At 44.7% G+C, this 72,089-nt stretch overlaps 1 protein-coding gene across 3 annotated transcripts; it reads right to left on the reverse strand.

Annotated features, from left to right (window-relative positions):
* Positions 1-8,661: 8,661 nt before the first annotated feature.
* On the reverse strand, positions 8,662-57,129 carry znf438 (zinc finger protein 438). 3 transcript variants are annotated; one of them, XM_072378117.1, is made up of 4 exons: positions 56,961-57,129; positions 27,932-28,014; positions 11,626-13,401; positions 8,662-11,452 (listed from the first exon to the last, which is right to left on the reverse strand). In XM_072378117.1, the coding sequence occupies exons 3-4, from the start codon at positions 13,371-13,373 to the stop codon at positions 10,861-10,863; spliced, it is 2,340 nt and encodes a 779-aa protein (XP_072234218.1). In that variant the 5' UTR covers positions 13,374-13,401; positions 27,932-28,014; positions 56,961-57,129; the 3' UTR covers positions 8,662-10,860. The 3 variants fall into 3 exon arrangements, with proteins under 3 accessions (XP_072234218.1, XP_072234216.1, XP_072234217.1); XM_072378115.1 differs by having other exon boundaries at positions 8,662-11,455; XM_072378116.1 differs by lacking the exons at positions 27,932-28,014; positions 56,961-57,129 and adding an exon at positions 18,992-19,645 and having other exon boundaries at positions 8,662-11,455.
* Between the last annotated feature and the right edge of the window lie 14,960 nt (positions 57,130-72,089).

Genomic DNA, 72,089 nt, shown 5'->3' on the forward strand with positions numbered 1-72,089 from the left:
GCCTTATTGGGTCACTTCCTGTGTTGCTCAGCAGAAGCAGGTTGAGCTCTAACTGGCTAAGCATAGAAAATAATTCCTCTTTTGTCTCCTTGTGCTCGGCAGCTCCATGTGCCTCAGCATCACTGAGGACAGGTGTGCCGGCTGCCCCCACCCTGCTCCACCCCACCACACACTCGCTGTACAGACTCAAGTTGCTCTGAAATGAGAGACTGGTAAAAGATCTATCAACAGGAAAATCACAAGGAAATGTGGAAATTACTTAACTCGCTAGTGTGTGTTCACAAAATGTACCCAGGACAGCCCTCCCCTCTCCCCCATCCACTCGCTAACTTTTGCCTTGCCTCATTTGCGAAGCGAAGGGGCTGATTAAATATTTAAAGTATGGAGTCCATCCCTTGGCATCAGGTGTAAGTCACCCCTGTTATCTCAGATTGCCTGCTGCATGGTGCAGTAATTATGGTGGAGTTAACAGAGTGAGGTGCAGAGGGTCTGTGACAGACGAGGCTGCGTTGTTTATGTGTGCTTACAGGCTGTTCCTGCTTTCAGTGGCTGCTGTGAGCAGGCATGTGGCTTTTTTTTCAAGCCATTCTTGTAAGAACGATGCTGTGGTTCAATGTTGCAATGCTTGTGGGAACATTTTTTCTTCACTCTGAACACTAATTAGTGAAAGACTGGGCCTGTAGTAGTGTACCCTGTTGCCCTGAAGCCGGGTGTCTGTTTTTGTCTTTCCTCAGAAGAAGATCACGAGTGAGTTAATAAGGTAAATCACAAATAGTTCAAAAATATTTTTGGAGATCTCTATCATTTACAAGACACTGGCGACTGTTTTAGGGAAATACATTTTTGAGAAAGTTAAAAATGAATTAAATAACAACAAAGAAAATCCGCCCATGAATCTTATTGGACAGGCTCTTTTGATCTGTGGAAACAATGGATTTCCAAGTGTGCAGCACAACCCAAGAGCCTTAAGAAGAAGAACAATAGATGGCAGTGTTCAGCGCCTCCAAATGTCTGAGCCTAAGCTGAGCTGAACAGGCCATTCAGCAGATGGGAGAAAGTCACAGTGGGCGGCTGGTTGAACATCAAAGCACATAGTCACAAAGATACAGACAAGAGGATATATGCTTAAATGTCTGTTTTGTACAAGGAGTGAGTTGTGACTTTAATCCATTTAGGTGCATATCTCCTCCAAAAAGGATCCTTTGAATGTAAGATGAGTAATAAAGCAAAAGAAGCCACATCCATGCTTTACCTTAATCCCACACACTTTTTTTAGTCACTAATCTGACAGATTTACACCCTTTTATTACCTGAATGTGCTGCCTTCTACATAATTCACCTCATAGAGAATCCTGTATGAGAAGGTTTAGGTTGTAGGAGCATTTCTTCATGGTTGCTGAGACCACGTTATCTCTCATATAACAGCTGAATAGACTCAGTAAAAAAAGTGAAACATGGCCTCAAGTTACGGCAGAATCTATTCAACTTTTAGGTCAAGTGTCAACCTAAACGTTTGGATACAGTTATTATTCCATCAGGAGCTGAAATCCCAGTTTCCCGCACAGGGGTAAGTTTGGGAAAGATGACAGTAATAATAACTGCTAATGCATAAGACTAGATTTAAAGGAACAAAATAACAAGTTTTGGTTTCTTGTGTTGTGTCCATAAACCGATTAGTGCAGGCCTTTCACTTTATATATCACCCTGTTTCCATTACAAACCATGGATTCATTGTTCTTCTTCTGCAGACTGATTTGTTAATCAGTTCTGTTGCAAAGGATATTTATGACGATAAATTCAGCTCTACAGTCTGCTGCGACGATCAACGAGGGTTTGGAGGTCCTCGTTGTGCTGAGCTGTGTTGCGACATCCCTCAAAATTTGGAAACACTGGTTCCCTACATGGGCCTGACAAACTGGGATTTCTGTTGGCCAGTCTGCAGTAGTTGTTATCCCATAGATTGATTAAATGATTTTAAGGCAATGAATCTGCTGAGCGAGACGATTTGCTGATGTTGGAGTATGACACAGCTCCTTCCAGTGGGAACAAGGAAGAAGCTTTTCTTCATTATTTCAGCTTCACCTCTCTATCTGCATGGCCTCAGATGTACTCAAAGGAGCTTTTTCACATGTGCTTTCGAAAAGAAAATCTCCCTGGTTGCTGGTTGTACTGAGTGGGTGGAGGTGAGTTTTCATGTAACGGCTGTGTTAGACGTACTTGTTTTCCCTCAAGTCTCCGGGGGATTCCCCTCTCATCTCTCTGCTATAAACCAGCATCACCGCACCACTGATGGACGTCTCTGTTTGGCAGGTGCTCATATATTTGGCGCCTACAGTTGCCCACAGCGATGAGGCTTTCAGGGCAGGATGCCTTCCAAGAGTGCAGGAAAACATTATATTTCACATTATCTCAGAACAATAGGTCATTTCCTGCTTGCTGCAGGCCACAGAGTGCTGCCAAGCTCCAGGAAGGGAGCAGAGTCCAGGACAAATTGGTGTCTAAGTTGCTGAATTGTTAGGTAGGTGGTTCCAGAGTAGGTGCAAGTTAAACCAGCCTGCCAGTGTGAGCAATCTCAGCTGTACAGTGTATTTCAGATGATCTGATTCACCTGATGAGTTTGTTGATCCTTTAACTTTTCATGTAGAGTTTGATCAGATATTCCAATAATGGATCGCCGTTACAGTATTTCCATCAATGTTTTGAAATTGTGGATTAGAAAAGGAGGGCTGCACGGTGGTGTGGTGGTTAGCTCCGTGTCCTAACAGCAAGAGAGTTCCTGGTTCTAATCTCAGCTGGGGAGGTTTGCATGTTCTCCCTGTGACTGTGTTGGTTCTCTCCTGATACTCCAGCTTCCTCCCACAGTCCAGAAACATGCATGTTAGGTTAACTGGTTACTTTACACTGACTGTAGGGCTAAGTGCTTGGCTGGTTTGTGTCTGTATGGCCCTGTGGTGGAATGGTGACCTGTCCAGGGTGTTCAGGGTCTACTCTTGCCCAGCGACAGCTGAGATAGGTGCGAGCAGCTGCTCTTTCTGAACACTGAACTGATCAGCAAGCTGGTAAATTTCACAGATTTCAACACACTTTGATCATATGAAAAACAAGCAGGAGGCCAGTGAGGGTCACTGGCTCACCCTCAATCAGGCCCATCCCAGCACTGAGCCTGGGCGCCAAATGCTCTGGAAATAGCTTCTCACTGAGTGCTCCTTCTCCCCCTCTCACCATTTTCTTTGGGTTGCGTAACTGCTCTTGTGTTGTATTATTGAAACGTTTGGCTCTGATTAGTGCAGCAGATGAAACAGCTAAATGCTAATGTGTGATTTCCCAGGGGGCCGCCTGGCTTCATGGGTTGCAGGTGTTTGCTAAGGAGGAGAAGGGCTTTTAAAGCATATCAGTGCCAATTACTGCGTGCACTGTTTGTGTTTTATGGTAGTCATCAGGGCAGGTAAACACTCCAGGTGTGACTCTGAAGGTCTTTGAGGTGCCTGTAGATGCCAGTTGGTATTGAATCGCTCCTCATCCACCCTGCCTATAAATTGTGTGAGCTATTAAAATCAGCTCGGCATTAAATATGAGTGAAAACCAGAATATCACCTTGGCTCTGCTCTTGCTAGTAATGTTACTGATTATCTTGAGAGGCACAAACCTTCCCACATATCAGCCCCAGATCACAGATCTGTTGTTTTCTTCTCAATGTGAGCATTTATCTCAACAGCTCAGCAGTGCAGGTGTATGGTGATTCTGTTTGCATTGATGCTGAAAGTTCTGGCTCATGAGGGTCACTGAAGGCCTCCAGCTTCATGATATCCTGTGAGCTGCCTTCAGGATCATGCATCCAGGGCCCAAGGTAAGTAACTTGCTTTTGCTGTCCCATTTTTTTCAACCCCATCTCCACGCTTCTGGGATGGACAGTTCTTTTTTTAATGTTGCGTAGAGTGGACTATATGGCTGAGCCTCCCGGCTCTCCTTCTCTTTTCCTTAATTTCATTTTTTCCAACAGTACATCGCCACAGATTTATCACCTTGCACCATTTTTCTTCAGAAAGCATTGGAAAAGCAGAGGAATTATTCCTGGGTCCTGACAGGGGGCCCTCGGGGTCTTGTGGGGCTTGTTATGAAGAAAGAAGGCAAGGAAGGAAGGAGCGTGGATGCTTGAGATGGGTCTGGAAAATGTGACTCACTAAAATGCTGCCGAGGAGAAATAGGGGGATGAGGTTAATTGATTCTGACGACACGAGTCGAATGGTGGTCTTCCCCAAGGGGGACACAGTGAGTGGATCCCAGCCAGAGTCACTGTCATGGGGGGAAGCAAACTGAAAGTTGAGAGGGAGGTGAGGAGAATGTGTATCTCATACTTACAAAGTTACCTTGTAATCTAACGTATTATCTTCAATCTTTGGACAAAATGCATTGAATCAGCCCACCAGCCAGTTGGCCAAGCTTTAGTTGATACCATCATGTTACATGAGCTAACAGTCACAGCAAATCAGTGATGGATATTTCACCATTTGTTCCCTTATCTAAATTGCAGTAGAGGGAAAAATTAAATAATAGAAGAATGATTGGCCTCTTGAATCAAAATCTTTGTCTTACATTAACAATTCTGTGCAGAAGATACTCTTCCTCTTCTTGGTCCACACACACACAGCTCCTTGGAGCCAGACTAAATAAATGAATTATAGATTCAGATGCCTGCTTACTTGCTAACCTTGTTAGCTTTTGCGCTGCAGCAAACAGAAATCTCCTTGTGTGATTGTGTATGGAATGTTTGTATTGATGGTTGTTATATCTTTCTGTGTGTGTGTATGCGTTCATGTAGACGGTGTGTTCGTCCTCCAGCAGGCCTGATTAATTTAACCTTCTGTGTAAGAATGCTCAATAAATGTAGGTTACTGCTCAGGCAGACAGAATTCCCCAAAGGCAAAGAGCACAATAAGCATCCGGTTATTTCTCCACATTCCCTGGAGCTAAGACGACTACAGAAAGATGCTCTCTGTCTCATTTGAGTTCTGTTAGACATAAGCGCACGCACGCACACACACACACACACACACACACACGCACACGCACACACACACGCACACGCACACACGCACACACACACACACGCACGCACACACACACACACACACACACACACACACACGCACACACACACACACAAAGGGAGTGTTGATGCTGATGTGAGAAATGAGGACAGCAGAGGCCCGTCATTACAGAGTAAAAACAACTTTTTCTTCTTGTATTTATTTATCATCCTTGGAGAACATGGAAGAAATGGGACCTTCATCCTCGCTGACCTGAGCCTGTACATAGAGAGTATTGAGGACCAGAGACTTTGAGTAATATGAGAAGCAAGCACTGGAACAGATGGCGTGGCTCCCCCTGGGCTAAAGGCACCCACCCCATGAAACACTGGGAGCTCCTGACCATCTGGACTAAAAGGCAGCTAGCAGCATCCCTGTAGCTGATTCCCCAGTGAAGCATTATGGACAAAGAAGGTTTCACTCGGAGCAATGTCACCAACAAACAGTACGTCTGCTCCATGCGGAGGTAATGTGTCCCACATTAGGGCTGAGTGACCAGACTGACCTTGCATGCAGCATTGATCTGACTGAGTTCCACCTTTTGTGCAGAAATGAACGACATGCAGCATTAATACAGCACATTTTTCAACTTCTTCCATCTTTCCACACGTCCAAGGCATTACTCAAAGAGCTTTGATGCTGAGAGGGTAAATATTTTGTCAAAATGGTTGATGTGAACCAGTGGTGAGCTCCCGGCACAAAAAAACCCACATCCTAATCTGAATTTTTGGGTCCTAATTGCTCTTAAATATGGTTATCTTTTTTAATTGGAGATGGTTTTGTTACCCATTGCCTTTGTGGAAATATTGAACTGCCAATCAGCCCAGAGTATTGCAGTGATGTACCTATGCCTGCTCGTCCTCCTCCAGTGTCTTCTTCTCTACTCCATTTAGAGCCACAGCCCAGCTCAGATCGATGGCGGTCTCCAGCCACACGGCATCAATTATTCACCTGATCAGCCCTGCTGCTCATTAGATGACTAATTTGGGAGGGTGAGGAGAGACGGTTCACTTTGAAACCTGAGACCGAGAGGCAGCAGGGAAGGGAAGGGCGGATTACATCTCCAGACCAAGAGAGATGCAGGGAGATGTGGGGCTGCCGATTTGTACATGTAAGTCCTGACATCCAGGAGAGTTGATAAATCTTTGATGAAATCAGAGAATTACTTTGATGAATGTGCACAAGTTTCAACAGCGTAGTGCCTGTGCTGACAGAGGCGTCACAGATGTTAGTGTACTAAGGCAGACTGGCAACAAAGCATGCAGAAGTGAGAAAGCAGGCTTCCATTAACCAAAAGACTGAATGCTTCACTCAGATTACACCCCACCAAAGTGTGGGTCACATTTCTACTGTCCAATAAATCTCCACCGGTAGTCTCCCCGTGACACGAGCTTTGTTATTCCAAGTGTCCCTGCATGCTGCTCAGTGGTCTGGTTTCCACCCTGCCAGGTCTGCACATCAGGGTAAAGAGACAATACGTGCAAAAACTGTGCAGGTGCAAGTTAGAGCCTCTAACGATATCCCTGTGTTATCTCAACACTTCTGGGCTGTGGAAGTGTTTAAGAAGTGTAGCTCAAAGATTCACAGGAAGAAAAAAAGCAGAGTTGCCCCCAGATCTTCTTCCTTCCAACTGATCATGTACAAGTGAGGGATGTGTGTGTTAGGGAGTAGCTTTGATCTACCCTGTCCCCCTGAGAGCCACAGTGAGGTGGGAGTGCACTCTGAAGGCTGTGCTACACGTTAGCTCTGATTAAAAGGAAATATGCATCACCATACAGCGCTTTCCTTTTTATCTGTGCCTTCGATGTGGTGTGACATGCGACATTAGATTGGGGCCTGATGTGTTCTGATGTTGCAGCTTTATCTGTGTTCCACCTGAAGTTTCAGCCTTTGGCTGCCTGGAAAGAAGTTGGAGGAAGTTGAAACCTAAGTGAGAAGGTTTTGTGTTGGAAGGGGAGCTGTTTGTTTGAGTAGCAACAGGAATCGCACCAGAGGTGCTCTTTGACCTTTGATACAGGGTCATGTGCCTCCAAATCAATTAGAGCTGATGATGTGCATTCCACACCGGTGTGGCAGTGACTGTCAGAGTCGGGCCTGCCGCACAGCACAGAGAGCTATGGTCTGACGGCATGGAAACCAGAGCGTACGCTGTAAAAGTCTCTGCTCTGTGTGAATCTGGAGAAGGTTTCTTTTGTATTTCAGTACTTGCAAAGATGGCTGAGAAGCAGATGGGATCAGAACCAATGTGATCACCAGCCATTAACTATGAAGCCATGTGACGAAACAACTACTGTTTGTAGTCCTTTGTTCACCTTTCTGTGAACCTCAACAGTCGTTTTCCTTCCACGTTGCCCTCCTTTTTAATGTGTAGTGTCTGTTTAGTAAAAGCAATGTGATGTGCATGAGAATCCAAACTACTTTTGCACACGTGCATGTAGGTCTGTGACATTAAAGCAGACAGATGGAAGGTCTGTTAAGAGGGGAGGAGCACAGAGGTACGGCATATGCAGGCTCTTTTAAGCCCTATGGCTAACCCACTTTTCTCTGACCCTCACAGTCTGAAAACATTCACACACCAAAGTCCTGACTTTGATATCAACTGACGCCTTTCTCTGAATTTCTTCTGATTTAGGCTTGATTACTGTTTGCTTTTTACTGAATCTGATTATTTGGTAGGAAGAAAATACACCCGTAGCTGCTCATGATGCTGCTAAGATTGATCCAGGATGGTTTAAATATGTCACATCATTTTGGAGTCACCTCTCCAACTGCAGCTGATGAGCATTTACTTTGACATTTAAGAGAGATCATACTATCATGTCTTCTTTACATGTGGATATTTTTTTAAACATACTGATAGAGTGCAACAGGGACGTCTTAATTGATCCTATGTTGACCTTGTCACATGTGGTGAGTTTCTTGATGTAGATTTATTTTTAATTAACCCTTTTCTCTCCTCTATATGCTGTATCTTCTGTTTATGTCCATGTTTGATGTTGTCAATTGATTTTTTGGAGGACATGTCTTGAAGCACTTACTCTTTATCATGTATGGTGAATAAAGATGTATTCATAAATCACAACAAAAGATACATTCCAATTAAAGCCACTTATGCTCCTACTTCTTGTGGTTTACAGTGAATATTGTTGAACATTTTATATGCTGGGTGTTTTGGCAATTTGTTCAGTGATATCTCGACTACCTGTAGCCACACCTGGATTTTGCTCGTCTCGTAGCAGGTATAAATATAGACTCTATATGTACTCTATTGAAACTTTTGACCTGATGAAGATCCAGATCGAAATGTTGTCAAAAAATAAATAAATCCATGTGAAGGCCTTTCTCCATCTTTAAGAATTTCTGCCAGATTCATTTCACTGTATTTCTTATTAGAGAAATCATAACACCAATTATGAAATAAGGCAGCACTTTTATTAATCCTGTGAGCCTACTGAGGATCCTAAAGAGTAATTTAGTCCAAAGCCAAACCATTGTGGACCCAGGGCAATGTGTAAATGTGGTTAAAGGACCTTCAGGACTTTGAAATGTTTGCTTTAAACAGAGATACTCGATGAGCTCCACAAAGCATTACTTTATTCTCACATCAGGTTCTTCGGTACACAGAAAGACACAAGCACAGACACTTTCAGCCTTGTTGTGGGACACACTGTATTACACGAGTTAAACATATGATATGACCTTATATGCGGTTTTCACTTTCAAACTTGTGCTGACAGTCCTGTATGTTTGTCATGTAGTGACGAAACAAAAGACTGATCCATGACTCTGTCACTTCCTGGTATGTGTTGAGGACCTGAGAAAAAAGGACAATTTTGTTTGATGAACACTGAAACGTGGCATTCAGAGGACAGTAAAGTGTTCTGGAGTTGAGCCGTGGACAGCACAAGTCTATGTCCGTGCTTTGGCCTTTACCCACATCTCCCATGTTTGGGTCAATAAGGACAGCTCCACATGGCTTCTGTCACAATAAAATATACATTACCTGCACTGCACCACAAGAAAGCAGCTGATTCACTACTCACTCTATGGAAATATAGATCTATATATCTTTTGTTGTCAATATATCTATACATTCTAACTATAGAATAAGTCTGTCGCATTTTATATATATATATATATATATATATATGAGTGTTTTGGTAGTTTCTTTTTTTATTTTTATTTTTTTAAACATTCAGGTACATTCACTGGACCCTGTGATTTTTTTCTTCATATGAAAGAGAAACAGAAATGTTAACAGAGCTACATGCCATGTAGTGCATTAACACCCCCCCCCCCACACACACACACACGCACGCACACACACACAGAAATATTCTGAAAGACCTCTGGATTCATCTACGGTAAAAAATAGCATATTTTTCTGGACTTGACAACAGTTTATATTAAATCTATTCAGTCAGGTGCACAAATTTCCACAGGTGCATACATGAGCTGGAACAACAGATGGTTCCCACTGTGTATTTACTACATCTCAAACAGTACTCACTTCCACAATCACTAGCTTGATTAGACCCTTGGCATATCACTGAACACACATGACGAAGACTGAACTGGGCCTACAGAGCCACACTGATGAGAAGCCACAGAACGCATTAACGCCAATTTATTTGACCTCTTTTTTTTCTTCTTTTTTTTTTAAAAAAGGCAACAAGGATGTCACTTGGGTGCTGGTTGGAAAAATGTTCTCTCAAAGGTCCACATTACAAAAAGACTGTTGTTAAATCAGACTGAGCTGGGCTCAGGTCATCGATCTAAACAAACCTCGAGTTTCCAATGCACATGCCACATTACATCCAAGGACTGTACAGGTTCTCATTTCTTAAATCTTCAGTGATCTAAGGCCATTGGATTAACTGTCAGCTAGTATGATGTAGACGATGAACTACTGTGCTGTGGTTTTTATTCTCTCACTTCTCCACAGGCCCATCTAGCCATGCAGAGTTTGTTGTTGTGCTAACAGCATTTCAAAGAACATTTTAAAATTCAAAACAGGAAAACCATTGAGGGGTTTAAATGCCAACAAAGACACTCTACTCTACAGAGCTACTCTCTAGCTCTGTTGCATCTCATCTCTACTCTGTCACTATCCGGTCAATGAATCAAATGACACCTTTCACTCCTCAGGATGATCCACAGAAGTTTCAGCAGGCGCCAACACGGCTTTGTGGTCGAGCCAATCTAACAAAGCTCACTTCTGGGGGGAACTTTGTGTTTAGAGAAACTGCATGCACAAGTGAACAACTGCAAAGAGAGGCTGCAGGGGTTATCTGACTTAATACAGCTGTTCACCACTAACCGTGCAGGTTCTCAACTGGTCCAGTTTAACTCGGGATGTTGCAAGAGGCAGTACTGACTGAGAAATGACACGCAAACATTTACAACCACATTACCTGCATGGCTATGCTGTCTGAGCCTTCAACAGTTTTACTGTCAGCTAGGTTATAGATTACCATAATAACACTTAAATAAGAAGTAGAAAAAAGCATCTAAATTGATTTCCTACAGAATATTCCTAAAACAGAACAGTGCAATCAAACCAATATGAAAATGACTGTTTATTAAAACTGATGTCCCTAACATAGTGAGAGTATCTCTGTCACTTTTCACCACTGGCTTGTTCCACTTTCTCTTCCGTCTCAGCTGGTGAAACATGAAACCTACTGCAAGAGAACCTCTGTGTCTGTGCTGCCGAGTGTGGATGAGGAGGAGCTACAGCGAAGGGTTCCGCGCTCTTCAAAGGCTAGCCCAGCTAATGTGGGCTTGGAGCAAGAGTGTCTAGATCCCCGTCCGCCTCGCCCTCATCCTGGCAGGAGTAGGATCTGAAGGCATCCCACAGCAGGCTGGGCTGCTCACAGTGGTGGTGACTCCTCCAGTGCTCCACAACCAACTCTTTAGTGTCCAGCACCATGCTGCAGAGCACACAGTTAAATGCTGCACCTGCTGCTAATAAACCAAGGCCTGCGCTGCTTTCTGGTGAGTATAATGTGGTTCCACTGCCCTCCCCCTCTCTACCATGGTGGTGGGACATGATGTGCTTCTTAAGCTTGGAAAATGAAAAGAATTCCTCGTTGCAGCTGCCACACTTGCCAAGGTTGCGCTTCTCATTCAGCTGTCGCCAGTAGTGAGCAGCATGTTTTATCAGCTCGTTCTCTGTCTCGCGACCACCCCGTGGGGTTTGGCCATCATGAGGGCGAATGTGGACCTCCTCCCCATGCACGAACAACAAATGCATCTTCATGTCAGCAAAGGTGGGAGTGACGGCCTGACAGCGGCCGCATTTAATCTGCAACTCCACGAGATCTTCACGACCCTGCTCATCTGATGGCTCCAATGAGGTGGCCCTGCTGAGAAGATTGTTCAGACAGTTGCTTAGTCAGGCAATCAATCTATCAACATCTTCAGCCATGTAATCTATTTGGTGATACCTACACAGAAAAGCTTTCACAAGGTGGTAAAGGTCACAATGAGGCGGCTGAACATGTTCCTTATGGGTCTAAATCAATAATGATCTCACCTCTCTGTAGATGCGTCATCCTCATGATGGCAGACTGATGGCTCCACAGTTAGCACCACCTTGTGGACCTCTCTGAGATGACGGAAGTACACCCCCACATATCCAAAGGCCTTCTCACAGAACTCACAGCACAGAGAGCGGCGTGGCCGTACCTCAGAGTGGTGAAGCTTCATGTGAGTGCTCAGGCTGCCTCTGTGAGCATACGCTTTGCGACACAGGGGGCAGATGTAGGGCCGACTGTTGGTGTGAGTGTTCATGTGGCTCTGAAGGTGATGCTTGAACTGGAAACAGCGGCTGCAGATGGAACAGCGGTAGAGCGGCCGGCTTCCTATGAACACTTTGGGGTGAGAGCCCCCTTTCAAGTGGAGAGTTACAGGTGCCGGGTGGGGAGGACAGTCCAGGTTCTTGGTTGCAGTGGTTGTGGGGAGCCGATGACCAAGTATGAGATCCTGTTCCCGGCCGTCTGGTGTTATGCCAGGCAAACTGACCAGCTGGGGAACTGTCTCCATAACCAACAGAGGCTTGGGTCGAATGCTGCGGTATTTCTTGGAAATATCGACTTCCTTTTGTTTGGAGCCTGGAATAACGGCTGACGGTTTCTCAGGGACCCTTCTACGGAAGAACGACAAAGACTTTTTCTTTCGGGCCTCAAAAGCTAAGATGTCTTCCACTGTCTTTCTCTTACGTCCTCTCTTCTTCCCAGGAGGTTTCTGGAGGGAAACAGGCATAAATGTGGTCTTGGCCTGGGGCTGTTGAATTGAGTTTGGCACCTGGTTGTGAGACAAGGCTTCAGCTGTCTCCATATTCTTGGTTGTATCCAAAGGGCAGGAGAGTCCCTTCTTTCCAGAGAAACCTGTCCTTTCTGGGGACAAATGGCCGATTTTGGTAGCTGGAACCAGGGTGCTCTTCATTTTGGAGTAGGGCAGAATGGGCAATTTACCCTTAGGGGGGGGGGGCATGATCTGGACTGCTTTACTGAAAATGGTTGGAGACAGGACAGTGATACTAGTCTGGGTCTGAGCTGCAGCCACTTTAGTCTGGCACAGCTGAACTGTGGTCTTACTTTCCTCTGGGGACTTTCCCGTGGAGCTTGTGGCAGCTGCAGGTGGGTACTGGAGGGTCTGAACAAGGCCAGATGTAGCAGGTTGTTCAGAACCATCTGGTGTTGGTTCTAACTGAGAACCTTGATAGAGGACAGCATTGTCTGGTAGTAAAGCAGTGACAGAGATGTCTGAGGCGGCTGGGTCGATGACAATTATCTGCTCTGAGGGCTCATCTTTCGGCACTAATATTTCATTTGTGTGCTTGGTTTCTTGTAACTTCTTCTTCATAACTGCTGAAGCTCGATCCACCACTGACTTAGTCTGTGCCAAAACTGACACACTGGAGACTGCTTTCACGTTGGCAGTCAATGAAGGAGATTTGACCTTATCAGAGGTCCCCTTACTCCTCACTGACTGGTATCTGGGAATGGGTAACTTGAGGTTCTTATGGATTGACTGAGTTGCTTGTTGGGGTGTCTGAGAGGAGACAGAGGGGGGGAGTGCCACCAGGGAGTATGTCCCATCCTGACCAGCTATTTGCATCAGTGCATAGTTTTGGGTGGGTAGGAGGATGGATTTGGGGCTGGAGGCAGTGGAAGCCTCAGGAAGGGCAGACGAAGGCTTGGAGGACAGGGCTGCAGGGGAGGGGGAGGGCACCACAGTTGGGGCCTTAGGGGCAATGCTCCGGAACTGAAGGCTCTTCATCTGATGGGCTGGGCTCACTCACCAACAACTGAAACATAAGCACAAAAACACTTCTGTTAGATATAGTGAGTCTAAACAGCCTGACCAGCCCTGTATTAAACTTTTCATGTTAACAGTGACAGCTCACCACACCCTGATCTTGTCCTGAAGTTCCTGGGATGTAAATCCAACCTCTCTGCACATGGTTAGTTTTTTAGCCTCTAGTAGCCATTTCTTAAAAACAAGTGGACAGGAAGACTTGCTGTAAAGAGCCGCAGGGTGGAACTTGAACCTGGGGTGGCTGTGTCAAGGACTTCTGCCTCTGTACATGGGGTGCCAGCTTAACCAGTTGAGCTATATGGCACCCCAGGGCAGTTTATTTTAAATAGTCTCAATAATCTACAAGTCAGGCAGGACAGAGGCAAACATGCACTTTTAAAAATTCAAGTGCGACAAGCTGTTCCATTACCCATGTGTCTCTGATCCAAAAAAAAGTCTCCCCCAACCTAAGAACAGGACCTTTGATATGTTCTCAGCATGTGGCTGTGGTAGGCTACATGTTGGGAATCTGCAGGGGCTCCTCATGCCCCCCTCACTTCCAGGAGCATGGAGTGTGATAGCTGCCCAACGGCCGGATTTTCATTAGAGGATAAGGGACTACCCCGTCACCTTCCCTTCGACTGACCAGTAATGAAACCTGGCCAAGGGCAATGAGGGAAAAAAAAAAGGAAAATCATACCTTACCAAAAACACTTCATGGTTTCATGGTGGGGATGAGGCTTTTCCACACTTTCTGACTGTGCTGATATAAAATACTGCTGAACTTTAAGGGGAAACTGTGACCTCAATGTGAGGTTTTAAACAAGTCTTTATTTTAATCTACCATACAGTTTCCTTCTATCAATCAAAAGCCACAGGTATGGTTACATAAACAAGGACTAAATTCCTCTCATTTATATCAATACTGTGTCTTTATAGGAAAAGGATCCAGAGATTACAGTGGAAAACTTCAAAGGGCCTAATTGTAAACAGACTGAGGTCTGACTTTCACATTATGACCCTTGCTTTCAATAGCAGCATCTGATACAGGCAAAGTTCAAACTGCAACACTCATCAACATAAGGAGCAACAATCAGGAGGCGTTACGAAATATTCAACAAAGTCAGTTCTCCATACAAAAGGCCACCACATTTGCAGTCAAAGCATGCAGTTTTATACATTCAAATGACTGAGAAGAAATGAAATCCCGCTCAGACACTTTGTTTAACAGCTGGAAGTGTTTCTGCGCAGAGATTATTTATATAATACTCCTACCACATTACGACTACAGAAAACCGGAGATATTCCTCCCCTCTGTGTGGACAGTTGATTTCATTTTGACTGTGACTTTGGCTCAACATAGAGTGGAATGAAACCACAGGATGCGTGTTCCTTTATGCATTTTATCCAAGTATAGAAAGAAGGGCACTGGCTAGAGCAATGCTAGTCTATAGATTCTTCACTGTTACAAGTATAGAGTTGGGAAAATCAGCAGCTGGAGAAGCAGCTAGGAAGACTGTAATCTAATGTGGCACATATGATTCAGACATTGCCAGAAACCAAGACAGTCCTGACAAAATGGTGGTGATGGTAGAGGCCATGTTACCCATGCCTCTCTAAAAACGTGTAGAAGTCGTGAACTGAAAGAAAACTTTTGAGGAAGAAAGCAGATATAAAACCGATCACCTTGGCTTTATAGGAGGGAAAAATGTTCTGTGTCGATGTGTTGATATCACTAAGCATAAGCTGATGTTTATTCTTTAGAAGCACAAACTGCTGATTGCTCATGGGATCAGTCATGTGTAACATGTTCTTTACATCAGGCATCAGTCAATTCAATTCAATTTTATTTATAAAGTGCCAAATTACAACAAATGTCGTCTCAAGGCACTTCAAAGATACAATCCAATTCAAGCCTATTAGAATCTCAACTCAACTTTATTTATAAAGCCCTTTAAAAACAGCCGTGGCTGAAACAAAGTGCTGTACCTGAATAACAACACAAAGTATAATACATAAAACAATATAAAAACAATAAACAATAACAATATTAAAACATTAAAGCAAAAACCGAAACAGAGTCTCGTGCTGGGTTAAAAGCCAGCGTGTAAAAAAAGTTTTAAAAATGAAGGGGCTTGTCTAATGTGCAATGGGAGGTCATTCCATAGTTTAGGACCGGCAGCAGAAAAGGCTCCATCTCTTCTGAGCTTCCGTTTAGCCCTCGGTACCTCCAGGAGCAGCCGATCAGCTGACCTGAGGCACCGGGCAGAAGTGTAGGGCTGGAGAAGCTCAGAGAGGTAAGGCGGGGCGAGCACATTTAAAGATTTAAAAACAAAAAAAAATGATCTTACAATGGACTCTATAATGCACAGGCAGCCAGTGGGCTAAAACAGGAGTAACATGCTCCCTCTTACGTGTTCCAGCTAGGAGGCGAGCGGCAGCATTTTGGACTAACTGGAGACATGCGAGCGAGGACTGGCTGACTCCAAGATAAACTGCATTACAGCAATCCAGCCGAGATGTAATGAAGGCGTTGATTACTGTTTCAAAGTGAATGTGCAAGGAAGGGCTTCACCTTCGCCAGCTGCCTCAGATAAAAAAAATAAATAAAAAGCTGGACCTCACTATTGCACCAATTTGCCGGTCCAATTTAAAATCACTGTCCATCTTAAAACCCAAGTTTGTGACTGTTGGCTTCCTGTATTGCACCAAGGGGCCCAAGTCAGCAGGAGGGGGTTCACAAGAGTCACTGGGACCGAACACCATCACTTCTGTTTTGTTTTCAATAAATTTTAAAACGTTCAAGGACATCCATGCTTTAATGTCTTCAAGACATAACAGAAGTGGTTTCAAAGAGAAAGCATCCTTCTTCCTTAGTGGCACATAGATCTGGCTGTCATCAGCGTAACAATGAAAAGAGATACCATGCTTTCTCTGGCTGGAACCTAGGGGTAAGCAAGTACAATGAGAAAAGCAGGGGCCCTAAAATTGAACCTAAAAAAGAATCCAATCGTCATAATCATAATACAATCATAATCAAATCAAACTCAATTCATTAAAATACAAATTAGTACTATTCATACAGAGCCAATTTTTGAAAAAAGTAGCTAGCTAAGGAAACCGACAGATTGCATAGAAAATTTTCTTTGATCCAATCCCCCGTCCTGAGCTGCACAAGGCGACTGTGGAGAGAAAAAACTCCCTTTTAACAGGAAGAAACCTCCATCAGAACCAGAACCAGGAAGGGTCCATCTGCCTGGACCAGCTGGGGCTGAGAGGACAGGAAAGAGGGGACAACAAGCAGCGTAACACCAGGCCAGAGATCCCTGCTGAGAGAGAGAAACAAGTTAATGACAGCAATGATGTCATCTGTACATGGAGGGAGGAGAGGTGCATCATGGGAGCTCCCCCAGCAGGCTGGGCCTATAGCAGCAGAACTATGGGATGTTTCAGGGTCACCTGAGCCATCCCTAACTATAAGCTTTATCAGAAAGGAAAGTTTTAAGCCTGATCTTAAAGGTAGAAAATATCTTACAATGAGATCTTTAAGATATGATGGAGCTCGGTCATTAAGAGCTTTATATGTGAGGAGAAGAATCTTAAATTCTATTCAGAATTTAACAATTTAATCAGCTGGAGGCTTTTCAGAGAATATGTGGGACAGCCCAATAATAAGGAATTACAGTAGTCCAATCCTGAAGTAACAAATGCATGAACTCTGCATCACCCTGAGACAGGATGTTCCTGATTTTAGCAATATTACGAAGGTGAAAGAAGGCAGTCCTAGAAACCAGGTTTATATGTGCGTCAAATGATAAATTCTGGTCAAAAATAACTCCAAGGTTCCTCACTGTAGAACTAGAAGCCAAGAAAATACCATCTAGAGTAACTATATAACTAGACAATTTCTCCCTGAAGCGCTCAGGTCCAAAGAGAACAACTTCAGTTTTGTCTGAATTTAAAAGCAGACAGTTCTGAGTCATCCAGGTCTTTATGTCTTTAAGACAGGCTTGTAGTCTGACCAACCTGTTGGTTTCATCTGGTTTCATAGATAAGTACAGCTGAGTATCATCAGCATAACAATGGAAATTTATGCCATGCTGTCTGATAATGTTACCTAATGGAAGCATGTATAAAGTAAAAAGAATCGGTCCAAGCACAGAACCCTGAGGAACTCCATGACTTACTCCAACGTGTGAGGAAGATTCTTCATTTACAAGAACAAACTGGAATCTATCAGATAAATATGACTTAAACCAGCCTAATGCAGTTCCTTTAATCCCAATAACATGTTCAAGTCTCTGTAACAGAATGCTGTGATCGACCGTGGTACATAGCTGTCTTAACAAAGACCGATTGATCAAATCCAATATGGAAGTGTCAATTAAGGGGGAAAACCTCCTTGAAAAGTCTGGTTGGGATTGGGTCTAAATACAAGTTGATGGTTTAGAAGAGACTATTGCTGTTGTTAGCTCAGAGAGATCAACTGGATAAAAACAGCCTAAATACGTGGATCAATGACATGTCTATCTTACTGGTGTAGGTCAGGCACCATTAATATTTGGAACAGGCAGTCTAAACAGTCTTTCCATTATTCCTCTGTATGTGTCCACTCATTTGATTTACAATGTGGGTTGTTCCTCTTGGTCTGTGCCTTCATTCAGCCTAATGAGCATATCAACAACACTGTTCCCCTCACGTTCAACCATACAGGAGATTAATGAGGAAAAAAACTATATGGAAGGAGGAGGATGAACATAACTGGTTTGTTTATTCTGCTGCCGATGTGACAGTAGTGGTCAACTTGCCCTGTCATAATTCTTTATCCTCCTCTGGTGGGTCTTGCTGTGTTTCGGCGGAGAAAGAAAATAAAGTGAACTCACACAGCAGGGACGGTAGACATACTGTTGCAACAACACAAAAGTAATAATCAGATCAGGACATTGACAACACTCTGGATCCATTTCTCCACTGTGGCATTTTTAAAAACTATTTCTAAGTAACAAAGAGACTACAGAGAGAGTGCTTTCTGGTCTTTTTGTGTCTTACTACGCGGTCTTTCCACCTGTGAGTTAAATCACCTTAACACAGGAAATTGACATTTACTTTATTTGAAACAAAAGCTTTAAAATGGCTTCTGAAACTTTTCCAAAATAAATTCCTTAACACAGTTTTACTTCAGAGATAGACAGAGGCACTTTACTAAATCTCGTCTGGTCATCTGAATAAGCCGCCAATAAACTTATACTGAATTTTCAGAAAATCAAAGCAAACCCCACAGACATCCACAGAGCTCATGTTACACATAACAAAGGCTCTAAATGCTTTCACTTACATTGAGTTAAGTTTCAAACACCAACACCAATTTACCAACAGAGCACTGCCTCAGAAGGAACTGGGATTCATCAGGGTGCTCGTTCAGCAGCTGAGAACGGCCTCAACAGAAATCTCAACTCACCTGGAATCTTCTGAGAGGCCTCATCTTGACAATCACATGGAAACAAGGAAAGAACTGCACACATATGTCACAGATGCTACTCAATCTGCTGCTTGATTTTAAATGCCAACAGTATAATCTGCCTGGGGTCAAAGACAAAAACCTGGTTTCAGGAGAAAATGTGAGAGACTGAGGGTGTTTGTGAGTTGGAGGCGATCTACCGAGATGGATTATCAGGTATGTTGGAAACAGATCAGGGCTGAGCAGGAAGCCAGTGTGGTATGTGGTTAAAAATCTACAATCTGAAACCTGGACCAGGTTTGGTCAAGCAAAGGCTAATGGGCAGTTCAACAAAACAACCTTAAAGTTGTTTGGCCACTGGAAAAAATGTGAATCACGATTGTTTTATATAAAAGGCGCTCAGCTATCACCAGATGGAGTCAATGGCCAAAACATTGCAGCCTGGTCCAGGCATTGAGGGAAATGGCCTTGACTATGTTTTGACGCAGGTCAGTTTATCCTCTTTCAGACTCCCAGATGAGAGGGCATCCTTTAATCCCTGTGCTAGGGCCTCTCCTGTGGGGTCTTCAGGGGAAAAAAACTGCCTGTAAGCACCGGCTTTTGATAGTGAAATCAAGCGCTATAAAATTAACTGTCATGCTCAAATATGGCTACCATGGTGCAACTGGACCATAAATCAGTTCTGCCTCGACCACCACCTGCTGCTTGTTGTGCATGTCAGGGAGCGCAACATTTGAAAAGTAATTGCAGGAGGGCATCGAGTATCGTTTGTCGGAGAGACAGCGAGCTCGATTGGTGGCAGTAGTAACCAGCAATGGCACTTCTCTGTGGCAACCCGAGGGTCACGGGCGTTGCAGAGGGTGCCAGAGATGCTGCCACGGCTTTGCCATGGCTGCTGCCGCTGTTTGTGGAAGACAATCCTGAACAGCTTGTCAGTATAGTTATTAGCTATTGCCTGTTTCTCAATAATTGCTTTAAAATGACGATGCAGTTATTGGTTGTTCTTTAATAAACAGTATTAGGCTCATACAGGTTTTTTGTTTTTTTTTACTATTTTGGTATTTTTTGGTGGGGGTTTTTCTATCATGAATTTATTTATTTTTTTTATCTCTTGTTGCTGCTGTAATGTGAAAATTTCTCCACTGTGGGACGAATAAAGGGATTCTTATTCTTACAATATAAAGTCACTGCATTTACTTGAGATGGAAACTATGTCTTGCATAGCCTTATGTATATACAGTATATCTTTCAAGACCAAGCTATTCCACAAACAGTCGGTTTATTATAGAGCATGAAAGGTAAATGTTGGCTGTAACCACGCCAAAAACAACGACACGCTAAAATGATAACTTGCCTGACCCTCTGCTCTCTCACAACTCCACACGCAGGCCTCTAACTTTCTCATCTGATCACATGCCCATTCGTGATGCTACTCTGCAGTTCACCATACCACTAGGGGGGGTGTTGCTGTGTGTTTGTGTGGTTCCAGGTTATAGCCGAATCCCTGCTTTTTCTTCCGGTCACAGTTAACAACAGTAACCAATGGCAACCGAGGTGGAGCAGCTGTGTTTGCAGCTGGAGCTCATCAATATGAAGAACAAATGCTTAAATAGCAAATGTTGAAGCGCAGGCGACAGAGAAGACGTTCACAGAGGTGGTCTGTAGGACCGGCCGAGGCTGAACGGGTGAATTTACAACACTGGTTCACCCACTGAGGACCTGGATGAACAAACGCACTTTCATACTTTTGAATGTCAACGGACCGATTTGATGAGCTTCTTTGCCGTATACAGCCATTAAGACCGGAAAAAAGCAACTGCTGGAAATTACGTTCTGAGCGGACCAATCACAGCCCTTACACGCGGTCTACGTGTAGTTAGGATTTTTTGGAGGTGCACGTCAGGCTACGGCGTAGGGGTCCACGTCGACGAAATGACAGAGAAGTGTAAACTATGCTTAACCCAGCACACATACACACAAAGCGTTACAGACGGCCAATACTCAAAGAAAATAAATATGAATTCAATAAAGAGACGCTGGTACTCTGCCATGCGCAGGCACGCACGCACGCACGCTACGAGGTGATAGATGTCACAACAACCAGAGATCCGCAGCAATGTGTATTATTTGCGTTGTTACGTGCAGATCGTGGTAGACAGACGTGCACACGCTGCTTCATGCGTATGTCACGCGTGACACAGTTTGCGCACTTCATTTCCGCGTACGGGTGAGCGCGTGACAAAAATGTTCAATTATCTTGATGCGAGCGTGCGTGCGTTCACCAAAAAAGCGCATGAGTGTTGCGCGTCGTCACTCCCCGCCTTGTGATTACAGGCGTGCAGCAGTGCTGGCTCCACCATTGTAAGTCCATGAGGTACTACATCACACTCAGGCGCGGTTTGCTGCACAGCGTCAAAGCAGTGACAGAGTGACATGTTCAGTTGATTGTTGCGCACACAAGATGGAACGATTCTGACGGCGTGCATGCGTGCGCGCACACAGAGCTCGGCCTTGCTGGTTTGTCATCCTCTGAATTCCCTCGTGTTGTGCAGTGTTCATGGGGCCATATCGCTGGCCAGGTGATATGTGATAGCTGCTGTGATCTCCTAGGTCTCCTGGAGTTTGGTGGGTTGCATTGTACAAGGTTCCGGTTATTGTCTTTGTTTCTTGCTTTGTATGGTTTCATCGTGCTGTACTTTGTGGTGTTGCTTCAGAATCGCTGTGTGTAGAAATGAGATCACGTGTACGTGTGAATCAAGATTTTGTAAGGATTTATCGTGCTGCCCTATTGGCCACTGATGTAATTTACAGAGGGGTGAAAGCTCAGCTCTGCGAAGTGTCACAAAATGGAGAGGACTGGGTTTGGGTATCATCCTTGAGGTGTTCTCTGATTCCACTCTGTCTCACTGTTAGCCAACTACTGTTGAAACCGCACAGTTCAGCTCTTTGCTCTCAGTATGCTGACAGCGGCCAGGACTCAAATACAAGACAACGAGGGTTCTGGTCAAAAGTAAAAAACACATTCCCACAGGAGAAGCAAGGAGACAGTAAGAGAGGAGGCTGCTTCTTTTTTGTTGTCTTTTTCAAAAATCTGATCAGAGCTGTTGTGAGGAAAGCAGAGTGGTGGAGGCTTTGTTATCTTCCGTGTAGGTGAGAGCAACGCTCATCTGGGGCCCACAGATAGAGCCTGTGTGTGTGTGTGTGTGTGTGTGTGTGTGTGTGTGTGTGTGTTGGATAAAGAGCTAAAAGCCCAGTGGAGGCCAACCCTGCAGGTTTTAACCCAGATGAAAGGCCAGGATCTGGGCTAGATAAGAGGGCAGGTGATGGGGAGGGCTGGGGCATGCCAGCTGTGAGAAGCCATGTCCAGCAGAGATCTTTTACCAGCCTCTTTCCTCACTCACACAAACGAGGGATTAGTTCATTAGAGAGAGAACCTTCTTCTTGCCTTTTTCATTTTAAAACACAGTAAAGAAGCATTCTGTGGATCTAAGAGGAAATGATATCAGCGCTTCTTTCTGTCTTCCAGATTGAATCTGTGCCTGACTGCTTCATCCTGTATGCATGCTAACTGCTCATCCTCGCTCTCTGGCTTACGTGTACAGGTGTGTGCGTGCAGGGAAGTTGGGTTCTGGAGTGAGAGCAGTCATGAGGAAAATTAAATCAGTGCTTGCAGAGGTCCTTGTTTCATCCCTGAGCCTGCTGAATGACACACACACACACACACACACACACACACACACACACACACACACACACACACACACACACACACACACACACACACACACACACACACACACACACACACACACACACACACACACACACACACACACACACACACACACACACACACAGAGATTAAGTAGCATCCAGTTGCTCCATTTCACCTTTTAACCAGAAAACAACAAAGAAAGTTGTTACAAGAAAGAACCTTAGAGCACCATATGGTATTCTCAGCATGCATGCATGTGTATGCACACACACACACACACACTTTTGCATGTCATCTGCTGTCACCTGAGCAAATCAATGGCAGGGAGAAATCCATTCCAATTAGGATGGGGCTGCTCTGCCCTGCATGTGGATTTAGATGAATCAATAGAGAGATCCCACTGCTAAGCTGCCACTCATCAGACACACCACAGGAATCTGAGACTCTGCATGTTCTGCTTTCACCGGCTTCCATGGACAAATGCAGAGGAGGCTTTCACAGAGCTCACTACTGAGAAGTCAGACTGGGAATATAAAAGAAGAGTTAGGATGCTGTAAACCCTGACAACCACTGACCTCTGACCTGGTGTCCAACAAGGCTGTGTGACGGGTTCACAGATGAATGGAAGAGCACATGCACACACAGATGACATGTCTGCAGGCTCAGGGTGCTGTTAAAGTGGAGCTGAGGTGACAGTAGTGTGTCCAAGTGCATGTAAGCATAAAGAGGTGCGTTCGAGGCTGTAAGTGTTAACGTGAGCCACCATCACGCCCTCGGGCAGCCAGCATTGTGTTAGCTGTTCAGACTCAGCTCAACTCTAAACCTTCAGCTGACCTTTCCCTCCACACTGACATTTGGACTCTTGAATAGGTCAAACAGTGCTGAAGAGGGGTGGAAAATGTGGAGGGGAGCAGGGGGAGAGAAAGAAAAGAGAGGAGGAGTGAGAGGTGTCAGAAGTCATATCAAGCTGAAGAAGGTTTGGGGATGGGTCAGGGACAACTGAAACTGGAAGGAAAGCTTCATTTTAGCCTCCCAGACTTCTTTAGTTGACTCATTGGTCATAAAAAGCAATGGCACATCATTCAGTATGCCAGCGAACAAGCCATGGTGGTGACAGATACTTTGCTGCATAAATGTGTGGACTCACTGATGACAGGAAGTTTCCTGCAGGCCGCTTTATTTGGTGACCGGCAGGAGCAAAACAGGATATGACAACAGGCTGGTCTGATAACACACAAAGCAAAGATTCTGCTGGGTGTACGACAAAGGATGCCAATTCTGAAAGTGTGGAAGTTTAGCTTAAAAACAAGGACTGAAGGACGGCAACGGAACCAAACAAGAACGGAAAAAGCTCCAGCGTCCGTCATGCCAGCGACTTGCAAATTCGAATCCGATGGTGTCGTATATGAAATGTGAGTTACAGAAGATATTGTTTGACAGATAGAATAACTGACAAGCACAATTACTCACAGTTGATGTAACAATCACATTCTAATAGCATGTGCACAAAAGACAAGTTTCAGCCATCTGTCACCACATTTATGGGGGTGAGCCCAAAAGCAAGAGGAGCCCCTGATGGACAACGAGCCTTTTGTATCCTTCCAATAACTATAAGCAGCATGTAGCTGGCCTTCCCATTCTTCACAGACACATTTCAGTGTGGGGAAACTGCTTTAAGAGCTTCTGTCTTCAGTGCTGACTGGACAACACGTCTCACCGCCTGGTTGATTTAAAACCATTTTCATCAGCACATGTGGGATTTGTGCTAGAGGACACATGACGAAAGGTATCGCTCTGTCAAGTAAAATGAGCACACCCACACATGCAGGCTGTCCAATCCCATAAGCACACGTGTTAAACAGCAGCACCCTTCTGTCCAGCTGTGTGCTCTCTGTCCTCCATCCTACTGACATGTGTGCACTACAATAAAATCCCAAAGAAGGCCTGCTCAGACACACTAACACTCCCACAGATTAAGACTGCAGTCAATTCTGCCCCAACTCTGACTGGACCTGGAAGAAAACACCTGTGCTCCCACCTTAATGATCACTCAGAGCAGTGGAAGAACATTGATGGGGAGCTGAGAGGAAGCTACCAGCTTGCATCTCAGATGAAATGCCGGAAGAAGCAGAGGGGAGGAGGGAAACTTCTCCTCCTCTCCCTTTTTACACGGTGTCTTTCTAACCATCATTAGATCCTTCATCTGCAACAAGACTACAGTCTCACAGCTCTTTGATTCTCTCTGCCATTTCTCCCTCTCTTCCTGTTCCCAGCTTTCTCTGTCTCCCTCATTCCAACTCTCCTTCATTCTCACCTCCCTCCCTCCCCACCTGACAGAACCTGAGTAAATAAACACTGTTGTGTGGGATGCTAATTGGAGCAGGTTCAGGGCTGTGATGAGCCCCAAGACAGAAAAACAGCAAGGTAGGGAGGGGGAGAGATGTGATGGAGAGGGTGGAGGTAACTCACCCCATGGGGCAACACACACACACACATCATTTCAGCAGCGAGGGACATACCAGAGTGGCTTTAGCTTCGCCCTAACACGGAGCGAGATCAAAAGAATATGCAGATGGTGCAACAGTTCTCTTCCTGTTGAAATTAACCCTTTGCTTCTAAAAGCAGGTCAGTGCAAGAGCCTTGTTCCTATAGGACGGCCTCTCCTGGTGGAATTAGCTGTAGTACAACCAGGTGATCGCATCAGACCACAAAGGAGACATCATGTGAGGTACGATCACACTCCGGGGGAACTACACAGTCAAAGCAAAAGTCCAACTTAATCAGCCATTGTGTGAAAGCTGGCTTTGTATTACCCACACGTATCTTTAAAGATATCATCATACATGTGCTACTGAAACAAAACTGCCATCTTTAAACCACGAGCTCTTAAGACTGCGTCGTTTCCACATGCTGGATGCGTTTTATTCAAAACTCAACAGAATGGACAGGATATTCATGTGCTGTTAATGCACTCAGAAAACAAAGCCATAAGAAAAGGCTCCTCCGAGGACAAAGGTTCTTCCTTGGTAGGGACTCGATGACAATCAGAAAGAAGGAATCCCAAAGTTCAGCAAAGCAACACTCTTAATGTTCCCATTCTACAAGCTCATCCTTCAGATTGCTCCATCTCGGAATATTAGACTTGTTTGACTGTAAAAATGTAAAAGCATGTTTGCCCCATCAGTCACACTCTTCCACGCCGCCACCATCCCCGAACACCCCGACAGCCACAGCCCGTATCACCTATGAGTAAGTCAACTCTAAAGCTGCAGAGGAAACGTTCCTGCAGAGGTGCGGAGCTTCTGGAGGTTCACACACTTTGAATGCTTAGTACTGAATCGCATGGCCTCGAAAAGGGTTTCAAATGAGATGAAATCTAACAGCTCCAGATGTGGAAATCTAAAATCTCAGTAACTTCTCCACACTTTGCTGGAGATATGAATTCATGTGAATGTTGTGACTATCAAGCTGATCCCTATGTGAAAGCATTCCCCTCCTCCCTGAGAGAACTCCTTCAGGTTAGCTGTTCCCAACCTTAAAAAAAGACTGCCAAGCCTGTGCATGTGCACATGTGTTGAGATTTTGCACCTGTGCAAATCGAGTATTAAAACCTCTCACACACCCCTGTGAAACTTTGCTTCTCCAGCAGGGGGTTGGAAACCCCTGCTCTAGATTTAGGAGGAAGCTCAGAGGTCTTTTGGCAGCAGCTTAAGGTGCCCTGGTGGATTGACTCAGTGAGTGTCTGTGCTGTGCTCTCGGTGGTGACAACGTTGTTAACTTTGAACATAAAGCAGAACTGCAGTAAAAGCAAATACTATGAATACTCAGTCACATCCAGCCTGTCCAAAGTGTTAAGAGAAGGTCGCTGAGTGCCTGTCTGGAGTCCATACATCTGCTAAAGCGTCTGCTAGGTCATTAAAACAGCAGCAAATGCTGTCTGGAGGATCAAAGACGATGATGATCACTGATGCTGCTGCTGCTGTATTCACTGGACATGTGTGCCATTCACTCTAACAGGGGTGGTGAAAATCTCTACAGATCATGTAAACACCATTTTTAATGTTACACAGAAATGTTTTATGATTAAAAGACATCCCAGATTAGGGCCAGATTGGTCATGACAGGGGTGGAGGAAGCTCTGCTGTTACAAGCACTTACATAAGCTTTTAATCTTCTGCTGAGTCCAACAGCAACACTGATGGAGAGACAAGAGAGCAGGAGGTGGACAGGATCACAATATATCCAAGACTGAGGAGGAGAGGGAAAACGGAGGGAAATGTGATTGCTGGATAGATGAGCTATTTTTATAATGAGGTCAATGTGAGCTGTGGGACTTTATTCTCCTGGGTAACACACACACACATTGACACAGGAACTGTGGCCATGCATCGCTCCTGCTGAGAGGGGCCGCCTCTGTCCATAGGAAGAAGAAGAGGAAGACTCAAAAGGACTGAGACACAGAATGTGCTCACAGCGTCCTTATTATCTGCCTTTGAAATGAGGGCTGATGATTAATTATGGAACATGAGAGACATTTATTTCCTTTCTCTCTCATGTGTCCCACACTTTCTTATCCTGCCATCACACAGAGAGCAACTATTGTTAAAGTTTTATGTGACTGGAGTGTAGTGTTTGGTACATCTGCGAGGTTCACCTGAACATACTAGCTGCAGTAGTAAAGGATGTGTGCTGCTGTGACATCCCACTCAGTGGGGTTACATGGCACTGTAAACAATGAGATTAATGGCTAAATTACAGTAAGACTGACTTATTCAGTTCATGTAGACACCTTAGTCCGACTAAAACTTGGATCGGGTTCCTCGCAGTCAGATTAAGACCCCGGGATAACTCGATCCAAATGCCCACTGAACGTGCCTGGAGACGACAGTGGATCGGATCGAGCATTCTGCTCCAGATTTTTTCCAGCGATCGTCACCCGGAAGTGGAAGGAGACGATATTACTGTTGTTGTCGTCAGAAAGAAAGAAACAACATGATGGAGAATGTTGTGCATCGTCTGTTCCATAACCAGCTCATCACAGATGGAGAGGGACGCAGCTTCATCTCACTCTGCGTTCTCCATCTTTCTGAATGCCTGAGTTTGTTGTTGTTGGCGGTGAAGACGTCAACAGGAAGTGGCTCTATTAGCGATAGCTGAAATGGGGACAGCGCCACCTATGGTACCGGGGTATGACCTGCTTTGTGCCAGTGATTCCATTCATTCACCGCCATATATCCAAGGATAATTACCCTCAGATAAGGAGCAGAACCCAACTGTAGCTGTAATCCAGCTAATCTCCTCATGTGGACCCACTGTGTGTCTCTGTTTGGGAATATAATACATTTGATCTTATCTAAAAGACTTTACCAGCTGGATGATTCCTTCCTCCTCGGCCGCTCCCTCACTCCCCCTCTTTCTGGGTACTGCAGGCCCCCCTTGCCACACTCCCCCTGTGAAGACAAAAAAAACACTTTTTGTTTTCCTTCTATTAGGATTATAATAATTATAATTTCAATTCAAAGCAAAATAAAAGATCTGATGTGAAACTAAAATTGAGCCCCATAAGTTTCCCAAAAAAAGCCTTCATAAACTTGAAAACAACAGAGACCTGCAAAGTGAGAAAAAGTTTTAGCAGAGTTCAGCCAGTTAGCGTCTGCGAGCTGAAGCCAAAGTTAAGAATGATACTTAGCCTTCGTCTCTATTCAGCCTAATGAGGCAACAGTTATTAGCCAAACTATTGAGAGGCTGTGGGGGATGTTCTGTGAGAAGTTTGAGGTAATGAAGGGTCATACTTATATGAAAGAACAGAAAAGAATTCATCAAAGGGGAGAGAACTCAAGACAGATGATGGCAGACAACAAGAATAAACATTGCTGTGACTTTTTCCCAGATTTAAATCAATGAACGCATTTCCATGCACAGTGAAGTGAGCCATGTTAAGAGCTCACCTGACACCCTTCACTGGACCACCGTCCCTTTCCCAGTGCATGCAGGGGAGCTAACACAGTCAATATGTAGTCTGAACAGGCTGGTTTTTAATCATAGCTTCTGGGACACAGAACAGTGTGACGCACGCACGCACGCACGCACGCACGCACGCACGCACGCACGCACGCACACACGCAAAACTAGAAGAAACAAAGAAAAAGTTGGGAAGGAGAGCAGCTTTATTGGGAATTTGGCAGGATTAACATACGCTCACACTTTAATGTTTTTACATAAAGATGGAAGTTTGGAGCATGTGCAGAGCGCCCAGGCACGTTGAGTCTGGTTGAGCGCATACAAACACAGCAGTTCCATCCCTACTGCAGGACTTCAGAGTCTTTAGAGCAGCAGCTCAACATCGGACCAACATGTTTACATGCACTTTGAAAGTCAGATTTTTCTTGAAATGACACAATTCTTTTTTAGACTGCACAGCGGTCAACAACAAAGAGGCTTCTTCAGCTCCACAGCAACAAGGAGCATTACAAGCAGTTATTCCTGCCAGCAGCAAAAAGCCTTCCCACGGACTTTCTGTGCAACGACCATTTACCAATAAATGCTATGGAGTCATCATGCTGCAAGAGAGTTTCCTTTTTAGGGTTTAATAAAGTATCGTTATTCAATGCTTTACACGAACTGCTGGGCCTGTTTCACACACGTGCACACTGAATAAACTCTCTTTTGCAGCTCTTTGCTCTCTCTAAATGCCTGTCACTTTGGTCCTCCATTAAGCTGAGCGAGCACTCGTTTAGCCAGCAGTGTCTCGGCAGTTGGGGACCCAGGCTGCCCACTCAGTCACATCCAGCCATATTAAATAAATAAGGAGCGCTCTTGTGTGTAAATTATTCATTTTACATGCCTTATCCTCTTCCAACAACCTTGTTAAAGCAGCGCAAGAGTGAAGAGGGGGTGAGCGTGGAGGGGGAGAGGCAGACACCGTGGCTCATGTGCGACTCAGCAGAACCTGTGGTGCATCCCTAAGCTCTCTGGGCGTTCAGTTGGAGGGGGGCTAATTCACCCTGACACCTCCTTTGTTTGAGGCGGAAAAGAGCTGCATACACTGCTGTATATTTGCTCAGATGCACACACTCTTTGGCACACTGTGATATGCACAAACTTTGAGAGAAAGAGCAAAGGAATGGAATTTTTAGTGCATTTTCATAGAACAATCATTCTAGTTGTCTGGATGAATTATTGAGAAATGAGTCCAGGCCATGCAGTGCTGGGATGTGAGTGTTTTTTGTGCTTCCTGAACCCAAATCAGACAACGCAGCGAGTCATCCGCTCTAAACGAGCGGATATTAGTGAGCCATGATGGGGACCAAGTCGAAACCGCTCATGTTCCTTTGTGGATATTAACCTCTAGTAAAATGCACAGCCCCTTATGTCGGGAGTACTCAGCATGGCTAGGCGTGGCAAAGAAAGCTTAACTCTTAATACTTACTACTCCAGTCATGTTTAAGTATTGGGTATAAAGGAATTAAAAGTAAAAAGTTTGAGCTGACACCAGCTGCTCCCATCATCACTGCAGGAAGTTTTAGTTTGAACCAGCTGCTGCTTCTCTTCTAGCACACACTACTGATGTTGGTGCGCTCCGCCTGCCAGACAGGCCAAAATTTCCAAAAAGCAGCCCAAACCACAGCTGTGAGTCTGCCGATAGTCCCAGGATCAGTGGGCTCCGTCTGTGCTGGCCCGCTGAGCTGTAGGTTGTGGTGTCCACCCTGACAGAGCTCATTAACAGCCTCCACCGCCTGAATCCGAGGTAACAGGCTTTGGCCCAGGCACAGGCCAGCTAGGTCTGACTCGCACAGTGGGGTCAGTGTGTGTGTGTGTAAGGGTGTGTGTAAGGGTGTGTGAAAGAGAGAGAGAGCATGCATGCATGTGCTCAGAGTTCCGTACATTACAGAGGTCCATGTGAGGGCCAATCACAGCCTCCTGCTGCATCTCTGTTCTGAGATCCTCAGACCTCTTAATAAAATGCCTTTTTCACATTCTGAGCTAAAGCCTCCGTAATGGAACATGTTTCAGAGTAAGAGGCATGCCTTCAGAGTGGTGTGTAACTCAAAGTTTACTTCAGTATAGGGGATTATCAACCACTTCTATAATACACATGCAGACCAATGCAGAACAACTTCTAGGGAAGGAAAGCTGCAGCAGTGAAGAGCTGAGGCTTTAGATCAGAACATCCTGATACAAGTTTGTAGCTTGTGAACAGAAAAATAAAGTTTCCATCCACTCCGATGCCTCTGCATGCACGTTGGCCTCCCCCAGCCTCATCGACTCCTGCCCTCTCGGGGCCCACTCAGTCCCCACTGAGCAATGTCAGTGATTACCCTTGATTAAGGCTTTCCACTTCAAACGGGGCCGCTGTTTATACAGGGCCTGATGTGGACCACGGTGTGATGAGCAGGTAGAGCTCTGTGTTTGTGTCCGTGTGCATGTGGATTTGAGTGTTTGCCTTGCTGGAACAATGAATGTCAAAGGCTTTGTGGACGTACTATCACAAAGACCAGAATGTCACTCTGCATCTTACAGCTGCTTCTTTCTCCCACTTCTACCGGAGCCTGCATACACCACACTAGTACCGATGGCGACGTTCAGGCTGCAGTCCGTAACGACACCTCCAAGCTGTAACCAAGCAGTGGCACTGCAAAAGCTATTACTGGAACTATTCTAAGCTTTGAACTTCCAGTTTCCAGGTCAGTGCTTTGTTGAACAATTCAACTCTTCTCGAGTCTCATCAAGCCTCTACATACTTCTGTTAAACAGGGCGAACCCAAGTCCTTAACATTACCTTACAGACAGGCAGCTTTTCCATAGTTCTTTCATCTGTGAGCAGAATGTGAAGGACAAAGTGTGAGGTGTCCCACAGCTGCAGCGCTGCAGCCTAAATTAAGCCAGACCACATGAAAAGCTGTCGTCTCTATTCTAGGCTGGGGCGGGAAAATTACAGCCCTGTCCACTCTACTCTAACATTAAACCTCAATTAGTGTACAAGTACACCAATGATGTCATCACTGAGGGACCTGAAAATAAGGAGACACTCACAAATCGAGCCAAGTCAAACTTCCAGCTCCTTTCTTTCAGCAGCTGAGAAACTCCATCCCTTTGGTGAGAGGTAAGGAGACGCTCAGGTGACACAGCCCAGAAAAACAAAAGCAGCACAGCTTGTGGTCTGCTTTGGCTAAATTCACCAGGAATTTTAATCCTGAGAGATGACTGGAGGTTTCCCAACATGAGAGCTCAGTGAGGTAGGACACGAGAAACTCCCCCAGTTTGACGCCCAGTGACCTGACAGAAGACACAGGAGGAGGAGGGAGACAGACCTGGATCTTATCCAAACACAGAGTGATGTCACACTGCTTTAGAACATGGAACTGAGATACACTGGAGGTTTTACTAGACGTACTGTGGCTTTCAGACTTTGACCCCTGTTAATAAGTGTTCCACCTGAGCAGTGGCAGCAGAGGAGACATGATGAAACTTGGTTACTGCTTCTTTGAGTCAACAACAGTGAGAAGTCAGAGATCCAGCTACTACGAACGACTGTTTACATGACACTAGGAAATAAAAAAAGAATTCTTGTGAAATTGGACTTTCAAAGTACATGCAAGCATGTTGTCCAATGTTGAGCTTGTCAGAACCGGAGTAACACACTCCAATAAGGCAGTAGGGAACAGAACCACTTCATATCTATATACTTTTACATAGACTCAACATGCCTGGGCGTTCTGTACATGCTCCAAAGGTTCATCTTTTTGTAAAAACTCAACCCGTTCAGGCAGCGGCTAATAGCATTTGACCCTTCAGCTAACTTGTGTCTGCGCAGTGAGTTGAGCTGTATTTCTGCGTGTTCCGTTCCCCCAGAGAGACACAGAAGAGGCCAGGCAGTATTTAGGGCTTACTCACAAGAGGCACAGCAAAGGACATGTTTGCTGCACATTTGCTTGGACAGTGGTTCTGTTGAATGGCACAGTGGAGATGTAAGTGCTGAGTGTGAAACCCAACAGCATCATTTGCAGACATCTTTGATCTGCTATAGGCTCAGAGTCTCATCTCACTCAGTGCTGGAGTGACACGAGTGCCGCCTACTTCTAACATGCACAAGTGTATTTGACGGAGTTCTTTGGAATAATTATTGTGCAAGGAAATGTGAGAGCAGGAATAGCTGTGGTGCTGTCATGACACAACTGCTACAAACAGCCCAATTAGCCATGAGTCTTAAAATGTGGTAAACATGGAGCAGACCAGACCAGTATCAAAAATAACAGAGGAGTCTATCCATTACTTTAAATACAGCAGAGTACAGTGTAAAAAACTATTTCATCTTCATCCATGTTAAACCATGTTAAATGATGACCAAAAACAAGTGAAGCGAGCCACAGGAATTCATCACAACACCGCCTGCATGATTTCTGGAGCAGAAGCTTGACTGCAGGGTCACTGCTCCCTCATGTTGTATGAGGAGGGGAGCGACTTCAACACAGCTCAGCATGGGAGTGTTAGCAGGCACCCCCCCCCACACACACACCAACTGAATAATGCATCACAACTCCCAGCAGCTTCTCACCAGTGTTAAAGACGGCCGTCTGAGGACCGCAGGTCCTCTTCAGCCCAGCTCCACCTGAAGAGATGGATCGCTCTCACATCTTCAGAGACAGGTCCATCCCAGCATAGACTGGTGGTACCACCCAGCGGGTCTACAAAACTGTTCCTCATCTCTCAAGGGTGCAGAGAAAAGGGGATGGGGCCCACACTTCTCAGAAAATGGAACAGATTTTTTTTTTTAGAGCCAAGCTCTGACTAAACCTGAGAAAATCCCAACTTGTTCAAAGTTTCTGAGCAGGGGTGGGGGCGGTGACGGGGGTGGTTGAGATCAAACGCCTGCAAGTTCCTGGCAAGCGGACCCAATCAGCCGAGAGGGCCAAGGAGAGGAGGAGAGACGAGCACTTCCCTTTTAAATTGATCCCACTGAGACCCTCAAGGTTCCCCTCGCAGGACTCACATAAATGCGATAAAAATCTAACCCTGTGGATGTGAGGAGGAACGGGGAGGGGAGAAGACAAAGAAGAAAGACGTTTCTTTGGGGGAGAGACAGAAAGCAACAGTGGGGTAGATCAAGGGGGAGATGAGAAGGATGGGCTCATTCTCTGAGGGTGCATTCAGGCATCGGTGTGTGCCGGCAGAGACAGAGCTGCTATCAGACCTGCGTTAAACAGCCAAACACGCTGGATCTTTACGGTGCCTAGCTCCTGGAAGCTGGAGCATTCAAGCTGGCCAGAGATCAGACTCTGCTGTCATTATCCACATGATGCTGGTGCCTCAAAGGAACAAACACTATCAATGCCACACAGAGACCCAGCAGCTTGCCAGACAGCCGCAGACTGCCCAGCTGCCTGCATGAAGGCAAAGCGTGAGTCCTGCTCAATGTAAGATGGCTTTTAGACTGCAATCAGAAGAAGAAGATGCTCTTTAGACATCAGATGTCACGATCACACTAATCCATCAAGCTGATTAAATCACAAGCTAATTCAAAAATGTAATAATCTATTTTCTGTATCTTTTATCAGAGATCCTACTGCAGAGATGAATGTTGCAGATTCCTACATTTTCACACCAAAGCTGAACTGCTTCTAAACTCTAAAACTTCAAAAGATGAGGTTGAGCTCTGACCACAAAATACAGAAAAAACAGCTTTAGTTAGTGTGCTTGAGACACAAACGATGGTACCATGGGAGTCCCTGACAGTCCTGTCAGTTTGCTTTTGTTACCTGACAGGTCAGTGCTGACTGTTAAACATCCAGCTTTCATCTTTATCACGGGATAAATGTGTCACCAACCTGAGGGCAGGTATGTCACAAGAGAAAACATGGGAGGTCTCTTCACAGCTCAGACTCCTCAGAGGGTACGCGGTGTTCAGCTGCAGAGCTCGGGTCCAATGCAGAGAGAAATACACCAGACACAAGCAGAGGGGCATGCTTCACTTACATTTGAGACACTGCAGAGAATCTCAGCTCAGAGTCAGAGCCATAAGTCTGAACTCTCCAGAACTCAGCATAATCTAATAAACTGCCACAAAGATAACAGAGGGAGGTGTACGTTTTAATCTGTCTGCGATGACCAACCAACGAGGAATTCAAGGTTCAGGAATTCTAAACAACGACCGGTTAGTGTGACGTACCACCAGAAGGAACCCTTTGTGTCCCTTTCAAATGACCGCACAGTGACACTGAGTGCCATGGCAGCAGCCATCATTCCTGTTAGGGATGCACCGAATATATTCGGCCGAATATTGCAAAAAAGAAAAGTCACATAACTTTATAGCAAGGCCGCATAGACTATTAGCGGCGCCTTTTAATGACGCGAGCAAACAACGTGCAGTGGCGCGGCGCGGCGCGTTTTACTGACGCAGTGAACATAGACAAAGATGTCGGCAGTGTGGGGATATTTTAAAGTGTCGGAGGCAGAGCATGTGAACGGAGCGGAACAATCGCTCCTTCCATTTGATAAAAACTCGCTCCACACTGAGCTCCGTTCACATTCTCTGGTCGGAGAGCGAGAAAAGAATTGCTGTTTGCAACGAGTGTTCAACCAAAAGTATCTAGAGGGGGTTCCTCTGCAAGCACACACTTATTGGGATTTACCCGAGCCTTCGGTTTACATTGTTAGCCTGCTGTGACTAAGTAGACTTATGCCGAAAGGTTGTGGGTTTATCCACTTTTATGCAGCTTTAGTTTTTGGGAATGCACTTCTAATGCAGGTTTTGTTTGAAGGCCTACAGAGTAGATAGTTCTGAACTCAGTTATATAGGGCTAATAAAAATGTGAAACTACTTGAACTAATATTCAAATGTCAGAATATTAAATAAACATTTACTTTCTTTGAAAATCGTGTCGAATAATGTTTTTTATTTTATTTATGCAATATTTACCAAAAAGAAAAACTTAACAACATTCAGCATTATTCGGCCACAAAGTTTCTTTTCAGTGCATCCCTAATTCCTGTCCCTGCTTCAGAAATGTGGACACACATTTTCACTCTCTCCTGGAAGGAATTTTAAGTCTTCTGGACTAGTATGCACAGTTTTACCTTCACACAGGAGGTGGGAGGGAATCTTGACCTGTCTGGTGTGAAAAGTTGCAGAAATGATTGAACTCTTTGTTGAAAAGTTGGCTCAGAGTTTACCGATGCCTTTGTCTTCTCTCTGATCATCTGTATCAGCATTCACAGAAAAATAAAACACAGAGCTGCTGCAGGGCGAGTGGGGGGGGACATCCACAACTTCAGCTTTTCACACTTTAACCTTTAGACATGCTCGAACACATGTGAACCTGATCATTTCAAGCATGCTGAACCTGTTAGTGGGAAGTGAAATCAGAGCAAAGTGCTACACCACAAACAGCTGACATTCCTCTAAACCTCACAGTGAAATTTAAAAAGGCTTTCTTTTTCACAGCAGCACATGGGCAGAAGCTTGGTGAATCAGCAGAATTTAGCTCCAGCAGCATGATCTGAAGGACTAATCAAATGAAAAACCTACCCATAATTACTGCACCACTGTGTGACTGTAGCAGACTACAGTAAACCCAGCTGTGATGGATAGCCTGGGCAGAGCGTGAATAACTTAAAACCTCATAAATAAGCAGATCGTAAGAGTAGCCCAGAGGCTGCCACGCCCCCCTATTCCTCCCCTGCCTATGACAAATGCCCTGAAACCATGGAACCATTCAGCATCAATATTTTGACATTTCATTCAGCTGACTCTACAGACACAGCTATTTATTTAATTAGCTGAATAAAAATTGGCAGGAGAAGCTGATTCAAAGTTACGTGACCAGGGCTTAGTTGCCACAGGTAACCTTTTTGAAGGGACTTAGTGGAGTAAATTGATTGCTGAGAGCGCACTCTCATCACGAGTGCTAATTTTCTGAAGCAGCATACAGTGGAGCGGAGCAAAGGAGCCTCCTCTATTTATAACAGAGGGAAACGGCAGCGGGGGGGATTAGCTTGTCATTAGAATAAAGAGCGCAGAAGAAGAATCAATTTCAGGGTTTAAAAGCTGACAGACACACATCACTTTCTCCTCCCCACTCTGCTGCTAGCTCAGAACACACCTTATATACCTGCCTGCAGCTTCCAAGACAGTGAGTGCTTTAAGGAGGCAAGCTTGGTCTGAAACCTTTAAGTCAACTCCACCTTTTAATCGAGGACACTTAGTATCTACTAAACTACACACGTGACAGTTTGATTAAGATAGTAAGCTGTCCTTATTCTACAAGTTGGCCTGACTCTAAAAACAGTACCCTCTTGATTTAAGGAAAAACCATCAGTCCAAAAAGGACGAACAGCCAAAAACAAAGAAAAAGGCGAAAGAAAATGACCAATCTTCATTATTTAACAGAGTTTCAGTCATCACAAAGCAGATCTTTTCACACTTTAACCTCAGTCTTTTCCACAGCAGAGCAAAGCTAAAGAACCAGCAGCAGCGTCAGCACGACCAAGAGCAGCCCACCGCTCAGGTTGTTCCATATCTTTATGAGACTGTTAAGATGTAGACGAGTGGGTGGTACCAACAGATAGCGTACAGTGATCCTTCTTCAGCCATTAGCTTCACCATAGATGAAAACATTGTTTTTCTTGAGTGTCTACAAGCCCTCCTCTTCTAAAACCCATGGACATCCAATAGAAAATACATTTGTCTCAAGAGAAGATCGTCTCATGGGTCAAACTAACAAAGAAGTGTTAGCAGCATTGTTGCAGAATGTTTGCATTGTTTCTGCTGACCAAAAAAAGCAATACAGGTGCTATTTTGTGCTTTATCTGACAGGTGGAGTGGTGTTACTGTGAGGTTTCCATTATCATTTTACCACCTGGAGCTTCACTGGAGAGATGGCCACTCGCAGTGAATTCTGAGATGTCAGCCTAGAGTCCCATGACTTCGAAAAGAAAAATAGTAAGAGTCGTGTCTGGAGGTACTTTGCGTTAGAGGCAGATGATCAGGGATTAATAATAGATGAGCAAAAAACAATATGCAAACGGTGCCAACAAGCCTTTGAGAAGAAAGGAGGAAACACTTTCAATTTAGCGAAGTACCTCAAAGACAGACATCCAGATTTATTCACAGAATTCAAGGTGAGTGACTTTCAAGTCATGTTAACGTTCACTTTGCGGGCAAATTCACACCCATTGTTCTCAGTTGAAATGTTCAGGAAGTATTCATGGCAGAGAGATAACACCATGGGTGCAGATCCCAGGGGAAGACATATCCCCCTTAATTTCTGAAAAACATGAATTGTCCCCTGCAATAAAAATACCTTAAATTATTCAAAATTGAACAAATGTATTTTCAGACTTCACATTCTTCACATTTTAGATTCACATCCAAGACGATATGTTTGAAATAGTGGAACAAATAACGTTTGACAGATATATTTCTGACTCCACATTCCATCTCTGGTCTCCTCCACTACAATGCAAACGAATGGGTCGTTTCTTACACAGGTGCTGATGACATCAGCAGGACAAGCCTCCCCCAATCTTTCAATCAACTCTGGAAAGTGGGGCCTGGGGTCAGGGTTCCCAACCGTCCCTTGAAAAACGGAATCGTCCCGTGTTTAGAAACAAAAGCACCCATCCCCTATTGAGCTGAAAAGGGACGTACTTTGTCCCGTCCCGGGTGTATATTATGGCCCCGCTCTGATATATAAAAAAAAAAAAAAAAACACGGCCGAAAAAACGTGGAAAAAAACGCTTCGTACTAAATGGTCATTAAGCCTCATTACGCTAGGTGCTCCGGTTTTTGCGATAGCTAAGTTTAAATTTGATTTTGGACGCTTGTTGCTAGGCAACAGGTCCTTGTAGGAAAAATCATTAAAATGTTCCTCAACCCGGGACGCGTTGTACTACAACATATTTCAGTCTCATTATGCTGGCTATTACGGTTTTTGAGAAATTTAACGTTAAAAGTTGCCCAACCGTTAACATGAGGCTTGTTACCGTGGCAACACAAATCCTATTCCTAAGGGGGAGCCTAATGATTGACATGCTGATTTTGGAGAGGTTTTGCTTGGCCAAACTTTATCGTACAGACATCGTTCAGACATTTAAAGACTCGGGACAGTTTGAACTACAACATACTTAAGTCTCGACAGGGTGGCATTTACAATTTTTGAGAATTTTCAACGTTAATTCTATCGTAATTTCAATGCTAATGAACACACATGCTGAACTCGGAAGCCTTTTGCTCGGCCATAGTTTATTGTACACACATCGTACAAACATTTAAAGACTCGGGACGATTTGGACCACAACATATTGTAACCTCATAAGCAAAGCAGCAAGGGGGCAGAAATGTGCAGTAGGGCATGCCCATATCAAAATTTCCAGAAATTTTCTAGTTAATAGTACAATCTGAATACAGCTCTGCGCGTCCGTGTCCACACTCGGTACTCTTGATTGAATTACTCACAAACTCCCCATCGCATAGATATGAAACGCATATCACAAACAGCAGAAACAGAGCTTTGCAAAGAATATCTGTACATACCGAAATAACCACGTTATGAAGACAACAAACAGAACAAAGCTATGTCTTTGCAAAGTACGGCTGAATAAGTTGTGAAGTCCCCGTCACTACACAATGCACCGTATATGAAAATAAACAGCAGAATGTTCCCTTTCCGAAAGTATTCCTTATTTCTCTGTCAGTGGGGTAACATGGCACTGTAAGAATCAGATTAATGACTAAATAAGACTGACTTATTAAGTTCATGTATACACCTTAGTCTGACAAAAAATTGGACCGGATCGGGTTCCTCGCAGTCGGATGAAGACCCCAAGATAACTCGGTTGATAGTCGCACTAAACGCGCTGGTAGACGGCAGAAGCACGTGGTGAATTGGACTTTGCGTTCTGCGCATGCTCGAGATTTTTTCCCAGGATCGTGACCCGAAAGTCGAAGGAGACGATATTACTGTTGTTGTCGCCACCGTCAGAAAGAAACAAGCAAAGCGATGGAGAATGTGCATTATTGTTGGTAATAACGGCATTAGAGTATAACGGCGTTACTAATGGCATTGTATTTTTCAGTAACTGGAAGTGGCTCTATTAGCGATAGTTGAAATGGGTACAGCTCCACCTATTGCACCATGGTATGACATGCTTTGTGCCAGTGATTCCATTCATTCACCGCCATATATCCAAGGATAATTACCCTCAGATAAGGAGCAGAACCCAACTGTAGCTATAATCCAGTTAATCTCATCATGTAGACCCACTGTGTGACAACGCGAGTTATCCAGTTTTGAAATAGATCAAATAATGCATATGCTTACATTGCAAAGACTAAAGTTGTGTTCAAAAGACATGTGCAGATCACCTGTGCGCCAGTAAGCTAAAGCTACAGTGCACATGCGCGATAGGCACTAAGCAGATATTTTTTCAAATGACTAAATCATGAAATATCCCTCTGTCATGGTTCTGATATTGCCTGGTTCCAGACGGTCTCTCTTACACAAATATGACACATTTTCTGGACTGACAGCATTCTATGATGAGATGCATTTAAAAACACAACAATTTTATAAGACGAAATCTTTATTTTCCTTAATATATATAAGCTAATATAGATTATCAAATTATTTCTATCTATTACTTGAACGCTACATGCCACTGTTCTTTTTTTGTGATGTTAATAGTGTGTTCTTTTTATTCTTTACTTGGAGGCTATATGCCTGTACCACTTTTGTTTTTTGTAATGTTCAAATGCTTTTAATAAAGGAGTATGTTGAAGTTCATGGAATTTATCGTTTTCTTTTTGTTTCTTACCGTGGTATCGAATTGGGTATCAAGAATCGTGGAATTTCACTGGTATTGGTATTGCCCACTAAATGTCTGGTATCGCGACATCCCTAGTTGTGTCACACCATTATCTTCAAGCTCATCTAAGAAAGGAGTGGCCGCTGTGCCACCCTCTCACCAGCAGCCTATTAACAAGTCTCCATCAGTGGAAGACCACCTGGTCTATGACTCCAGGTGTGCATAGTGGAAAAGTTCCCAGAAATCCCCATCAGCCAGCATGCATGTGGCAACTAGATCGGTAAGGAAGCTTAGGGCCGTTGAGCAGGCAGAGTGGTGAACCAATCTGTTGACCCCTCCAACCCCTCATCCTCTGACCCGAGCCATCGTGTTCCCCACACCTAACTCATGGACAGGAACCACACAGGAAGCAGCATAGTTTGACACAAACAGGAATTCAGGCGGTGGGTGGTGAGAACAAAGCACCAGAAAGTAAACTTTTCCATCAACACCACATAAAGCTGAGGCCACTCCAGCAGGGTGGAGGCACTGCTGCATTTCTCTTATGGACACAAGTCAAGCTCACGGGAAGGAGCTGAGCTGGCTGTAGGAGGCAGCAGAGGAGGGAATCATCATTCACATAAGACTGCTCAATAGAGGGGATGAACTGAAGGCAACCTCACAATGTCGCCTGTACAGGATGCTGCCAAGACTTCCCATTAGTGATATAGTAGCAGGAAACATATTCAATTAATACACTGCAACAGACAGAAATACTGGACCCTTCAATCCAATCCTCTAAGAGAGCATCTAAAAGCATGCGAGGAGGAAGCTCATTGTGCTAATTTGTCTTGTCTGTGGAGCACTCTGACAGCCCCATTGATACCAGCATCCCTTTAACATGAGGTTAGTGGGTGTTTGGCCTCCCCTCCAGTCGTTTATGAGCTGCAGAGCCTGGAAATGATTAGGCCTGGGAGGGCAATTAGCCTGATCATGGCTGGGCTAAATATAGCCCATCCTGGCCCAGCTCTGCTCCCGGGTCACATCCACACTGCAGCCTCCACACAGATAAGCCTAGATCCAACTGGTTTTCTGCCTGGTGTGTAGGCTGTGCTGACTCAGATGAGATAACATGATTCAGCCATTGATCAGATGTCTAAAGAGGGAAGAACTGGGAAGTCGTGGATGGAAAGAAACATGTTGAGCTCAACATCCAGAGAGTGAGTTGGAGAAGTATGTTCCTGACTGATTGCTGTTTGCCACTATCCAACCTTCAGCTTAAATTCAGCCTTTTTTTCCACAAGAAACACCATCTTAAATGAACCATGGTTGGGAAAATCTGCTTTCCCACAGCCTTACATCAGCTGAGCGGAATGCAAAGAAGGAATGCTTTCCCATCACACAGCTCCCTGCTTCTCCAGCCCCTCCATCTCCCACCCTCTGTGAGAAAATATTTTTTAGAGATTTTATCCTTAAAAGCAGGAGGTTCGCCCACTCGTTCACCTGGGACATTTCTTGGACTGAGGAGGCAAACTAGAAGGTTATAGGAGCCTGGGAATGTTTAACATCAAGAAAGCAATCTGAACGTAGCTGGCGCTCTGGGAATTGGACAGGAAACATGGAGAGTAACCCCTTCTAAGCTGGGAGGAAAAAGAAGAGGAAGTAATATTGTCAATGTGATGAAGTAACCTAAAAGGGGGCATTTGTGAGTATTTAGGAGTGATGAAGAATTTCACATGAAGACTTTTCAAGAACCTGGAAGGACCAGCAACACTTCCTTTGCAAGTAAGACTTTTCCCTTTGAAATTGTGTCGTCTAGCCACATCAAAGCTTAAATATGATACAAAAAGAGCACTGAAAAAAGCCAGAGGCCAACACAGACTCCACTTCAATTTCTCCATCGCTGACTTGACCTGGTTTGTCTTTTGGCAATGAAAGATGAATGGAAATGTTCTGGGACTACACCTAGCTTAGCACAAACTGTACAAGACAACTCAGGAAACAGAACCTTGCTTGGTATCCTGAGTAGAGAGTACTTATCAACCAGTAAACCCCACTGTCAGAGACCCTGTCCTACGCCACTCTGTGACCGATGAGTGCCATTATCCAAGACGTTCAAACATGCACTGGAGTACGGACACTTTCCAGAGGGGCTGCATAACAACAGAATTCACTAAATTTGGTCCAGACTTAATGCTGATTTGAAATATTCACAGCAGGTGCTCCACCAGAGAATTTACAGCGGGTGCTGTTGAGGTTCTGCTTTCAACAGGACTGTCCACAGATGCAGTGTCCAGATTTCACTCTTCCTTTTACAGTGCAAACTGATGCTTCAGAAGGAGGTCTTTGAGCTGTGTCACTGCAAGGAGAGGAAGGACAACAGTTGCTAGTGCAGTACATTAGCCGTTTCCAAGAGATAAAGAGGGATTCAACCATTGAAAAGGAAGCATTAGCTATTAAATGGGCTTTGGACACTTTGAAATACTATCTGACAGGTAGGGAAATTGTTCTTCAAACTGATCATCGAGCTTTGCAGTGGATCCATAGTATGAAAGACACAAATGTGAGAATTACCAGACGGTACTCGTCTCTCAAGTCCTTTTGTTTTCAGGTCCAGTACAGACCAGGACACGAGAATGTCATTGTGGACGTTTTGTCCCATGACTCAGGGGAGTAACGGACTTATGGAGGGAGGGCCATGACCTTGTAGCTTATTTATGGTTTGTTTGAGTTCAGTTATGTTTAGTTTGACAAGTTAACTGGAAGTTATGGAGCTTTTGTTAATACATTTCTGTTGTTGAAACATTTCTGAAAGCCATTTACCTTCTGACACTTATTCAGCCATCATCTCAAGGCGCTTCAATGATGCAGTCCATCGAAGCGCCTTGAGATGACGTTTGTTGTGATTTGGCACTACACAAACTAATTAAAACTGAATTGAACAGTTTTCTGGTGGTCGTTAACACTGTCAATACATTCAAATGCATGCATGATAGCTATCAGCAGTTGAAACAGATATGTCGGGAGGCCATTCCACATCCTGGAAGTAAAACACACAGCATACGTTTTCAGTCCCGTCCCGTCTCCTCTGAGCTTCATCTAGGCACTGCTCCTTACAGAGCTAATCTCATATGTGATATGTCTCAAGTCCAAGTCCGATTCCACAAAAACTGGTGGTTGATTGTGAGAAAGTGGCCTGAGAGTCAATACAAACACTTGGAGTCATATGATGGTGTCCTCATTATTAAAGACATCCCACAATTTCCACTTGGGATTGATAAAGTATATCTATTTACCTATCCATCTATCATCATGGATGGGAACAGTTGGATTTCTCCTGAACAATGTGTTATATGTAACCAGGTTTCTAATAAGCTTCTTACAGGTTACAATCTTCCAACATGATGGATAAAAGAATCCTGATTCAGATCTGCATTGACATCTTAAGTTAACCAGCTCCAAGATGGAGAACAAACGAGCACACAACCTCTTTGGAAGATGTGAAAATGCAACAGCTGACAACATGCGAGGCATCATCTCTATCCTCAGGGCCGCACTACTGGCTAAAAATACTGAAATGTGCTTATTTTACAAAGTATGATCTAAACTCATGATTGTTCCACCATCTAATCAGTGACTGATCACATGACATGAGACAGTGATGCAACCCTTCTTGAGACCCAGTGACCATTACACCTCCAGAAGCAGTTCAGAGAAATGATGGAGCATTGAAGTAGTCAGCAGCACATAAAGAGCCTACCAGACAGAGCCCACTGGCCTTGAGCTCAGTCACGAAGTGCATCCTGATATCAAAGTGGTACCCACAGAGATCTAGGTAGCTTGTGGAAGTACAATACTAGCATTTATCAAAGTCATTTTGGCAGCATGCACAGATGATGAAGCTTAGAAGCTCTTAAGTTTGTCAGTTGCCTCATGAAAATAAGAGAACAGTATATGTCGCGAGTGTGATCCACTGCTTGTTATATTTTGGTTCTGTTATGCGTTGTGTGTTTGGTTTAAGTTGCATGTTTATTTATATTTTGTGTTTTTGTTACAATTGTGTTAATTATGATTTGAGCTATTGCATATATTGTTTTTTATGTAACAAGTAAGTGGATCCACCTGATTGGCTGACCAATCAGGTGCTGGGACTGGCGCCTAGATTGTTTTTAAGGAGGCCAGGTAGCCGGAACAAAAAAGGGGAAAAAAGGACACGAGAAGGAGCGTTTGGTCGGCGCAGACGCGGATAAGAGAGAGGCGGCAGCGGCAGGAGGGACTCGTGGGCTGGCCAGAGACGCCGGAACAGTGCATTGGTCCCTGGTGTCCAATGCACTGCTAGCTGTAGGCTCAGGCCCACTCCGGAGGGGAGCGAGTGGCCCTCCTGTCCGCATAGTTGTCTGCCGGCCACGTTCTTGGTTTTTTAGGTCTGCGTCCGTTACTGGGACCAGTGGGGAGCACCGGGGACCAGCTGAGCGGAGCAGCCAGGAGACACTGTAGGACGGAGACGGGATTAGCTGGCGTGGCAAGGACAATGGTCGCGGCGCACGGACTGTGCAGTTTTAGTAAAGTTTGTAATAGTTTTTTTTTTTTTTTTTAAAAGAGGGATCCCAGCTCTTTTTTTAATCTTTTTAACTGTGCATCTAAGCTGTGGCTCATCAGTACCGCTCACCTTCGTAGCTATAAGGAAAGAACTACAATTGGTGGAGAGGGGTGGTTAGCAGTCCATCGGTGGATTATTGCAAGGAAACGACCAGAGATTCTGATCTGAATTACTTCCTTCATTAGCTGCGATTCAGGGGGAGATTCCCTGCTCAGAGGCTCCTGCTCCCATTTTAAAGCCCCCATCCTGCACTTGTGGCATTGCTATACATCCGCTTTTGCTGAAGGTGGGCTCTCTTTTTTTCCTTATTGCCAGCAAACCCCATAAAGCTCTGGCTTGCTAACCCTTCTGCCTTTTCCTACACTCCTCTCTTTGCCAACTTATATTACATAGACACATTCTACAGACTTATCGTTTTCCAATGAAGGAGGGACGGCCGCTCCACTCGCTATGTGATAAATATGGCTGCCTCAGCTCAGAGGATCGATGGAACATTCAGCTAATCACAGAAGACAGCTGCAGGAGGAAGGATAAAAAGGGACAGTCATAAGCAGCTGGTATCGAGTCAGCTCACTGGACGAACAGCGACACGTTCTTGTTGCTGTGTGGCCTTATCCAACACCAAAAAGGAAGTTGCCTCTCATCCCAGTGGATCAAGCTTTCTCTTGTCTCCATCTTGATTACTTAAGGCAGTGTAAGACTGAGGAAAAGTGGGTCTTCAGGATGGTTTGAGAGCAGCAGGATAACAGCAGGGAAAGGTAGGGTCCATAAGAGGCAGCTGCTTGCTGTTACTCCACCTCAACCCCACCCCCGCCCTCTGGCAGGGAATAAGTACTGACAGGTACATGCTGAACCACTGCTATCTCTGCTCTAAAACCAACCAAATAATGGATTACAGCATTTTAGTACCAACCTCAAGCTTCTCAAGTATGTGTGCCAGGGTTAGTCAGTCTCATACCCGTCTCAGTGTGAGCGAAGGATAACAGTGAGAGAGATTCAACCTGTGGTAGCACAAGGTCAGGAATCAAACCGATGAGCCTTTTCACACAGTGTGTGTGTGTGTGTGTGTGTGTGTAGTCGCCTCTGATACAACACAACAGCAAACTAAATCTCTCCTCAAACATATGCGGTGCTTCCCTGCCTGTGAAAAGCAGTCACTCCTGTGAGCTGTTGAGGGCTTAGTGAGTCCAGCTGGATCTGGAGCATAGCTGCACACCTGCTGAATGCACTGCAAGGTCACCGTTACTCTGAAAGTTTGGCTACTTGGGGAAAGCAAACAAGGTGACATCAGATAACAGAACACAAAGAAAATTCACTTTCTATATAGGCCACTGCACTCAGTCAGCAAAAACTGCTCTGGAAGAAGACGGCAAATAGTCAGAGGTGCAGATACAGCCTTCAGCCTCCACAGAGCCCCACCTGGTGGAGCATCAGCAGGTGGTGTCAAAACAGGCTCGCTCCACAGAGGCCCGACCCCTCAACCTCCAGGTCTCATGTCCACATCCCAATCAGAGCCATTTCAGGAGGATGGGCACTGCCCCCAACTCTGCCAGCCAGTTAGTTTTAGTGTTGAGGCCAAGACGGGCAATAAAGCTGCTTAACCCAACACAACTGCTTTGAACAAGCATGCCCTTCCACCTGTGTCCATGTTAGCATGATCTTTTCATCCACAATCATTAGTCTGGAAGGCAGAGTGTTGGGCAGTGCAGTACCTGGGATGATAGCTGGCAGTCAATGTGCAAAGTGTGAGGAGTCAGCTCTGAAACAGACAGCTGAGTCGGGTTTCTCTTTACTGACTCCACTCCATGACTGAGTGAAACCACCAACAACACACTGCCACAGACAGCAGGCAGTGCAGAGGTGAAAACACCTGAGTGGTACTGCATCACACTGCTTTCCACAGCAGGATGCAGTGTGAAGCTGTTCAAATAAAGCATTTCACCTGGAGCAAGCTGAAACTGTGGACAATGTGCTTGTACTAAAAAAGATTTTCTCCAGGGATGAATTGTCACCTGAGAGACGAACAAACCGGTTTTTCCACATTTCTTTGCTGCAGACTCGCAGCAGCTGACACAGGTGGACACTGATCATCCTTTTCACAGTTGGCCTGCTCTAGAGACTGGGCAGTGATCCAATAGCACCGGCATTCTGCCAAAAATGTAATTACTCATTCAATTCTTAAATCACTTGGATTAAAAGTTTGTCTTTCTTTGATCATTTTAATGACCCCACTACAGTTTAATTGACCTTTTTATTGGAAATGAAAATACTTTGTTTGTCTTCAGGCTGTCTTTACACGGCTGATATGATGACAACATTAAAGCGATGTCAGCTCCATCAGTCAGTGAAGGTGACCCTGGACGAGGATGGTGGTCCTGTTGAATGGCAAACTGGAGCTGTTAGCTTAGCTCGACTCGTGTGAACATGATCCACATTTGCAGGCATTCATTTTAGGCTTTAGGGAGGTCTCAAGCATCTGATAGACATCAAGCTGTTTGTTTTCATGGCAGATGAAGGAAATGTGGGCAAAGAAACGTCCTCTTTTCAACCATACCCTTGTCCCAACATCCCAATCGTAATATTGTTTTCCGAATGAAAAAAAAATCTAATCTCACATTAGCATAAGCACATGAGACCATTCCAAAGCAGCAATTGGACCAAATGAAATGCTCACACACAGACAAGAGAAAACAAGCAGTCAGATGTGCTGTTCCATCTGTGATGGTTCCGTGTTGTTCCCTGCTGGCCCTCAGGCGCCACAGCCTTTTCCTCCTCTACAAACAGCTCTGCTCTCTGGGCCCAGATGTCTCATTACTGTAAATGAGCAACACACAAGCCACTGGCCCACAATAGTGCCTCTCTTTCAATTAGAAAGGATTAGTCCAGTCTGAGTGGGGCTTCCTGTGAGCCACCTTGCATTGTGCAGGACTGTTATGTGTCAAACCTAAATAAATTCCAGCAGAGCTTAAAGCCTGGTGACAACACAAAGGGAGTTACGGCTCCACCCGGGAGCACAACCGGCAGAAAATGGATGCTGTCCCTGTAAAACCTCAGCTACTCCAGGTACAGGCATACCCTCACTGATCACCAGAAATTAGACCTATAAGATCACAGCTTTTCTCAGCAGGTATCAATCAAGTGATAAAGTCTGGAGCGTCTTGCTTTGGTTGAGCAGGTGCCATCCTGTCACATTGTGCAAGGTAACAGGATTGCATGGCCTTCATCCTACTGCCCTGCATCACTCACTTTTATGAGAATAGGCCAGAGTGAGGTTTAACAAGACATTTTACCGTCAAAGAACCGACATTACACAACCATAAAACGATGAGGCCCACAAATCACCGTGTGACGCACCGAGGGCCTGGGCTTGCCGTGTGGCTCACTGGCCTGCCAACAAACTGTCTTGTGTTGTGGGTGCAACAGAAAGAACCGTTTCTCCTGTTTGTCCTGCAGCCAGATGAAAGCAGCCTGAATCCAACATGAAAACACAGATCTGAAACTTCCCTAACCCCTCTGCCTGCCGCTGTGAATCATTTTCCAGAGCCTGTGCCACAGCTGGAGCGACTCCACCGACCAGGGGCGTCTGTGGTCGAACTAAGCTCGTCTGCAGGTCCGGAGAGGCCGGCAGCAAGCAGGCTCCACCACGCCTCACATGGAGCACCCTCGCACGGGGAACCACTGAGTAATGGCAGGGTAACTTGATCCAGGGCAGGGCGGAGTGAGAGCAGCCCTGACACCTTAATCATAGCTGTGGAAGACACACAAATGTGTGTGTGGAGCAAGGATACGCAGGGAGACGAGAGGCTGAGGAGGCAGTGAATTTGTGTGCGTGCGTGGGGGGGGGGGTAAAAGTCAACTTCTCTCTGCTGCTTTTCATGCACGAGCCACATCCACCAGTGAAGTGGGAGGGGCCTCAGAGGAATGAGATGTGGGGGCTGGGTTTCAAATTCACAAGCCCCCCTGAAACAGAGTAAACACACCAAAGGCCAATGGCCTGTGTTTTTCCTGGAGTCAGGAGCTGAAGGAGAAATGATCCGGAATTCAACAGTAAATGCAGAAGCTCCTTTTTCCTTTCGCTTCGTTTAAGCTTTTTTTTCTTTTTTTCTTTTTTCCAGGCCAACAACAGACTCATCCTGAAACAATAAATCCCTGAAACCTGCAATAAATACCCAAATCCAAACTCTTTGGCTACCCTGTTTTTTTATGTTTTCTGTACAAATGATCAAATCTTAATGCATGGTAGAACTCATTAACTCAGCTTCTCTCTGTTTACAGGGGTGATTCTGGTGGCCACATGGGGGGGTGTAAGAGGAAGTGAGGGTCCCCAAATACAACTAAAATGTTGGTAAAGGTCTCATCTTGGGTTTTTTCCCCCGTTTTCAGTCTTTTAAGCTTCGAGTTTCTCTGCAGATCAGCCAAACGACTCTGACAGAGCAGAGAGGAGCTGAAATGGTTGTGGTTAGACCAGAAGTCAAACCAGGATCTGGTTTTGAGGGTGGCACTGCTCATCGCAGTCACTGGCTGACAGAGTTGCATTGTGTCAGAGGAAAAATGTCCCCATTAAATGAGTGTGTGAGGAAAATGGAACAAGCCTTCACATTGAGAATCCTCTTTATAATTCAGTAAATGACTAGTCAGTAAGTTCATCTCTAATAAAAACAGTAGGATTATTCCTTATTGATACAGCACACCAAATAAAATTAAAGTGTTAGTTATTAGTACTAAATACCCATTGAAATATCCTGCCAGGAAGGAAGAAGTCTCATTTCCTCAGCAGATTTGTAAAAAGGTTTACTCAACTTCATTTCTCCTGAAACTCTTCTGACTCACTGTCAATATCCAGGGTTCATGCTGCAGCCTACTCTCATCAAAACTCTTATGATGGGGGTGGTCGAGTGGTCAGGAGCACGTCTCATATTGGCAATGCCCATTTGCAGCCATCACTGGTTCAAATCCTGGAAGTGCTGACCTTCCCTGCATGTCTCTCTCTCTCTCTCCAATCTGTCCATTAAAGGGGAACTCCGGTATTTTTAAACCTAGACCTTATTTCTGGCATGAAATACGTTTAGCTACTCACTGAGAACAGTTTGGTGAAAGTCAGCGTCCATCAGAAGCTATTTAGATAACTTGTGATCGGCGTATATCCATATAACGGAGTGAACGGGGCTTAGAGGATGCAGCCTCTAAATAAGGCATTATCTGTCTTTATTTCACCAATACTTTAAGAAGAATGAATGAATGAACGTGTGCTATAGCTCTGTTAGCTCATAGCTGCTGTTATGTGGCTACTTGCAGCTATAGGAGAGCTAACGGAGGGATTTCTACACAGGCACTCTACTGAGATGACGTCATCGACACGCCCCCCTGCAGCACAGTTTATTCACTCCGTGCTCTGTGACAGTCGGCTAACTTCACACAGAGTTTGCTGCTGATAGTTTTGTGCAACATGGCAGGATATTTATCAGATTTTGACAACATGAACGACGACTTTGAGTAAGATGGACGTTCTTACCGGAGTGAATAAACTGTGCTGCAGGGGGGCGTGTGGATGAAGTGGTCCCAGTAGAGTGCCTGTGTAGAAATCCCTCCGTTAGCTCTCCTATAGCTGCAAGTAGCCACATAACAGCAGCTCTGAGCTAACAGAGCTATAGTACACCTTCATTCATTTATTCAGCTTAAAGTATTGGTGAAATAAAGACAGATAATGCCTTATTTAGAGGCTGCATCGTCCCTGCCCTGTTCACTCCGTTATATGGATATACGCCGATCACAAGTTATCTAAATAGCTTCTGATGGACGCTGACTTTCACCAAACTGTTCTCGGTGAGTAGATAAACGTATTTCATGCCAGAAATAAGGTCTAGGTTTAAAAATACCGGAGTTCCCCTTTAAAGGCAAAAAAGACCACTTTTGATGTTGCTAACATAATAACATCTGTAACCACGCGCACGTGAACAGAAAGCTTTTCTAGGGGTGGAAGTTTGCCAGGAAATATGCTAATGCTTACAGGAGCAGCCTAATATAATAATATGGTTTCTCTGCCTACAGATCATTTAAAAGTCAGTCAGTAGACTTCACATGTCATTTTCATTAACTTTTCTTGGAAACAAGAGCCAAGCAAGACCAACAATTTAGCAGAGAAAGACATTTTAACCCGACTATTACTGAACCACATCCCGCTTTTCCATCCACAATATGTTCCCCATTTATTATTCAAGCTAGAGATGCACTTTCCTTGTTCTTCAGTCCACTATTCTTCTTCTTTAGGCAGCACTTTACAGACGTGGTACAAATCAGCCGCTTAGAATTCAGCTGGAGCTTAAAAAAAAAAAAAAGGGGGGGGGGGTAAACAGCTTTCTCATTCTGCAGAAGTTTTCTTCCTAAAAAGGAGACTTGTGTCTCTTAATGCACCACTCATTCAGCCAACGTATGAGGGTTTTTTAGAAGAGAACTGCATGTTGAGTGAGTCTTGCAGAGCTATACAAGAAGCAACATCCCTGTAAAAGCAGGCTGAGGCTTAGAGCAACATTTAACACAGCAAAACGATCATCACCAGCAGCTGGAGGCTGCTTCATGCAGAGTGACTGGCTGAGCGTATTATCACAGCCCTCCTGTCAAACCTCAACAAGCCTCTCAGCATCTCTTGTTCCTCTTGGACTCTGACTGCTACTTTCAAGCTTTGGCAATGAGTAGCTCCTGAGTACAAAACCGTGGTCTGTGTGTGTGTGTGTGTGTGTGTGTGTGTTATGGTAACATGATCTTGGTTATTACTGAACAGAAATGTTAGACAAGCATCTCAGTTTCCTCTGCCTGCTCCCAGCCTCCACTTCTAGCCACAACACCAGAGCGCCTCAGCAGCGAAACCCAAACGCTCTGGACCCCCCGATGTATGGATGCTGCTTACACGTCAGCCACAGAGCTCAATTTACAGTCATAGACCTTTAGGAAGAAGCTATTTCCCTGCGTTATAAAGCAGGTTGTCACAGCCGAACTCTGCTCTGGTCGTCTGTGTGTGTGTTCCTCACACTGACTTGTCTATAAGCTTGAGAGCGGCTCTGAGGCAGCAAAAAAAAAAATCTTTGAAAGAGAAATGTGTAGGCCTACCAATTTTCCAAGTGACAGAGAGCGGCTCTGAAATGAATAATGAAGGTGATGTGAGGTCATTTTCCACATGAAGCTCACAGGGTCAATTCATCCAAATTAAGGGAAAAACTGATTTTGCCAGTTATCTTGTTGGGATACTGACGGTCCATCCAAAACTCACCAAGAAGGAGCCAAGGCAAACTAAGCTCTCACTCTGATTGGACAGAGATCAAATGACCCACAGCAGCCGGCCATGTGCACACTGTGCACCTCCAGTAATTCTCTGGACTCTCTCCAGAAGTCCTCTGTTTCAGAAGAAGAGGTGATGTCAAGCTGCTTCTGATCATTTTTGATAACAATAAAAGGCTATTATGTAGTCTTTGTATTATTTTCTTTTAAGTGCATTTTAAAAATCTTTCTGCTGTATACTAACAGGCGTCCCAACTCTCTGGAAAACGTGCGCTCCTGGACTGCAAACTCCACTCATCAGGATCATTTTCCCACCAATCGTTCTAACCTTCACATAAGCACAAAACCACACTCTGCCCACTCCATTTCCTATACCCGCTTAATCCAACTCAGGTTCGCCCACCCCAGCTGTCACTGGGTGAGAGGCGGGGCACACCTGGACAGGTCACCAGTCCATCACAGGCCACACAACCAGCCACACTCACTCCTAGGGTGACTTTAGTGAACCTAACATCCATGTCTCTGAAAAGTGGGAGGAAGCCATAATACCCAGAGAGAACCCACTCTCATGGGGAGAACGTGTCAAGTCCACTAAGCAAGAACCAGCTGGGAACCGGACCTGGAACCCTCCTGCTGGGAGGCGACGGTGCTAACCACCACACCACCGTGCAGCCCTGACAACCCCAAACAGGCCTTTTTAAATTAAGATAAAGTGCAGGGGTTTAAGTATCTTGGGTCTTGTTCCTTAGTGGAGGTAAGATGAAGAGGGAGTCCAAAACCCTCCACAGTATTGTAGAGCCTGTACCGCACCGGTGTGGTGACGAGAAAGCTGAACTGAAAGGTAGAGCTTGGGATTTATTGTTGATTGACATCCAAACCCTCACCTATGGCCATGAGCTGTGCAGAATCAGAAGAGTTCTATGGCATACAAGCCACTGAACTGGGGTGTCTGTGCTCACCGTTAGGGACGGAGGGGGGGGGGGCTCAGGGCAGAGCCAGTCACCTCTATGCAGGGATCCTCCATCTGAAAGAGCCAGTTGAGGTGGTTTGAACATTTCTTTGTGCACGTACCCAGCCACCATGCACTCATTTCAGTTTCAGACTGCTAAACTCCTCAGAGGTCAACACAACACATACATGCTGCTTGCTGTCCTCCTCCTTTGCTTTGTTCCTGTTAACGACACTGTAACAGGAAGACACTTCTACACGTTTCTGAGCCAGCCGGCCCAAAGCCAAGTGTCTCAGTGATGAAACAAACCCAGTCGACCTGGTAAGAGTGGGTGGAAGCTTCGTGGTCACCGCACTCATCCACAGCCAGTGTGGAGCACGTGTCTCTCTGGACCAAATGTTTCTCCCTGGACTTTGATGTTAAATGGGTCACTTGAGAAGTTTTACAGAGGTGACTCCTAATTAGGAAGAATGACATCATCTCACCATGACCAACCTGAGCAGAGCAGGCGGGTTCTTGACAGGACCTTTGTCATGTGGCAAAACACGGAGGTGAGAGGTAAGCTGGTGCTGCTGACTGGACATGAATGATAGCATTTCTCTGCAGAATTGGTCTTGGAGGTGTTTAATGTATAGCCCTTCTCATTTAATGGTTGCAGCATATCATTTTTAAAAAGACGCATTTGTTAACCCGCCGCTGTTCCTCCTCCTAATTCACCCTTGCCAGACAGAAGCAGCTCCGCCCCTCAGGCACCTCAGTCCCAGCTTGAAGGGCTTTATGCCTTCAGTCTGAGGAAAGAACTGTAAAGGAGTCGTTGATCTGATTCAAGCTGCTCACAGATGCACTGGAGCCATGAAATGTTCTACAGATGCTCCTGAACCGCAGCAGGTGAGAACACAAGAGTGCAACATTCTCCCTGAAATGCTGCAGAGGGCCACGGCCTAGCTGCTCCTGCATTCCTTCCATACTCCTTCCATGTGGTGCGTTTTAGTGATGACAGTTAGTGCAGGGCTCCTTACCAACCAAGTGCTCTGGCAAAAAGAAAAAAATCCTAAGTGAGTAATGAGAACTTGAAAGAAGCATACGACAGCGGTAACTTTTCTGTCATGACATGGGCTAGTGTCACATGCTTCACTGGAGCTCCCATTGAGTTAGTTATGCTGGGGAGTTACAAATGTCTACTAATATGTGTATATTCTCAATGGCAATATAGCTCAGTAATGTGCATTCATCAATATGCTAACAAGCCACGAGATTATTAGCTTGACCCCACCACCTGCACGTCTGCAACAGGCTGTCAGTACGGCCAGCTTTAGAGAAACAGTCCCAGGACCTCTGGCATGTTTCTGGACTTCAGTTGGATTGTGCACGGCGACTGCATCGTGTTGTGGTGCATCCCAGCAGCACTGGGGATGCTGGAGGAGAGCATGAGGGCAGTTGGTCTGGTCTTTTTCCACCGTTGCTGTTGACACACGAGCTTCTCAGGGGGGCACTTTGTGCCACCGAAGCACTCCCAATGCTGGAAATGTGACGGAGGGTGTGTTTAGAGCACAGAGGGGGCAAAGACGCCGCGGTTTTCTTTCAAAGTGCTCAAAGATAGCAGGTGAGCTTTCTTGGTGATCGATCAGTGTTGTGTTGGCATAGACAGAGCATGCCTGTGAGTGTATGCACAGCAGAAAGGCTGCAGAGCACTGGCTGCTTCATCACAGCTGCTGTTACCGGCTGAGATTTTACAGCTTACAGAGCGGAGGTTTGCATTCTCACATGGCTGTGCTCCACAACTTTTCAGAGCGAGTTCGAGTGAAAACAGAGGAGATGGTGGTCGCTTATTATGTAGCCAAAGATGCTGAAAGCTTGCAAATGTACTGTTGAGAGCTAATAAATCATGAAGCAGCGAGAGGGTGCTCTGACAGCAGCATGAGGAGCACTGATGGGGCATGTGGTGAAGTCGTTTGTGTGCTGCTCCAGACACAGCGAACCCTAACCCACTGCAGACATTTACACAGGAGACTGATGGTTGTGCTGGGGAAGGATCCCACTTTAGACCAGCCTACCTTTGAATTAAAAACCCATTAATAATAATATGTATTTTTATTTATTTTAAAAGCAGAAATTTGAGGGTTTATCACGTATTCTAGTTGAAGCTTTCATACGACTGGCCTCTCTGTTGGACACCATTAAGGCTTAATACGACATGTTTCAGGCAGTCCGAAAGCTCACTACAGCTTATTAAAAACAATCCATTTAGAATGTGTTAGTTTAAACTCAAACAGATGTTAATGTCTGTGGCCCACAAATATCCAACGGCCTTTAATCTAAGATGATAAAGACGGTTACACTCAGAGTTTCACCATCACATGTGGGATTATTAAGGAGCACCAATGCTTTAAAAAAAAAAAAACACTATCAGCCACTTTTCTCTCCAGGTGACGGGAAAAAAAAGAAAATTGGAAAAGTATAATTTGGCTAAAATGAATGAATATACCAAGATTAAAGCAGCGGTCCACAGCTGGCCCGCTTTCATGCTGGCAATATGTTGCCAACAGGCTTCTTGTTGGACTTCTCACAACTTGTCTAAGACAGTGATGTGAACAAGCTAGCTGCTGCAAACAAATCTGTGGAAGACTAGAAAAGAGATCAACAGCTGGTGATTTCTCCCCATCTGAAATGTCATCACTGAAGAAGAACTGGGCTACTCAAGGCTAGAGAAGCATGCACACAGCTTAACTGCAGAAACAATATCAACTGTTCTAGATCAAGAAAAAACGGTTTGTTCCCCTGTGCAACAACGACAGAAAAACACTAAACCAAGATGATGGTCGATCTGAGCACGTTTAGGAACTGGAATGAACATCACCAATAACCAGTGTGGTTTTAAATAAAAAGGGGATTCCTGCTCGTCCTGCACAGCCCACCGTGATGCAACAGAAGAAGCTTCAGCCTTCAACAGAAAGAAGCAGCTCCTGCAGGCAGAGTGCTCCTGCACTCTCTGTGCACAGATCTGCGCGGAAATGCAGGCCAACACACCGTTACTGACCGCACACGGCGCCACATGCACCAGCATCACATGCACCAGCATCACAACCTGTAGGACTGGAACACACTACGTGTCCAGCTCTCCTGGGAACCCGTTTCTTTCCTCACCTGTCCCTGCAGACCCTAACTCCAACACATGGACTCTGATATGCATACATGTAGAAACAGCCCATCATTTTCTGTCAGGTTAGTGCCCACCTGAGCCCACCTGAGCCCACCTGAGCCCACCTGAGCCCCCCTGAGCCCACCTGAGCCCACCTGCTTGATACACCACAGCTGCACAGACTCATTGATGCACTGGACATCTGTTAGTGAGCTTCATTATCTTCCTGCTGTGAGGTTAAATCTCCACACGTGTTCAGGTAAACATCCCGAACTGAGTGAAGTAATCAGCTAAACGTCTTCAACGTGCGCAGCTCTAGTTTGTGTCCGTGAACAGGCGTTTCTGCCTGCTCTGGTGACACAGCTGCAGGGTTAGCTGCAGGGTTAGCCGCAGGCCCGACCTGCATTAGCCGTTTCACAGTTCCACCCACCGCCCAATGTATGTAGCCGTCAACCCAAAAATACCCTAAGAATACTGGTAGGAATTTAAAAACGTGGTGCGTGTTTAAAAATCCGGACCAAAGTCACGGATTCTTCCTGAAGCACGTAAAGACCATCATCAAAACAGTGCAAACAAGCCGCGATCGGTCTCCTTTTTTCCATCCAAAAGCAGCGGGGAAGGTCGAAATGCTGAATTAACTTTAAACTTATCTCACCTGGATCCCCAGTGATCAGGAGGAAGCGCCTTCAAATTAAATAGCGCCTCATCGTTCCTAAAAATCTGGAGAAATCATCGACCCTCATAGCTGTTTCTCTCCAGCCATTTTGAGCCAAACCGTCGACTGGAACCGGTGGGTGTTAAACAAAGCAGAGTTTTTACGTTATTCCATCTGTCACTGTTTCACACCCAGATACTATTTCATACATTAAACATACTGTTATCTTTTAATTTCACTAAAAAATGTCCGAGTTTCGGGTGAGCGAAGAACGTAATGACGCAGTCGCTACTTTGTCGTCACACCCTCGTTGAGATATAAATGGTACGGTCCGTGAGATTCCAGTGTTGTGAAGAAACCTGTAGCAGCGGCACACCGCGCAGCTGAGAGCGGGCGGTGACACCGACAGGCCTGCTGTAACACGGCCAGAAAAGCCTCACACGACACGTTTCGTACTGTTACCGTAGAAAAATGTGGAATCAAAAAACAGTTTATCACATCAGGGTTATCTGCTTGGCCTTAAAACTGTAAGAAGTTTTCCACTTTCAGTTATCCTGAGCTTCAGTTAGAAACATCTGATGTGACGTGTTATAAGGTGATGTTAGTCTGATAGGTAACGAAACTTTCTGAAAAGTTCTGTTGTGGGAATGGTTGAATTCACAGAGCCACTGTCAGAATAGAGCCCACTGAGGTGTGTTACTGTCACCAGATCAGGATGTGATCAAAGTGGACTTTCACATTTTTACTTGAGATTCATTTCCAGGGATAAATGAGTTAATAAACACCCATATAGAAATGATAGTTGATGTATCTTTCTAATGCACAAACTAATGCTGCATAGAGAGCAGAAATCATCACAATCTACCAGATATAGTTGAAATAAACATTTACATTTTCTTCATGAATGTAGTATGATATCATTCTAAACTGATCTGAAACTACCCCAACAATATCATTTTCCTATGTATTTTTCCCTCATTCAATAACATTTTTTAATTCAATTTAATCTAATTTCTCACCGAGATTTTCAAGTCAAGAGCATTGCACTAGTGCAGAGTTTGGATGAACATGGTTATTTCAACTAACTAGTGCCAAATCAGTCTAATTCAGGCTGTATGAAAGAAGCCTCAGCCTCGGGAAGATGTTAACGCCACTGGCTCTAAGGTCACTGCAGTCAGCTCTCCCACTGCGACTGTACATGCAGCCAGCACTTCACACTAATACTGGCTCCTTGGTGTAGTTTTCTCACTTATTCTATTCTTACTACAGTAACAAGAAAGTCTATATAGAGTCCTGATGATAATCCTTGTTGTTTGTGTTTGTTTATGCCTCAGGATGAAGTCCATATAAGTGTTGCATTACATTACAGCATGAATCAGTTGGGACACAAATGCATAACCATTAACATTTAGACATTTATGTGAATTGACACACAAATGAAAAGTGTTCTGCTGGTGTTTCACACTGCATTCTTGGTGCACTGAAGCATGCTGCTGTTAGTTTTGCAGCTTGAGTCACCTGAGGCTACACATGTCCTGCTTTGTTAACCACTGTCACAGGCCATGGTGTATAGACTGTGGCAGGTGAGGACGCTCTCTGCTTCTGTGTGTGTATGTGGCTGACAGACAAATGTGCATTCAGCAACACCCTACTTAGGGTTTCTGTTGTTTTTCTGTCTCACACACACACACACACACTGCAGCAGAGGCAATGAGAGCAAAGACGAGAGATCGGGAATCAAGTACAGGTGTTGTCACTGGTGCTTTTCTGAAAGCTTCTGTTTCATGCTGATAGGGCTCAAAGACTAATATCAATATTTCTCATCTCCCAAAACAGGAAATGAAATCGAGCTGTCTGTTTCTGCAACCCTCAGTGTAACACTGAGCTCTCACTCATCAGCATTTGTGTCTCATGACTGTAAGTCTTGATTAGATTCTCAAGTGTCACTCTGAAACATATGATTAAACATGAACTCTGGACTCTGTATATGAGCCAAGGGCTCTTTTAACAACACATAGTGGTTTTTATTACACAGAGAAGTAGCTGTGGCATCCCTCCTTTGTGATCAATATTAGGATCTTTAGCTCAGGGCTAAATAGAATTAAGAATTGCTTTCGGATAATGACAGTATCGACCAGTGCTCAGCAGAGCGTTTCAAGCTGTGGCAGGTTAATTCCCTTCTATGAAGGTGTACAGGGAGCCAGCCTGAGTCAGGTTCGATGGTCAACGTAACTCTCTCCAGCACGGTGCTGCTGCTTTAGCTCTATGCACAGCAACTACTTCACTTCTCTTACAACACATCTGGAGCCACCGTAGGAGGATTTAGGATTTTTACTTTGGAAGATGAGCCTCTGTGTCATCAAGGAGTTGGGGGTATTTTAGCTAAAGCTGCACAATAGATAGTAAAAATCAGCTACTACAACACAGTGGAATAATTTATCCTCTCTGTTGGCATGTGCCTTCCCAGAAGTCCTGAGGCAGCTCATGGATGACATGTCATGAGTTATAGCCCATCATCCAAAAAGCACCCATACAGTAATTTAACACGATGAAAGCTCATGAAAAATAAGAAAGGCCAAGGCAGAATTGTTTGGGGAAAAAACGAGATCTTTGTCCAAATTAAAGCAAACATGTCTCCCAAAGACAGAAAGAATTCTTGTAAACTACAAAATTAGATCTAAAAGTCTTCTCAAGCTGTTACATTTTTTAAGCAAAGTCCTCCAAGAGAACATTCCTTTTTGCATATTCCCTCTGTGAATTAAAGTAATTTACCTTGCTCATTATGGGAGACATTGAGGTGTTTTGATGTTTGGAGATGAAATATTCATTTTTTTTACTTGGCTTAATTATTTATGTGTCCACTGTCAAGTTGAAAAGTGCAGCTACAGTGAGGGATGTATCAAACGTACCTTTTTGCTATTGGCGCAGAATACATTATCCTCTTATAAAGCGTGCCTGATGTACACACATATGCAACCGTATGGAAATACTAAATGCAGAGTCTACACACCCCAGTGGACACACTGAATAACCATGAGCGTCTCTTGTTCCTGACTCATGATGTGAACACTAAGCTGATTGTTGCTTTGACTCATGCATTGTGTCATGCACTCTTTTTTTCTTTAAATCTAAGACTTCTTTTCATACAAACAAAAGTGTGTGTCACGGTCATGCTTGGCTGTGCTGTTTTGTTGTGGTTTCTGGACCTTAGGTGGGGCTGAGCAGGTAGTCCGTTGCTGGATTGGTCGTGCTTTCACACCTGTTCCTCGTCTGTCCTCATCAAGGCACAGTCTTAAGGAGCTGCAGGAGCAACCACTCTTCCCCAGATTGTCTTGCTTCACTAGTGGTAATTAGGCCAATTCCTGCATTTAACCTGTGTTCTTTCTAGTGCTTACCTTACCTTCCCGTGTTCCTTAGCACACATCCCTTTGTCTTTCTCCTTGCTCTAGAGTCCCATGCTAAGTATTAGTGTTCACGAAACCTTCCTGCCTCACCTACCTGCCTCCTCGCCCTCACCGGGTATGGGCGGCTGTAGCTCAGGAGGAAGGTCGGTGGTTCGACTCCGGCTTGTTGAAGCGCCCTTGGGCAAGACACTGATGTTGCCTATGAATGGTATGAAAGCACGTAGTTATGTATAGACTTAAAATGTGTTGTGTGAATGGGTGAATGTGGCATGTAGTGTTAGAAGCGCTTTGAGTGGTCAGCTAGACTAGAAAAATGCTCTACAAGTGCAGTCCATGTACCACTGACTCAGAGCCAGTGTTCTTTTATTTGGAATAACTTTATTCCATCAGAGATATGCCCAGTTTGGTGCTCTAGTTCGTGAACAGTCTTGAGGTCAAGTTACACACCAGCATGTCAAAATGGAGCGATTTTATAACGGACCACATAAAATGAACAACAACAAAAGTTACCTGAAGGCACTTTAATGATACAGTCCAATGAAAGAATATATAATGCAATAAAATCAAATTAGTTAAAACCCAAAGTATTCCAATTCATACAATGCAGTTCATAAAAAGTTGCCCAGCTAAGGTGACTAATAGATCATGTCGAATGTAAGTCAAATATAACGCCTATGTTAGTTTTACAGGACAACATGTTTGGCAATTTGCAACAGCTGAATATCTTTATACTGAGCCTCCCAAAGATAGAAATTCTGCATATTATCAGATAAGTCCCACTGAATATGTTGGGCAAACAAAGAGAAATATGGAGTTCAAACAGATGGACTGACATTAAACATTATCTGACTGTGTTCACCCCGGCAGTGTGTTGTGGCTCTTGTGAATTTGTTGTTGTATGTAAAATTTCAAAGAATATTCCCTTCACTTCTCTTTAGCATAGCACTGAAGTCTTGTCTGCCTAAATAAAGTGTAAAACACGAAGGAGGAACACCAGTCTACCTCACGTTCTGTTTTGTCCAGACGACACGCTGAGTTTTGATTTCCAAAGCTATGTACAAGTCGTAGCCTTTTCTGTGTTTATGGCTTACACTTTTGGGATGAACACTCAAAAGGGGATCAGAAGAAATTTTCACATGACTTGTTCAAATGTTCACACATGTGAAAACACTGCTCACCAGTTAGTTATGTTTAACACCGTGAGATTTGGCTATATGCTGAAGTTCTGCAGGCTACTTCACAAACATCACTCAAATCAGTCCTATATGAATTTCCTCCTAAATGATGCACTCAGGTTTATCAAGTCCCACAGTACTAGTACTAAGCTGTATTCTATCCAGAATGCTGTCCTTTGAAGTTTTTGTCTTATTGCTTCCTATGATATCATGACAGTAATTTCTTGTGCTGGAATTTCCCTTTTATCTCCTAAAACGTATTAGCAGCCCATCACCTTTTCAGCACCTCTGGCTGGCTCTTGTAAAGACGTGGGTGGCCTCAGTTGGACCCTGAAATGGTCGCACGGAGGCTGAGCTGTGAAATTACATTAGCCCACAAGGCTAAGGCCCATGGTAATCCTCCTTTGACGAAAACTGTTACACAGTGCGGGCTGCTCGAAGCACCGGAGACAATCTGTTTGACAACCAGGGCTTCGTTTGGAGAGGTTTAGTAAAGGGACACATGTAGTAATTGCTGGCATTTCTGATATTCATTTATGGTGCTGCACTGTGTAAAGGAAAATATACTGCTGCTCTGTGAGTGTGTGTGGGAAAGAAGTGGGTGTGTGGTATTCATATTCATCCAGTGAAAACAGCAATGGGCTATCACAGATTCATAAGCACAAAAATAAACCACCCACCGTATTTCCTCATACAGCTTCATCGCCGTATCTCTAGCTCACCTTCTCAGATGTGTTTCATTGTGGCGAGAAGATTGATATCGTCACATGGGGTATGACACATAACAGCTTAGCATTAAAAGGTCACACAATATTCATCTATGAAAAATCGACTGTATTATGTCACATCAGGTGCTGAGTGTCATTCTGGTGAAGTGGAGAGGAGCAGTGAGCAGAGAATTCTTAATAAAAATCTCTACTACTTGACTAAAGGACAGTCACTGCTATTTTAGTGACATCGAAGTTAATGGAATTGTGTAATCCCCAATGTATTGAAACTTATCAATAGTTGTGTGATATCAGTGCATCAAGAACTATGGGAAAGAGTCACTCTGGATGCTGATTTTCTCCATTCTCTGTAGTTTCTCTCAGTTCTACAGAACCTTTCCACCTTGTTGTTAACCCATGTGGGGTTAGGGGTTCACATGTCTCTATCCAGGTTTGTTAAAGTGCATTTTCAAGTTGTACATTACAAAGAATAAAAGAAAATCAAAAACTCAGAAACTCTTGAAGTGCCTTTTTAGAAAATGAATTGATGCACGTGTAATCAAATCAAAATGAGCACACATGATCACATGAATGATCACATGTTTCCACTTCAACTGAGCAGACTTCAGTCAGAAGGTTGCTGGATGAATCCACTTTTTCCCCAGTCCACATCTCAATGTGCTCTAGTGCAAGAACGGTAAGGTAAGAGGTGTTCCTCATTTGTAAATGACTGTGGATAAAATCATAATGTGGTAATGTTTCAAAAAGGCAAACAGCAACAGCAGCAGCTAACCAAAGATCATTTCCATATCATTCTGCATAACAGCATGATAGTTTGAGTATTTTAACAGGTGTATTTCCAGCTAAATGTAATTTTGTGCTGTACTCACACACCTTCACTGGACAGGCAGATATGTGAAAACCATCAAGAGCAACAAATCCTCCAACTGAACTGGGTGTGTGTTCATTCCCCTCAATATGACCCACAACAGCGTCCTGTGAAGTCTCACCCCTACAAGCTACAGGAGGGAAATATGACTTGTGAGCATTTCCAGGGCAGGCAGTGGTTGGATAGAGCAAAGAAGCCCTGTGCTAACATCCACAGGCAGGGCTCTCAAGCCTCATACATTGACTTTGAAATGCACAGATTTCAGCCAGTTCAAGCTTGCACACCTTATATTTCTCAGTGTAAGAAGGGTGATGCACAACAAGCTGCCCCCTCAAAGAATCCATGGACATGGCTCTGACATATGCCCACAGAACACCAGAGCATCTTGTCAAGCTGCATCACGGTGTGGTACGGCGCCTGCACCGCATCCTGCCGCAGGTCCCTCCAGCGCATCGTGAGAACAGCGGAGAAGATCACAGGCACCCCCGTCTCACCCACAAAGTCATCCGTATCACGAGAGATCCCATCCACCCTTCAGGTAGCCTCTTCGGCCTGCTGCCATCAGGGAGGAGACTGCAGAGTCTCTGGGCCAGGATCAGCCCACTGAGGGACAGCTTCTACCACCAGGCTGTCAGGGCACTCAGCTCCCTCCCTGCTCTGCCTCCAATCCCCCTGCTGCTGCCCCCACACCCAAACCCAAACCTCAAACGGATGTGCACACATACACAAAGAGCAAAGAGTGTGAAGAGAGACTGAATGGCGCTGCAAAGGAACAACACAGATCCAGACTCTGAGCTGTATTCCAGCTCAGATTCCTGCACACTGTTAACAATGTTTCGAACATAGTTTTGAGTGAATGCACCTTGCATTGATTTTAAAGTTACAAACCCAAGAAAGCTGACAAACTGTTACAGTGTCTGGGTGTATGCTAGAGATTGTTAGATTTACAAGAAGCATTTTGTGCCGATTCAACCCTAAATGAGAACCCCTTTTTGGTTAATTCAGTCAATTAAATCCAGTCTAACATTTTCAAGTGTGTTCATTTCATGGACTCAGTCAGTGGATGTTTTAAGTTGATAATAGCAGGTATCCCTGGCCTGGTGTTATGGTGCTTGTTGTCCCCTCTTTTCTGGCTTCTCAAACCCCAGCTGGTCGAGGCAGATGGCTGCCCTTCCTGGTTCTGGTTCTGATGGAGGTTTCTTTCTGTTAAAAGGGAGAGAGAGACACTTGTACTTGTGTAGCGCTTTTCTAGTCTAACTGACCACTCAAACACTACATGCCACATTCACCCACTCACACAGCACATCTTAAGTCTACAAATAACTACGTGCTTTCTAACCATTCATACCCCCAATGATACATTGGGAGGCTACGTGGGGTTCAGTGTCTTGCCCAAGGACGCTTCGACATGTAGCCTGGGGAAGCCGGAGTCCAACCACTGACCTTCCGATTGCTGGGCGACTGCTCTTCCTCCTCCTGCCCTACAGCTGCTGGTGCAATCTGTTGGTTTCCTTAGCTAGGAAACTGTTTTTCATTTGGCCCTGTATGTATGAATTGGACTTATTTTGAATTGAACTAATTGGAGCTGATTCGCTTATGATTGTATTACAATGAATTGGACTCTAATTGGCCTGAATTAGCTTGTGTCTTTAAAGTGCCTTGAGATGAGATAACTGAACTGAACTGAGTAAAGATTCAATTCAAAAGTATACGTATTGTCTGGCCTGTGTGCGTGGCTGCAGAATGTTTTCTGAACAGTCCTTGATCTCAAGACAGAAGAAATATTTAAATACTGATTCCAAACATGTGTTAAAACCCCAGAGATAACAGGATAATCTGATCTTGTTGCTCAAAATTTACAAGCAGGTTGTGTTTCAGTTTCTCTGTGTGTCTTGTAAGCAGCATATGCTTCACACCACCTGCCACCACAGACTGCCTGTGTCTGGAACATGTGACGGACAGACTGAAAGACCAAGCACCAGGCTGTATGTATGTCACGATTTATCTTCTGTTTCATGTCTTGTCTCGTCATTTCCTGTTTTATTTTGAAATATTAACTTCCCTCTCGTTCCAGGTATCTTGCCCTTCCTCCAGTGTCAAGCGTCTCCTTGTCTTCCCTGATTCCAAAGTGTTTCCACCTGTTCCCCTTGGCTCCTCATGTGTTCAAATAGTCTGAGTTTCTCTTGTCTTGTGCCAGTATGTTGTTTCTGTCCATGAGCCTCAATCTAGCCTTCTTGTCCACTGTCATAGTCTTGCCTCAAGCGACTCTCCTGCAGAGCATATTTATTTGTAATTTATCCATAGTCCTAGTTTATGTATTCATTGAACAATGGTAAGTTTTATAGCTTTGTTTTGTTCCTCAGTCTTTGGAGAGTTATTGATTTGTAACGTTTCATAGTCATCTCCGATTAGCGGAGCTTTACGTTCGGTTAACATAATGTTTCATAGGTCCTCCTCTAGTGGAGTGTTTTCGTGTTCTTGTAAGCTTTGTCACGCCTCCGTTAAAGGAGTGCTTTAAGATTACAGTTTCAGTTTCATAGTGCCTCTGTTTTTTGAGAGCGTCCTTTGTTTAAATCTGCCTCATCAGGAGAGCGTGAGTTTGTTTGATATTGTTCATAGATTTTCTGTTTTCCTCCTGGCGAGGAGAAAACTTTTGTTAACTTTCAAAGCTGCACTCATCCTCAGCCATAGTTACTGAGGAGAGCGCTTAGGATTTTCACAGCCTGATTCCTTTGCTCTGTGAGGAGATCCTCATCCTGCCTTGCTGTGCTGTGATGAAAATAAACACTTTGCTTTTGAAAAGACCCTGCATCTGAGTCCTGAGTCCAAGGTCCCTGACAGTGTAGCAATAACTCAGTTGTGCTTCTGACATGCGAAGCTGTAAGAGCTGGAGAACGTTGTCGTCTGTTGCTGTAGCACTGAAGAGACGTTAAACTGGAGAAACATGATTTCTCATCAGAACTCTGGCTTTTCAGAGAATTTATGAGACAGCTCAATAATATAGAAAACCTGTTTTATATGTGAGTCAATAACTCCAAGGTTCCTCACTGTAGAACTAGAAGCAAAGGAAATGCAGTTTCTTCCTGAGGCACTCAGGTCCAACCTCCTGGTTGGATTAATGCTTGTTTAATAGTTAAAATTTGTAACTTGGCGCGCGCATAGAATGACAAACCAGATGGACCAATTCGAAAACAGACTCAGCGAGGAAGTGCACCTGTACGACATTGCACTGAAACAACATAGTGACCACGTGAACTCCCATAATTCGTGGACTGAGATTGGCAGAACGTTGGGGAAAGAGAGAGTTCTGTAAGCTATGGGACAGATGCGTGAAAGCCTGAAAGGCAACGATAATTCCCAAGAGTGCCCATTGAAGCACACTATTTTATAACAAAGAAAAGGTAACACAACACCCTTAAAATTCCTATCACAATATTCTAAGTCCTATATCAGACTACAATGCTGATAAAACACATTAAAATGTCAACTTCTGCAACTTCTTCTCCACTTTCGTCGTTGTAGAGTAGTTAGCGGCAACCTTCACGTAGCAGCGACACCTCCATGACGGAGAAGATTGTAACTACTGGCCATCGACTCGCACCACAATATATGGCCGGCACGACACCATGACATCATCGCGGCAACCATACTGGGGCGTAAAGACGGTCACGTTAGTAGTCAAGATTAGAAAACAGTCATGCTTAAGATTGAAAGTCCTTTTTACACCCTCGCGGAGGCCAGTCTTATCCTTCACATACAGTTGGTCTCATGACCACAAGACACCACATATTTTGGAAATGTAATTATCTTCTTTTTGGTGAAGAGGACAGTCTCATTGGGAGAGACAAAGTATGCTATCTTTGTCAGTCACAAAACATTCTATCTAAAACTAAACTTACATGTCCAGAGTAAGGTTTATACAGGTGACAAATGGCAAGCTTTTTCAAGATAGAGCAGAAAAGAGTCTGCAAACCTTGTCTATATCACCTCGTTAATTATGTAATCTCGTCACTACAGTGCTCCTTACATCACAAGTATTATGTTTATGTTTCTGTATTTATCAGACGCTTTTATCCAAAGCGACTTACAAATCAAGATATAACAGCTATACAAAAAGCTAACAATAAACTACATAGAAGGAACCCAGGAGTCCGACTCTGTCAGAGGTGACAGAGTAGAGATAGGGTGCAGGCATAGAAGGAAGAGCAGAAAGATAAAGTGCAGAGATAGAGGGGGTAGGGAAGTACAAGGTAAGTGCTGGGATAGGAGATGCTCTCTGAAGAGCTGGGTTTTCAGGAGCTTCTTGAAGATAGACAGGGACGCCCCTGTTCTGGTAGCGCTCGGTAGGTCATTCCACCATCGTGGGACGACACATGAACAGAGTTTGGATTGTCTTAGGCGTGGTGTAGGAGCTGCTAGACGACAATCCTGGGACCAACGGAGGGACCCAGTTGTGACATAAGCCTTTGCAAGAGCATTCAAGTAGATGGGAGCCGTTCCATTAAGCACTTAGTAGCTAACATCAGGGACTTGAATCTGATGCGGGCGGCTAAGGGCAGCCAGTGGAGTTCAATGAACAGAGGGGTGACGTGTTCTTTTAGGCTGATCGAAGACCAGACGCCCCGCCGCGTTCTGGACCATCTGCAAAGGTTTCACAGCACAGGCTGGGAGACCAGTTAGGAGAGCACTGCAGTAGTCAAGGTGGGAGATGACCATGGCCTGCACCAGGAGCTGGGGGGCATGTTGGGTCAGGTATGGTCTGATCTTTCTTATGTTTAGTAATGCAAAGCGGCACGAACGAGCAACCGAGGTAACGTGATCTTTGAAGGTTAGTTGGTCATCAATCATGACACCCAAGTTTCTAGCAACCTTTGATGGAGCAAGAGATAGGGATTCAGTTTGGATGCAGATGGTGTGGTGTATGGTTGGTTTGGCTGGGAAGACAAGCAGTTCAGTTTTTGGGAGGTTAAGTTGGAGGTGATGGGCTTTCATCCATGTTGAAACCATATTAAATCACCATAAACTGCTTTTAACTATGAGAAAAGAGGACTCCAAAAATAACACCATGATCAACTAGTGTTGCTGTCTTCACAGAGAGCACGAATGCTGTTCCAGCCACAAGGACAAGTGAACAGTAAAATGGAATAGGAGCTCCAATAAATACAGTATCAATTTAAGCTGAACTTTCCAGCAGACAGCAATCTCCTTCTGACAGTCAGAAGAGGGGAAGAAGTCTGAGAAAAGAACCAAGGTGCTGTGTGTGCACCCACATGTCAGGATAATTGACACACGTCTTCATGGCCAAAACAAGTATATATCTTGACCTGCCATGTAGATAGACAGCGTTACATTCACCGGCAGGTCGTGAGCTCTGTGCCCCGTGGAGTCATGGGAGCGGGAAGTTTGTGTCTGTGAGGGATCCTCTATACTCATCCTCCCTGAACTATCTAATCCTGATATTTGGCTCATCACACAAACAAAGAGAGGTACAAAATAAAGCACATTTCAATTGTTCTGTTACCCTGCCAATGAAAAAACTGTCATGTGAAAAGCAAAGTACACACTCTTTCAAAGCTCACGTGTATAAGGACATAACGTAATTCATCTTAGCCCCTCTGATAATTAGGTAAACACAACAACACGTGATTTGTTGCTATTCATTTAACAAAAAAACTAAGCCAGTGTTTGTAAAACTAAGTACAGCCCATGATTCAATTTCCTGTAGAAATAACTTTAGCGGCAACAACTTGAGGCCAATGTTGCTTACAGGTTTGCGACCAACCCTCAATCCACATCCCCTGTGAGCTCCCAGCACAGCATTTCATTCAGATTGAGATCTGAGCTTTAATTGGACCATTGCAGCACGTTGAAGCTTGCTTTTCAGCCATTCTGCCGTAGACTACCTGGTGTGCTTGAGATCATTGTCCTGCTGCATGACCCAATTTCAACCAAGTTTTGTTGTTGAACAGATGGCTTCACATTTGACTCTTGGTATAGAGAAGAGTCCACGGTCAGCTAGTGGTCAGAGTAGTGGAAGAGAGATGTTCTCACAGTTATAGGAATGTCTGTAAGCAGCTGCGGCTTAACAAGCTCATACCCAGCAAAAGGAGCAGAAAATGGCTGAAGGGATACTATGACCTCCTGTGACAAAACCATAAGAGCGAGGAAAATAATTTGAAGACCATCACAACAGGAGGGTTAGAGGAACGTGGTAATGTAGTTTTATTTCAATGGAGTGAAAATGTTGAAATGGCAGTGAGTTGTAAACAGTTGAACTGCTGAGTCAGACCAAACTTTCTATTGGAGTTAGTGAGATAATTTGAAAGCTTCTCTCACTTCAAGGCTCATAGCTGAAATTCTGTGAATTTGAGATCTTTAGTAGTTACAGTTTCCTACATTTTAAGGTAAAATTTGTTTCTGTAAACTGTATGAAAGTTAGAGGAATTTGTTTGAAAAAATTAAAAAATGAGATCCTTCCCCAAGTGGAGGAGTTCAAGTATCTCGGGGTCTTGTTCACGAGTGAGGGACGAATGGAGCGTGAGATTGACGGGCGGATCGGTGCGGCGTCTGCAGTGTTGCGGGCTCTGCACCGATCCGTCGTTGTGAAGAAGGAGCTGAGCCAGAAAACGAAGCTCTCTACTTACTGGTCAATCTACGTTCCCATCCTCACCTATGGTCACGAGTTGTGGGTAGTGACCGAAAGAACAAGATCGCGAATACAAGCGGCCGAAATGGACCCTATCTCTAAGGACCCTTAGAGATAGGGTGAGAAGCTCAGTCATCCGGGAGGGGCTCGGAGTAGAACCGCTGCTCCTCCGCATTGAGAGGAGTCAGATGAGGTGGCTCGGGCATCTGGTTAGGATGCCCCCTGGGCGCCTCCCTGGGGAGGTGTTCCGGGCCCGTCCCACTGGGAGGAGACCCTGGGTTGAACGTTTTGAGACCAAAAATTGTTGAAATCAGAGAAAGTATGCAGGAGCCGTTAAAGGCCGAAAAATGTATGGAAGAGCTAAGATGATGGAATAATAAAGGGAAACAGGATCACTTAACCACTTTCTCACAATAAGTCACTCTGCAGCCTTAAGAGCAGAAGGGAGTATGGTAAGAGAGACAAAAAGCATAGCCTTGGAAAAACTATCAACAATGGTAAGAATAGTGGAGTTACCTGCAGAGAGAGGTAAAGCGGTGACAAAGTCCACTGCGATGTAAGACTAAGGTCTAGTGGGGATGGGGAGAGGGTTCAGCAAGCCAGTAGGATGTTGGTGAGAGGCTTTTCCTTGGGTGATACGATCAGTTTTGTCTGAATTTAGAAGGAGAAAGTTCTGAGTCATCCAGGTCTTTGTGTCTTTAAGACAGGCTTGTAGTCTGACCAACCTATTGGTTTCATCTGGTTTCATAGATAAGTACAGCTGAGTATCATCAGCATAGAAATGGAAATTTATGCCATGCTGTCTGATAATGTTACCTAATGGAAGCATGTATAAAGTAAAAAGAATCGGTCCAAGCACAGAACCCTGAGGAACTCCATGATTTACTCCAATGTGTGAGGAAGATTCTTCATTTACAAGAACAAACTGGAATCTATCAGATAAATATGACTTAAACCAGCCTAATGCAGTTTCCTTAATCCCAATAATATGTTCAAGTCTCTGGAACAGAATGCTGTGATCGATCGTATCAAATGGAGCACTGAGCAAGTGGGGTCCCAAAAAAGGTCAGGAGAGTCTGGAGGAGCTACGCCTGGAGAGATCAGGGGCCTCATGTACAAAGACTTGCATGCATTTCCTACTGAAACATGGCGTATGCTCAAACCAAAATGGCCTCCAACGTACAAAAATAACCAGATGTATCAATGTGTGCGCACGCATGAATCCAACCACATTTCTTTTGTACATCCCAATCAACGTGGAACTGAGCGGACATGTCGGAGTACCCGACTCCTCCCTGTCCACGCCCCTACTTAAATATGCAAATCATATTTAAATGAGCCCTGCACCTGCGATCCCTCTCTCTACATGATAAGAAAATAAAGAAAAAAGAATGAGTAAGACGGAAAAAGAATAACTTAACGGAAAGCGAGATGGAGGTGTTACTTTCTGAAGTGGAGACCCGCAAAAATGTGCTCCTTGGCACGCTGTCCTACGATACAAGCAGCAAACGTAACAGGAGTGGGTGGGAGAGTGTGAGCGAGGTCTTTAATGCTGTGGAGTCGGAGAAGCGCACACAAGCAGAGGAGAAAAAGAAGTGGTCCGATATTAAGGTGGATGTGAAGCGGAGACTGGCTGCCCACCACCGAAGTTTGGCCAAAACAGGTGGAGGAGGCTGTTTGAACAGAGAATCTATGGTTGACACTGCTCTTTCAGGGGTGCTGGGTGTGGGTGACTCTGATTAAAAGGTAAATACCTATGGATCTGTGTAACTCACAACAAACGTGTTCATACAGTAATCAGTGCAGAAGTGCGCCGGGGAAAAGGTGAGGCTGATTAAGACATTTCACACTTTAGGCACAGGGTTATTAACATTTGCACACAGAAACAATCACGGGCTTGTTAGAAAGATCTTAAGCTGTTGTTTAACCAGCAAAAAATAGCAAGTTACTAACTTTAACCACCAACTATGATGCTGTGAAGACGGGATAGAAATTGGGGGGGCACATGCTCAATGCACGTCACGGGGAATAATATTAGGACATTTACACGAATAAAGTTATTCACCATGAAGCCACCCATCGTGCACAGTGCCAGCTTGTAGTCTGTTCCCAACAATTCTGTTACTGAATGTATGAATCGTGCGTTGAACCAGGCCCCCCCCCACAAAGCATTTGCACATCACATACGATCTGTACATTGATGGAATGAAAATGTTTCCTGTTGATATACAAATTCATCATGTGATGGGCTTTTACAGCAATGTGTGTGCAGTCGATAGCTCCGATTACATTAGGAAAACCAGCTCTG

This window comes from Leuresthes tenuis, unplaced genomic scaffold (genome assembly GCF_036924035.1).
Source record: "Leuresthes tenuis unplaced genomic scaffold, fLeuTen1.0.hap1 SCAF_24, whole genome shotgun sequence".
Lineage (NCBI taxonomy): Eukaryota > Metazoa > Chordata > Actinopteri > Atheriniformes > Atherinopsidae > Leuresthes > Leuresthes tenuis.

What these genes read in the sequence shown, in the direction of transcription:
- znf438 (XM_072378115.1), bottom strand. Translation starts at nt 13,373, where the DNA reads ATGAAGAGCCTTCAGTTCCGGAGCATTGCCCCTAAGGCCCCAACTGTG. An exon ending in GATGACGCATCTACAGAGAG is followed by an intron (nt 11,456 to 11,625) that starts GTGAGATCATTA and finishes CAATCTTCTCAG; the next exon opens with CAGGGCCACCTCATTGGAGC.